Below are 72,089 nucleotides of genomic sequence, written 5' to 3' on the forward strand. Positions count from 1 at the left end.
TTGGTATTTTTCAGGCAGCAAAAACATATCAACTGTTCCTTGGCCCTACATGAAGCCACACTGGCTCTTGGGTTGATGACCTTTTTCCAGGTAAAGCATCAGCCTGTTAAGGATGACTCTGGCAACAATCTCACTGGCAGTGACTAAAAGAGAGACTCTGTGATTGTCACAGGACAACCTGTTTCCTTTTCCTTTAAAGAGATAGACAATGGAGTTGTTTTTTGAATTCCTGGAAGATTACATCCCCTTGCAATATAACCTGGAATATTTCAGTCAGTTTTTATATGAGCAGTGGATCCCCTGCCTTGCAAATCTCAGCTGGAATAGAATCAGTACCAGGCACTTTGCCATATAAAAGGAGCCCGATGGAATTCAAAATCTATCCTTCAGTTGGAAGTTCAGCTAAAGAGGAATTGATTTCAACCTGAGATATACAGTCAATGGCTTCAGCATTGCTTGATGATGGTCTGTTGAGAACTTTTGGAAGTGTTCAGGCCATCTCTCCAGGATCATGTCTTTATGACAAATCAATGTGGCTTCATCAGTGCTGAGTAGTTGAAATGCACCATAGGGCTTTGGCCCATAAATAGCCATCAGAGCATCATAAAAGTACTTTGGATTGTTACTATCAGCATAAAACTGAATTTCATTTGCCTTCTTACTGAGTCAAGAATCCTGAATTTCTCTAAGCTTCACTTGTACTTTACTTTTGATGGAGTTAAATGCTTCCTTCTTAGAGATGGATAAACTATCCTGCTGGTAAACTCTGTAGACTTCTCATTTTTTGTTTAGCAGCTTCTGAATTTTGCCATCATTTTCATCAAACCAGTCTTGATGTTTTATGCCTCACTTGATATTAATAATCAAAAGCTTGTTGAACAAAAACATTTCTGTTGCTACATTTTTCAAGAAATTTTGTATGATTTTAACGTGTATGGAAGATACCGTGTTGGAGGATAACCTTTAACATACACATACACACATGTATATATACATATATGTATGTATATACATATGTATCCTTTGCTTTGTTAAATCAAATGCTTTTTAAAAGTCAATTAATGACAAGAACAGTGAGATCTTATAGTTCTATACCTTTCAATCAATTGTTTGACTACAAAGACATGATCTACTGTAGAATATCATTTAGGAAGTCCTGCCTGTTTCCTTCTCACACCTTAATTAAGGATGCTGTTCCTGTATATTGTTTTCACAAAGATTTTGTAGAGATAGAAAAATGGGCACATGGATCAGTAGTTCATATTTTCTTGATTGCCTTTTTGTTTTTGGTAGTAATAAAGTCTGTAGCTTTTCTAAATATTGGTATCCTCCCTTCCTTTAGATGTGTTGAGAAGTCATCCCTCAATGACCTCAAAATTGTCTCATCTCCAGCACACACATCTTCTGTGTACACTTGATCTCCTCCAGCTGCTCTTCTCATTTTTGTTTTTCTTAGTGTCATTTCTACTTCCTCATGGAGCTCATCAGGGTCTGTGATGTTTCCCTGAAACAAATGTGGTGGCTCCATGATGAATGATGGAGAAGAGTTTTCTACAGAAGTATTTACAGATTTTTTCCATTTTTCCCAGTATGTTTATTGTACCTCCAGTGTCAACCTTGAGTGCTTTAGAATGATCTAAATTAGATGGATCTCTCTTCAAGTTTTCTGTAAACTTGCTTTCACCTCCACTGCTTCTTTTTGTTTTATGAGGAAATGCTTCTCATTGTCTTCTACTATCCTATTCTACAGGACTTAACAAACTAATTGATCTTCTAGTCAGAATTATTGTCGTCCTTAGATGCCTTATTTTTTCAGCTTGTCATGGAGATCAAAGGTTTTCCTGTTCAGGTAGGGTTTAGGAGTTTTTGTTTATCTTGCTGTGGCAAACTGATTTAGATCAATTAAACTACCTTAGGAAAGGGTGATAGAATATAATTATGTCTATTCTATTATGTATTTTATATTCCTCAGAGTAAATAACTAGTTTAAATGTCAGATTTGAGTTGAATTAATTATGTACTGTTGATTTTTTTAATTTTTATTTTTTTCTTCTAATTTGGTAATCATTTTGATCTTTTCTCCAAGAATTTAGTAGTATGACTGTACATTGATAGGTGACATAAAAGGACTACTTCATTCATCATTTGCTATAATTTTGAATACAATAAATTTATTTTTTGGTGATAAATAGTCAACACTTTTGTATCCTGTTCAGGAAGGAAGTATTCTGTAGTAATAGGATCATAAATCCGACAAGAGACCTTAAAGTTCACTAGTCTAACATACTCATGTTATAGATGAGGAAGGTGAGACTCAAAGAGGTTAAATGATTTTTTCAGGGTCACACCAATAGTAAATGGCAGAGACAGGATTTGAACCATTTCCACTGAACCGTATTATTGCTCTATGTACTGGAGTCACCTTTGGCCTTTCTTTTTTCTTACTCTTGAATCTCTTATTCCCACTATGTTAGCACTTAACCTGTAATCATCTTCATGGTGGTCTTTTTGAAAATGCTCTACGATGTGAGATGACTAAATGATTCATAAAATGATCTTTCTTATTGTCTGTGGATGTACAAGAACATTAACTCTATCAATCACTTTGTCCACCTCTGCAAGGAGAATTGCAGGTTGTCCATCAAATCCTGCTCTGGTACCTCATTGTGGCATGGAAGGGATAGACCAGTAGGACATATGCTATGGCATGTTGACCATGGTGGAAAGACTTTGAGTATAGCCTAAGAAACAAGCTGTGTTACTTCCTGAGGATAATGCTAGCCAAGTAGCAAGAATCCAGCAATCAGTAGCCTGACCGCTCTGTGATGAATTCTTTGGGCATGGTGAAAGGAAAAAATACAAAATAGCTCTTAAATCTTTCTACTTCTGTAGTGATGGTGGCAGAGGGCCATAAAATGGGACTGAATAGACTGACTAATTTAGACTATTTATAAACATGAATTTGGTCATGGTACTTCAAAAGTGAGGTACTTAACTAAGGGCCAATAATTGAGCATAATACCAGAGAAGTAGAACCATATTGTTTCTGAAGTTTTCAATATAAATTAAATAAGAAAGTTGCAGCTAAATGGAAAGGAAGAACAACTTTAGAAAAATAAATGGCCAGAGAAATGCTCTATAAAGCTCCATAATTTGAGGTATAATTTGAGTTCAAGAAAGGAGTCTGAATATAAAAGAAATTCATTGCATACACACCAAAAAAACCCTAGATTTAATTTTCTTTATATTGACAAAGAAATACTTCGGATAAAAGATTTTGCTTAGCAAGTAATGGATATTTGAATGATAACATATAGAAGATGTGGATGTTTATGGGTGTGAATTGTGGAGAGGAGTAATTATCAGATTTGTGGATGTATAGATTTATTAAAAGAAATATGAAAAGGATTAAAAAGTTGTGTAGCTTTCTCTATATATACAATAAGAAATGTGGTGTACAGAGTAGATTTTGTGGGGATTTGTGAAAGTAATCAAGAAACAACCCATTAAGTCAAATATAGAGAAATATTCTATGGTCTTAAAAAGCTTAAAGCATGCTTATTTAGATTTGATTGAAAAGTCTGGAGATGTTGAAGTCCAGGCACTATGACTAAATAACTGTTACCTTCACCAGTTACTACTATAGATAGCATCTCTATATGTATCATTTTTCTCTTCTGTAAAATGAGTGGGTTTGACTAAATGGCCTCTAAAGTTCCTTCCAACTCAAACATTCCAGCTGTATGTACATAAAGCATATGCAGGCATACCCAGCACACATTCAGTCCATTCTTATGCCTGATTTTTGATGATTGCATTAAAATGCTAACAACAGAATACATCTACAGAAAAGGGCAAAATGCACCAATGAAATTGATAGTATTTAAGTACAAAAAGAAAAGAAGTTCTTACATGTAAAATTTGCTATCATCCCAAAATAATGGACCAAATATTATCCCCCAAACAAGGAAGTTTGGCAGAGATTTGAGTTGATAATTCCTTTAGAACAGCAAGAAATTAAAAAAAAAACCCTAAAACATTTCACTGATGACCAAAGTGAAGAAGAAAGCCTGGTCCTTTCAATTTGACATTTATTTAAAGGAAGAAAGAAAGAAACTTACAGGAAAGAGAAAAGTACAAAGCTTTCAAGAGTAAAAAAACCCCACCTTATTGCAGTTAATAATGGAGAAGATAGAAAATCAAAGTGAAGTAATTATGAAACAAATAGTTAAAAGTGAAAGGACAAATGAAAGAAATTTGTAGTGTGGTGTCTCCAGTGCCAAGGTGACAAGGGAATAAATAGAAGACAGAACAATAGAAAGATCACTATTTATAAACATTCTAGAATATATAAAAAAAGGAGAGAAGGGATAGTTGGGAAAGAATTAAGAGACTAAAAACAGATTACAATGACATCACAAGAGAAATTACAGCTAACAAAAGAATCTCAGAACTTTTAACACATAATGTGGATGTTTGAAAATTGAGTATTATGTAATAAAATCCTTTTGCCGTTCTTCTCTTTAAAGGTTTTAGGGTACCTTTTCCTATATCTGATTTCCTTAGTACATTGTTTTGGCTTAGGACTAACATTCCATGACATTTGCAGATATTTACATATTAGATCTCTATTTTAGTGGAAAAACTTCCTTGCAATAAAGAAAATGTTTCCTGATGCATCTTACCAAGCTGAAAAGACTTCAAGTAAATGTTCAGTTGATGGATTTTATAACAATGTGAATGAAAAGAATAAAAAAGAAACTGAACATTGTTTAATTAAAATGAATAAGCCTGGTCCAGGAGGAGAATATACCTCTCCCCTTTCCTTGCAGAAGGAGGCAACTATGGGTGTTGAATATTACATATATTGGGTTAGTTTTTCTGAACCGCCTTTTTCCTTCTTTATTTTTATTCTTCAAGGGATGGTTCACTGGATCAGGGATGGGGGGAATATATTTTTAAATAAAGGCAATAATAAAAATAAAATATATCAATACAAGTGTAAAAAGATTACATGTGCAAATACTGGTTTTAAATGTATATGTATGGTAACATTTAGGCAAGTGATATGTATTGAAAACCAAGTATTGAGAAAAGATTCTGGGAAGATAGCAGAGTAGGTAGGAAAATTTCAAGGTCACCAGATTTCCTTCACAAACAAGCAAAATAGCACCTTAGGCTCAATATAGAGTGGCAAAAAATAAACAGGAGTTGGGGCAGAATGGTGGTTCTCCTGAGACAACAGGAGAAGATCTGAAGAAAGATCCCAGGACAGAGGTTCAGCCCTGAGTGAAGTATAAACTCCAGGCTAGTTCCACGGTAACAGAAATCTGTGAGCCATGGGGGCAGCTGGGTTCAGAGGTAGCTTTGACCTCAGCTGCAGAAATCTCCACTTTCTGGAAAGTGTGGGGAGTTGGGTATCTGAATAGGGGTGGGGGGAAGATTGTCTGATGACAAGGGACACGAGGCTCAGCTGTGCTGTCAAGATGTGGTCCTGGGTGAGAAAAAACAAGCACATGCCCCAGGAGCGCAAAATTAGTGGAATAGGGACGTTGCTGGCTGTAGGCACTTACAGGAGAGCTGAGTTCTTGGACTGTGTTCCAGGCTGGAGGAGAGGGGAGAACTGAAGGTGATAGCTACCAGAGGGTTCTCAGGGAGCAAGACCATTTCCAGAATAGTACACTGAAAGACCCTAGCGATGGCTTGGAGGGGAAAAGGAGTGCAGAAGTTGGGCCCAGAACAAAGCTCAAAAAATAACAGAAGGACCCAAGGCCAGAGGCACCACCCTTTGCATCCCAGGATTATAAGTGATTATGATAATAAGCTGCCAAAATTAAAAAAAAATGAGCAGGTAAAAGAGAAATAACCCAACCATAGACATTTACTATGGGAATAGAGAAGAGTGAGGTTCATCTTCAGTGGAGGATACTGAAGTAAAAAAAAGCCTTTCCTACCCCAAAGAGCAATGTCAAATGGTCACCTGCCCAAAAAGCATTTATAGAACAACTCAAAAAAGACTTCAAAAATCAAATAAGAGAGTTTGAGGAAAGATTTTTTTTAAAGTAAGAACAATCCTGGAAAAACAAGAAGATTATGAAAAGAAAGTCAACCAACTGGAAAAGAATATCCGAATCTTAAGGAAGAAAATGACTCCTTGAAAATTAGAATTGGACCAGGGGAAGCCAGTGAAATTATGAGACCAAGAAGAATAAAACAAAATACAAAGAATGAAAAAATAGAAGAGAATGTGAAAGATCTTATTAAAAATAACTGATCAGGAGAATAGATCAGGAAAAGAAAATATAAGAATAATTAGACTACCTGAAAACTATGATCAGAAAAAGAATCTTGATACAATAATACAAGAAATAATTAAAGAAAATTGTCCTGCAGTGTTAGAGCGAGAGGGGAAAGTAGAAATAGAAAATAGAAATAGAAAAAAATCCGCTGATCCCCAAGATCCTTGGAGGAAAACCTACAGGACTATCATAAGCCAACTCCCAGGTTAAGAGAAAATATTATAAGCAACAAGAAAAAGAACAATTCAAATATGGCAGAGCCACAATTAGAATTGCACAAGACCTAGCAGTGGCTACACTAAAAGAGCACATGGAATATACATGGAAAAGCAAAAGCACTTGAGTTATGACTGAAAATATTATACCTAGCAAATTTAAGTATAATCCTGAATGAAAATAAATGGATACTCAATGAATTGCCAGACTTTCAGGATTTTGTTGCAAAAAGACCTGAAATCAATAGAAAATTTGACATACAAGATCCAAGAGAAATGTAGGGTAAACATCAAAGACTAATTACAAGGAATTCAATAAGGACAGACTGTTTACTTTTTATATGAGGAAATGTAAACTATATGTTTAAGATTGTCATTAATAACTCAGTAGTTCAAAAGAAGGTGGGGTAGAGCTGAGTATGATGTGATTCTAAAAAGCAAAATGATGTAAGAAAAGGTAAAAAGTAATTATCTCGTACAAATGAGATGCAAGAGGAAGAACTGATACAGATGGGGAAGGAGGGCTGGTAGTTCTGGAACTGTATTCTTATTGGGAATGGATTAAAGAGGGAACAATACATATGTATCTAGAAAGGTATAAAAGTCTTCTAAATTCAGAAAGAAATAAGAAGGGCAAAGGGGAAAGGGAGGGGCGAAAAGATAAGGGGGATAGGGAATAGGACAAGAGAGGATATAGAAGGGTGCGTAGATTAACGGGATTGGGATAAAGAGGAGCAACATATATTTTTAGAAGGGTATGAAAATCTTCTAAATTCAGAAAGAAATAAGAGGGTAAGGGGATAGCGTGGAGGGAGAATAGGAAAAGAGAGGATATAGAAAGGTATGTCGATTAATGGGACTGGGATAAAGAGGAGCAACATATATATTTAGAAGGGTATGAAAATCTTTAAATTCAGAAAGAAATAAGAGGGCAAGGGGATAGGGTGGAGGAAGAGGACAAGGGAGGGATTCTTGGAGGTGGGATAGGCTGAGGAATAAGAGAGCAATGTAGAGGGTAGAAGTAAAGTAGAAGATAGGACGGATAGGAATAGGGTGAGAAGGATATTGAGGAAAATAGGAAGGAGGAAAATATACAACAAATAATTATAGTTTAGAATGTGAATGGGATGAATTTATCTATAAAATGGAAATTGATAGCAGAATAAAAATTTGAATTCAACAATATGTTACTTTTAGGAAAGGCCATAAAAATGAGAGATACACACAAACATAAAATAAAGGTCAGGAGTAGAATTTATTATGTAAAAAAGCAGGGATAATAATCATGATCTCAGACAAAGTTAAACCTAAAATTAGATTTAATCAAAAGATATTCCGAAGGTCAATGGAGCTAGGATTAAAACCTAGAATCACCTACCCAGAAAAACTGAGTATCATGTTCCAAGGCAAAATATGGATTTTCAATAAAATAGAGGACTTTCAAGCCTTCTCAATGAAAAGACCAGAACTGAATAGAAAATTTGACTTTCAAACACAAGAATCAAGAGAAGCATGAAAAGGTAATCAAGAAACGGAAATTGCAAGGGACTTACTAAAGTTGAACTGTTTTGTTTACATTCCTACATGGAAAGATGATGTGTATGATTCATGAGACCTCAGTATTAGGGTAGTTGAAGGGAATATGCATATATATATATATATATACACACATATATATATATATATGTTTATGTATATATATATAAGTGAATGTGAATGTATGTATATATCTATGTGTATATGTATGTGTGTGTTTATATATATATATATGTATATATATATATATATATATATATGTAAAAGAGAGAGCAGACACAAGGTGAGTTGAAGATGAAGGGAAGATATCTAAAAGAAATAAAATGAAATTAAGGGATGAGAGAGCAACATACTGAGAGAGGGAGATAGGGAGAGATAGAATGGGGTGGATTATCTCACATAAAGGTGGCAAGAGGAAGCAGTTCTGTGGGAGGAGGGAAGAGGGCAGGTGAGGGGGGAATGAGTGAACCTTGCTCTCATCAGATTTGGCCTGAGGGGGAATACCATACATACTCAGTTGGATATCTTACCCCACAGGAAAGAAGAGGGTGGAAGATAAAAAAAAATAAAAGGGGGGGGATGATAGAGGGGAGGGCAGATGGGGGTGGAGGTAATCAAAACAAACACTTTGGAAAGGGGACAGGGTCAAGGGAGAAAATTCAATAAAGCGGGATGGGTTGGGAAGGAGCAAAATGTAGTTAGCCTTTTACAACATGAGTATTGTGGAAGGGTTATACATAATGATACACGTGTGGCCTAGGTTGAATTGCTCGACTTCTTAGGGAGGGTGGGTGGGAAAGGAAGAGGGGAGAGAATTAGGAACTCAAAGTTTTAAAATCAGATGTTCAAAAACAAAAAAAGTTTTTCCATGCAACTAAAAAATAAGATACACAGGCAATGGGGCGTAGAAATTTATCTTGCCCTACAAGAAAGGAAGGGAAAAGGGGATGAGAGGGGAGGGGGGTGATAGAGGGGAGGGCTGACTGGGGAACAGGGCAACCAGAATATAAGCCATCTTGGAGTGGGGGGAGGGTAGAAATGGGGAGAAAATTTGTAATTCAAACTGTTGTGAAAATCAATGCTGAAAATCAAATATGTTAAATAAATAAATTTAAATTTTAAAAAAATTAAATTTAAAAAAAAGAGAAAAAATAGGGTAACTACACTATGTGTCAGCCATATTAATCAATAGTTTTAGACCAAATAAAATAAAAAAAGTATAAGAATATGAGTATACCTGTCAAAACAGACATAGGAATTATATGAATATAAACATATAACACCTTTTAATTTAAATACTTGAAAAATATTTATTGTACAAATATAATAAAAATGCCAATTTTACCTAACTAATCTATTTTATATGATACCATCCTAATACCGCCCTAATTAAATTATTAAAAATTATGTTATCGAATTAGAAAAACAATAACATGGTTCATTTGGAAGAACAGAGGGTCAGGAATTTTAAGGAAACCAGAGGAAAAAAGATGTAAAGGAACTAGATTGGATAGTATCAGACCTTAAAACATATTATAAGGTGAGAACAGTGATGAAGTGGAAAGTGGATAATTTTTATTATTTTTTTCTTTTTAACAATTATTTTATTATTTAGTATTTTAGTTTTCAACATTGATTTCCACAAGATTTTGTGTTACAAATTTTCTCCCCATTTCTACCCTCCCCCATTCCAAGATGGCATATATTCTAATTGCCCCATTCCCCAGTCAGCCCTCCCTTCTGTCACCCCACTCCCTCCCATTCCCTTTCCCCTTACTTTCTTGTAGGGCTGGATAGATTTCTATTTCCCATTCCCTATATATCTTATTTCTCAATTGCATGCAAAAACACCTTTTTTTTTGAGCATCTACTTTTAAAACTTTGAGTTCCAAATTGTCTCCCCTCTTCTGTTCCCATCCACCCTCCCTAAGAAGGCAAGCACTTCAACATAGGCCACACATGTATCATTATGCAAAACACTTCCACAATACTCATGTTGTAAAAGACTAACTATATTTCCCTCCATCCTATCCTGTCCCCCTTTATTCAATTTTCTCCCTTGACCCTGTCCCTTTTCAAAAGTGTTTGCTTTTGATTACCTCCTCCCCCATCTGCCCTCCCTTCTATCATCCCCCCTTTTTATCCCCTTCCCCCTACTTTCCTGTGGGGTAAGATATCCAGTTGAGTGTGTATATTATTCCCTCCTCAAGTCAAATCTTATGAGAGCAAGATTCACTCATTCCCTTTCACCTGCCCCCTCTTCTCTTCCAACAGAACTGCTTTTCCTTGCCACTTTTCTGTGAGATAATTTACCCCATTCTATCTCTCCCTTTCTCCCTCTCTCAATATATTCTTCTCTCACCCCTTAATTTTATTTTATTTTTTAAGATATCATCCCTTCATATTCAACTCACCCTGTACCCTCTGTCTATATATATGTATGTTCCCTTCAATTACCCTAATACTGAGAAAAGTCTCATGAATTACACACATCATCTTTCCAGGTAGGAATGTAAACAAAACATTTCAACTTTAGTAAGTCCCTAATGATTTCTTTCTTGTTTATCTTTCCATGCTTCTCTTGATTCTTGTGTTTGAAAGTCAAATTGTCTATTCAGTTCTGGTCTTTTCTTTGAGAAAGCTTGAAAGTCCTCTATTTTATTGAAAATCCATATTTTGCCTTGGAGCATGATACTCAGTTTTGCTGGGTAGGTGATTCTTGGTTTTAATCCTAGCTCCTTTGACCTCTAGAATATCATATTCCAAGCCCTTTGATCCTTTAATGTAGAAGCTGCTAGATCTTGTGTTATCCTGATTGTGTTTCCATAATACTCGAATTGTTTCTTTCTGGCTGTTTGCAGTATTTTCTCCTTGACCTGGGAACTCTAGAATTTGGTCACAATATTCATAGGAGTTTTCTTTTTGGGATCTTTTCCAGGAGGCCATAAGTGGATTCTTTCAATTTCTATTTTACCCTCTGGCTCTTGAATATCAGGGCAGTTCTCCTTGATAATTTCTTGAAAGATGATGTCTAGGGTCTTTTTTTGATCATGGCTTTCAGGTAGTCCAATAATTTTTAAATTATCTCTTCTGGATCTATTCTCCAGGTCAGTGGTTTTTCCAATGCGATATTTCACGTTGTCTTCCATTTTTTCATTCCGTTGGTTCTGTTTTATAATATCTTGATTTCTTATCAAGTCACTAGCTTCCGCTTGCTCCAATCTAATTTTTAAGGTGGTATTTTCTTCAGTGGTCTTTTGGACCTCCTTTTCCGTTTGGCTAATTCTGCCTTTCAAGGCATTCTTCTCCTCATTGGCTTTTTGGAGCTCTTTTGCCAGCTGGGTTAGTCTATTTTTAAGGCATTATTTTCTTCAGTATTATTTTGGGTATCCTTTAGCAAGTCATTGACTTCTTTTTCATTGTTTTCTTGCATCACTCTCATTTCTCTGCGCTCCACTCCCAGCACCATGCCATGGACCCTTCCCAGCGACATCCAGGCTCTCCTGGGTTGGAGACCTGCTTCCCTCTGCTATTTCATGGGTTCTGCAGCTCTAGAATTTGTTCAGAGCCGTTTTTTACAGGTGTTTGGAAACCTTTGGGGGAGAGCTTAAGCAAGTCCCTGCTTTCCAGCCGCCATCTTGGCTCCATCCCAATTTTGATTATTTTAAATCAAAATTTTCTGTGTAAGTAAAACCTATGTAGCTAAGAATAGAGGGAATGCAGAAAAATTGGGAAAAAAACTCTCAGACAATCTCCCAGACAGAATATGATTGGGTTTGAATGCTGTTGTGTAGGCCATGGTGAGCTGGTATATTTAGAAAAATATGGAAAGACTTTGACTTACCAAGGAAGATGCTATGCGCCTACAGAAGAAAAGATGACAAGTGGAATCAAGCATAATTGTTCTTATGTATATGCATTTAAGTGTATATGTGTATATGTACATGTTTATGTATACTTATGTATACGTATGTACGTATACATGTATATATGTGAATATACATATATGTATGTGTATATGTGTCTGTATCTATGTCTATATCTTTATCCACACTTAACTGTAGCCTTCTTGGGTTGGGGGGGGAAGAGGAAAAAATAAAGTAAAATGTACATAGCAGAGAGAAAAGAAAATACACAAGGAAGCAAAGAAAAGATGGACAGCTTTGAAAATAATGTGTAATATTTATTATATAAGTTTTCTTGAAATGAAAATTTATTGCTTTATATTGAATCCTCTCTTATGTTCTGCTGTGTACATGGTAATGTTTTTTTTTCATTTTTTTATTTAGTAGTTATGTTCAAAATAAATTCAAATATAATAAAAAATGAAAACCAAGCACTAAGGTAGTTTCTACTGAAGGAGATAATGTTATATGTATTTGAAGATATTAATTAGAGGAAATTAAAATGTCAGTGCAGTGAGTCAGATTGTCCTATACATTCATGTCATGGAAATTAGGGAACTAGACCAACTCCCTTATACTACCAGCTAACTACTTAATATACCATAATGCCCAGCTATCTGAAAGATTTCACACAGTTACTAACCGTGCCTATTTTTTTTAAACTTGGGAGTATCTGGCCCTGGGAGAGATCAAGGACTGTTGACCTATGAACTTGGCCATATTGCAGTAGTGTTTTTCAGGGCTCTCAGTCCACATCTTTGGTGGGAGTGAAAAAAAATAACATCCGAAGCCCACTTAGGGTTACCTTTATTCCATAGATTTATGTTTGATGGTTTTTGAAAATGTGTACCTGTGGGTGAGAAGTAGACGATTATTGAAAATCTATATAAAGAGTCATGGAAATAAGGTAAATTAGAAGAAAGAGCCAGGAATAGGTTGGGAATTCATTCTTAACTCTAACCTTCGTTTAAGTCAATCCCTCCTTCCCCACCTCCTCAAAAAAAGACAGGGGAAAATACTATCACCTCTCCATGAAATTTCAAAGATGAAACGAGTCCAAGGTTCCTATCTTCAAGGAGATTACACTCTAACAGGGAGAATAAGACAGCTACACAAATTACTGTTATATTCTACCCTGTAAACATCTAAGAGGATTGTAAGTTACCAATGCCAAATATGGAATTTGGTAACCTCAAAGAAGGGCTGAATGGATGACTACTTATCAGAAGACATTTTTTTCAGCTATGAGTTAGATTAAGTGGCCAACAAGATACATTCCAAATATATGTAGGTGATCAATAAAATTGCTTTCCATTCTAGATCCTTCAGTTATCATTCTTCATCTCTGTTTCTCTAGTGACAAGTACACGGCCTCACATATTTTTATTTTTGTTCTAGATCTGTGATTTCAATGGTTTAAGGAACTCTTGGTAAGGCACCTCCCTCTACCAAAATAGATATGTAACTTTTCTGCAACTTAGTTTTAGTTTGTGTAGGGCAATGAGAGGGACTAGCCAGTATTAGTTAAATGACTGGCCAGTCACCTAGCTAGTGTATATCAGAGGTAAGACTTAGATCATGGATCTAGTGCTAGGAAAATCTTAAGAGACACTCTAGTCTGACCTTTTCACTTCATGTGTAGCAGATATGCTCACTCTCCAGGAGTCAGGATATCTCCCTCTCAGGGTTCCAGGGGTACCCTCAGAGGTTTTGGAGTATCTCTTCTCTATTGCCCTTAGCCCTGACCAGTTGCATCTCTCCCCTCACATTATCATGTGCACCCCAGTTATCACTAGCACCCCAGTTCCATTTATCTACTTAACATCAATTAGGCTTTTATAAAGGAATACTTACTTTGAAAATACAGTAACAATAAAAATATGAAGTTACCTCTTCTGCCTCTCTCCACCACCATCTTGGGAGTATACTCTTTCCTATTCCACTTTAGTCTCTAGAGTTGTTGTTATTCAGTTGTTTTAGTTGTGTTTGACTCTTCGTGACCTCTTTTTGGGGTTTTCTTGGCACAGATACTGGAGTGGTTTACCATTTTCTGCTTCAGCTCATTTTTTTGTAGATGAGGAAATGAGGGGTCTTAAGTGACTTACTCAGGGTCATATAGCTGGTAAGTATCTCAGGCTAGATTTGAACTCATGAAGATGAGTCTTCCTGATTCCAAGCCCAGTGTTCTAGCCACTGTGCCACTTAGCTGCCTGGTCTCTAGGGAGAGAAAGCTAAAACTTAGCATTGTTTACATGTAGCGTTAGTTCCACAAAGTTCATATCCAAATGTAACATCATGCCCAGATAAGTCTTTGTTTCAGCTACCACTGAGCTGGGTCTCAAAGATCACTCCTGAAATTCACTCCTTGCTCGTTAAGCATCATCGATGCTGAACTGGATGTAAAATCTGGCATGGATACTGAACTGCCAAGATGTAGATTTTAACCCAGGTTCTCTGACTCCAGAGTTTTCTCCAGGTTATCCTGACTCCAGGGCTAGGGGGTGGTTATCCACTATGCCCATCTGTCTTTCTCTTACATATTTTTGTTCAGTCGTGTTTCAGTTGTGTCTGACTCTTTGTGACCCCATTTGGGGTTTTCTTAGTGGAGATATCAGAGTGGTTTGCCATTTCCTTCTCCACTTCATTTTACAGGTGAGGAAACTAAGGCATATAGGCTTAAGTGACTTGTCCAGTGTCACACAGTAAGTAGATGAGGCCAGATTTGAATTCGTGAAGATGAGACTTCCTGACTCCAGGCTAGACACTCTGTCCACTGCACCACCTAGCTGCCCTATCTTATACATAGTGGGTATTTAATAAATAATCAATTGAATGATTAAAGCAGAATATGATAAGAGTAGAGAGAAGCAGAGACAATATACCATAACAAATCCAAGGTGGCAATGCTAATTTTTAGTGGAGAAAAATCAGGGAAAGTTTCCTGGAAAATGTGGTTCCTGAGTTTGGTTTTGAAAGAAAAGAGGGATTTTTAAGGAGAGGAGTTGATGGGAGAGTCAAGGCATGGGGAGAGTGTAGGGAAGGATGAAAACAGGTCAATGCTGACAGCTTTTATAATTACTCCTTCTTGAATGAGGCAACGTTCTGGTTTCTTTGTGAGGGTTTTTCAGCTTTTCAGGGCCCCCACTCAAGCAGGGGCTGCTTGAGTAAGAATTCCATCTTGGCTTGTGCTCTTATTTGGAACTCGAAAGAAGAAAGCTAATCACACAAAATATCGCAATATGAATTTACACTCATCGGGAGGCCATCGAGGGCTAACGGGAGCATTTAATTTTTCACATCATGTTATCATGCGCCTGGTTCCCATTTTGCAGGCTCCCATTTCACACAAGTTGATCTGCTTAAGAAACAGACAACATAAGAATAAACATAGCAACAGCTGCGTTCTGAGATTGAGCCATCACTGAGATAATAACCTCTGTCCACAATGCTGTGGAGCAGCTCAAGAAGGATCCTGCGGCAGCCAGTGGTGGGTGATTAAGTCACTCACATGGGGAGGCCAGGCTACTTAATAGACATTCCTGCAAGATGAAGAGAAGTTCTGTTTTATTTTCCCTTTTAGTTTGCTTTAATCCATAAACAAGTCTCAGTCATTTAAGAAAGAAGCAAACCACCTGGCTCTCATGCAGTGACAACAGCAGTTGAGAACCACACCTTTCTTAATAAATATATTTTTGCTAACAGGATAGAAGCTCCTTGAGGTTAAGGACTTTTGTTCCATTTTTGTCTCTGTATTCCTACTTGCAAGTTGTTGTTGTTATTGTTGTTTCGGCATGTCTGACCCTCCAGGACCCCATTTGGGGTTTTCTTGGAGAAGATACTGGAGTGATTTGCCATTTCCTTCTCCAGATTATTTTACAGATGGGGAAACAGAGGCAAACCGGGTGAATTGACTTTCCAGGCTCACACAGCTGGGAAGTGTCTGAGGCCAGATTTGAACTGAGGAAGATGAATCTTCCTGACTCCAGGCCCTGCATTCTACCTAGCTGCCCTTACCTTGCACACAGCAGGTGTTTAATAAATGCCTTTTGATTGATTTATGTAAACTCCTTGTCTTGTAGTTTTGAGCCCCAAAACAACAACCAGCAAGGCCTCCTGTTCTTTACAAAAGATCCTTTCTCCATTCTTTAGAGGAGACAGAATGGGATTTCTAGTCCTGCTTTTTCTGGGGATAACCTCCAGAGGTAAGATAGCTCTCTCTCTCTCTTTCTCTCTCTCTTTCTCTCTCTCTCTCTCTCTCTCTGTGTCTCCCTCTGTCTGTCTGTCTGTCTCTCTCACCCTTCTTTTCTCCCCCCCATCCCCTTTCCCCCTCCCTCTCAGATATTCCTACACCCTTGCCCCTTCCCAGCACGGAAGCTAAGGGACAGTGGCTACAGTCAAGGGCATCAGTCAATCTGAAAAGCAGCCCATCCCCTTGATGCTGAGCTTGGTAAGCATCTCTCCACCAAGTTTCCTTCGTCTCTAGAGCAGTGCTCCAGAAAGCCTTGGAGAAAACTTTGGAGTCCAGAGGTTGGGGGGTAGCCCACTTGGGGCTGGTAGCTCAATCCTTACCCTTTGGAGAAGAGACAGTCCCATTCCCAGGGTCTGTACTTTTTCCCTTGCTGCAGGCTCTGGCTGCAGGCCTCAACTGTCAGTTGGGTGGGGGTTGAAAGTGGGTGAAGGAGAGGGAGCAGGAGCTGCAGAAGCCCAGGGGGGCTGCGGAGGCGGGGCTGCAGGCCGGGTAGCTCTGGCTGCTGTGGCAACAGTCCCCATGGGAACATGGAACAGAGGGGACCAACCCCACACAGCAAGGCACTGGCCCTCAGTGTGTCCCCCAACGCTTTATTCTCTGATGTCTACCTCGTGTCTTAGGTTACAATTTCTGCAGGTCTTTACCCATACAGGTGGGGACTGAAAGATGAATAAAAGCAACTTTACATCATTTCCTTTTTCCATTTCTTTCTTAACACAACACCCCGTCCCTCATCCTTTCTCTTTCTCCTCTGTTCAGTGTACTCTTTCTCAGTTCTTTTCCCCTGCTTCTTATTCCTTGCCTTTATTTCTCCCATCTTTTCTTCCTCTCAATTGCCCATTTTCTAGGAATTGTTTCCTCTTCTTCCACCCTCCTTTCCATTTATTCCATTTTCATTTTCATTGGTTTCTCCCTCCCCACATTCCTGGAACCATTTCACACACCTGAAAACCTGATTTCCCCAGAGAAGCACATTTTCAAAAGTATGCACTGATTCCCCTCATTCCTCTTATAAGCAAAATCTTCCCTTCCTATTATCCACCCAGCAGCTTTCTATTATCTGACACAGTGGGAGTTCCTGTGGAATCAGTGCACAGTATCTGGGGGACATAACTGCACAAGACAAGCAATGAAGGTACATGGTGACATTTGCGCTTAAAAGGTGTTATCATGCCATCCATGCCTTTACCTGCGGAGCCTTCCTTTGCACGTACTCAGTGCGTGGGGCTCTCCCAAAAGAAAGTACTTCATCTCTTTTGTTCTCCTAAGTGAAGATCAGAACTTTCTATAACACTTTCCTGAAAGTAGCTTTTCATAGCATGTTGTAAGACTTAACAAAAATGCTTTCATAGCAGGATTTTATATTCTCTACACAGTTGTGTGACTATAAAGATGTGGTCTCCTGTAGAAAATATCTGTAAAGGCTTGTCTGCTCTCAGAGTGCCCCCCACCCCGACTTTTAAAATTAAACAATTTATTTTTTTCTAGGCTAATAAAACTTAAAAAAATCTGTTCCATGTTTCATTTGTACCCTATCATCTTAGTAAGTGATTTGTATATGAGGAAATGAAAATGGAATGCAGGGAAAAAAAGTCAAGAAAAGCAGTTGGCCTTGACCAAATATATTCAGCTAGAGGAAATCTCTTGTGGAAGTGACACTCATTTAAAATTTAACAGATTTATTTTCAAGATGTTTCAAAAAGGGGACAATAACAAAAGAAAGGGAAAAAATCACAGACCATATAAATCTCCACAAATGGCAACTGAGGAAATATCATTCACTACTGTCTGCTTTCTCATCTCTATAAAATCTTTATGAGACCGGTCAATGCATGTGTCTAAGGTATCATCTCGAAATATAGAAAGGAACGGGTGGGTTTTTGTAGAAAGTTCTCTATGGCAGATCATGTTTTGACAATCACACAATTGACTGAAAGGTAAAGAGAATACAGAATCTCACTGTGTTTACAGTTTGTTGATTGCCAAAAATTAAAAAAAAATCACTAAAAAGAACAATTAAAGGCTTCCCAACAAGGTGTGTCCCATGCCTAGATTAAGATCCTGCTAAATATTTCCTTGGTAGATGCAATCACAGAGAAAACTTTCTTCAGTGAACTTTTTAGGATTAACTGAGACATAAAACAAAGTAACATTTGCTTACTATAATCATAGAACATTTAACCATAGGAGCATATTCAATATCCAGCATACAGAGCTGGAGGGGACCACAGAGGTCACCTAGTCTAACCTCTTCATTTTATACTTGCATTAACTGTGGCCCAGAGAGGGGCCTAAGGTCACTTGCTTAAAGTCATTAATGTCAAGTAGAAGGGATGGAGTCAGAATTTGAATCTAGATCATCTGATTCCAAAGATTGTATTTTTTCACTGTGCAATATTGCCTCTCTAAGCGCCTTATCTTAGAGATGAGGAAACTGAGGTCCAAACAAGCCTTAAAGAGCTGGACCTAGAACTTAGTGTCTGTGTTCTTTCCTTTATACTATATAAAAATAATCAAATTAATTCCAGTTATTATTCTAAATGACAGCAAAACACACTTCTAACAATGTATCAAGATGAAATAGTTAAAATGATTATTTGGGAAAACGACATTTTTTTTCTTTGATTAACCAGTTGACTCCCTGACCCTATTTGTGCTGTGTAGTCTAGTTCAGGAATTACCTTCGAACTATTACTGTCTGTCATTCCTAGAACTTGGCTTGTATTGAGCCTCAGAATACATGGAAAATGCCATAGATCAAATTCCTGATGGGCTATCTCCATTTTTTTCCTTTTTCCTACTGTGCTTTCATCCCTATGTTTGAAAGATTGAAAATAATTCTTGACAATCTGAGAAATTCCCAAGCATCTTAATGAAGTGATGGGAGAAAGGATCGTGTTTAATTTAGAAATATATGTTTCTGTTCTCTAGGTCTCCCCTTACCTCATTATATGGTATTTAATCCATTAAACAACCAACAAACATATTTTGTATTTGCTTAACAGTGTATGAGTAGTTTCCCCCAGTTACTCTTTGATGACAGGGATTATTTCATTTTTTTTCTTTGTACCCCCAACATCCAACATAGTGCCTTATTCATAATAGGATCATAATAAATAGTCGCTGAATTCAATTGAATGAAGTACTTTTTTGGACTGAAATATTGCATGCCATACTTTTCATTTTACCATGAATAAAGTTTTACTTTATTATTTAAAGCCTCCATGAATATACAAATCTTCACCACTTTTTAATTTTACTAGCCACCGCATTGAACTAAATCCTTATCTGTAAATGAGGGGATTGGACTAGATGATCTCTGAAGTCTTTTCCATTTCTAGATCGATGACACTATGGATCAAATTTTCCTTCCTTCCTTCCTCCCTCCCTCCCTCCACTTCTCCCTCCCCTCCCCACCTCCCTTCCCTTCCCTTCCTTTTGCCTTGCCTTCCCTTCCCTTCCTTTTGCCTTGCCTTCCCTTCCCTTCCCTTCTCTTCCCTTCCCTTCCCTTCCCTTCCCTTCATTTTATATTGGATCTTTGATTTTTACTGGTAATACAGAACTTCCCATAAAGAAACTCCCTCTACTAATGCAGGTCAGCACTTGCTCTACAATATAGAATCTTAGAATTGCCTCAGGTTGGGGGGTGGGAGCTGAGAGATCAAGTGACTCACTTCGGGTCATGCAGCTAATAAGTGCCAGAGGGAAGACTTGAACCCTGTTTTTCCTGATTCTGAAATTGGGTCTCTATTCATTGTGCTTCACTGTATCTCAGATTGAATGTTAAGTACAAGGAAATTATAGGCATATATAGATGTCACCATCTTTCAATTGTGGGGAGTGAAATATTCTGCCAGACAATCCATTGCTTGCTCCCTAGGAGGGTTTAGAAGGAGGGATGAGAGGACTGAATTTCTGTACTACAGACTTAGAAAACCTATCATTGTTCTACCTAGAATATCATGGTGTTAAAAGCCAACCTGCTTTTTTTTTTAAACAAGTTGTAGAATAGACTCTGGTGTTCAACAAAAAACATTTTGGAACAGGCTCACAGGTGGCTCCTAGGACAGAGATGACAAGGTATCTGGATTTCTTTTAGGATACTGATTTTATTCATGGTCTCCTAGGCCTCAGGCTTTTTTGTTTTTTTGTAGCATCCATCTCACAGACATTTTTTCTCATTTTGTGAGTGTGTTGACTCTTCATTTATATCTAGGAGCCCAGCACCCCCCAGAACACCAGTCCTACATTCAACCCAGCCTTGGCAACCATAATCTAAGGGAGCCAACCCTTATGGAGAAAGAGCCTACCATCTTTGACGTCACCTATACCCATTGCTGAACAACTGCCACTGATGAGTTTGTAAGCCCAAGGTCCCCCAGTATAGCCACATCCTTTAGATGACTGGCCCTGCCTCTAGCCCTCCCCCCTCCCCCTTTAACCATTTGGCCTAGTCTATTTTTGAGGTTTTTTTTCAGTATTTTTTTTTGTGTCTCCTTTATCAAGCTGTTGACTTGTTTATCATGATTTTCTTGCATTACTCTCATTTCTCTTCCCAATTTTTCTTCTACCTGTCTTACTTGATTTTCAAAATACTTTTTGAGTTCTTCCATGGCCTGAGACCAATTCATATTTTTTCTTTGAGACTTTGGATACAGGAGCTCTGAGTTTCTTGTCGTCTTCTGAGTGTGTGTTTTGAGCTTCCTTGTCACCATAACAACTTTCTATGGTCAGAATTTTTTTTCTGTCATTTGCTCATTTTCCCCAGTCTATTACTTGACTCTTTACTCTTTGCTAAAGTACGGCTCTGCTTTCAGAATTGAGGCACACTGTCCCAAGCTTCACGGGTTTTGTGCAGCTATTTTCATAGATACTTTTAAGGATCTGTAAGTTTGGTTCTTCCAAGGTGGTATGATCTAAGGAGAGGTGTTTACTACTCTCCTGGCCTGTGCTCTGGTCTGTGAGTGACCACAAGCACTCTTTTCTGCCCTGGAATTGTGAGGAGGGTCCTCCCTCCACGGTGGCCACTAGCTCTGGTGTTCTAGTGCTCCTCCTTGCCCTGGGACTGCCATCCAGGACTGTGATCTGGATCTGAGTGTGGGCAAAGCAACAGAATCCTGTCTCAGTGCTAGCAAATCTCCTTCTGATCAGTTGTTTGACCCCTTTACTGACTGTGGGCCGAGAGTTCCAGAAGCAGCTGCTGGGTCCTGGCCTGTGCTAGAATGTGCTCCTCTCTCACCCTGATGCAATAGACCTTTCCTGCTGACCTTTTAAGTTGTCTTGGGCTGGAAAATTGTTTCACTCGGTCTTTTTGCAGTTTCTGCTGCTCTGTAACTTGTTTAGTGTGGTTATTTAAAAGTATTTGGAGTGTTTTGGGAAGAGCTCAGCAGAGTACCTGCTTTTACTCTGCCTTCTTGACTCTGCCCATTTTGGTATTCCTAGTCCTTAACACAGGGCTAATTCCAAAATTATTCTCATTTTTAGATGTATATGCAGATCATAGCAGGCTTTGGAGTATGAGGATAACTGTGCGTGTCTTGGATGGTCGTGGGTCTACATGGCTACTCCTTGAACCATGTAGTTTCTCTACTTCAGAAGTATGGAAAGGAAGGGCTCTTTGACCCTCACCCTCTCCTCCTGTATTGTTATCATGTTAAGGAGAAAGATTATTTTATTTTTCGTCCTAAGTGCTTGGGATACAGTTTGTAGAGCAATCTATTACCTATCCACTCCTTGGGTGCTAAGCATCCCAAGAAAAAGCATCGTCGAAAGATGTATTAAGGCATCAAAGTGATGACAAAATATCTTAATGCCTCTCTTTACAGGTATACAGAGCTCATCTTCTCCTTTTGGACAGGTTGAGTTCCATATCCACTTTCTTCTTCCTCTTCCTTCTTCTAAAACTTCATAGACTTCCTATAACATAGTCCTGATGACCAAGAATTGTCTATTCCTCTTTTCAGTCGGCCTTCTTGATGTCAGTTTCATTTTGTTGTTTCTACCATAATAAATCTGAGACAAGAGTCTCTCCCCATCATGGGAGACATCTCCTTAAGGAGAAAAAGGTTCATCCTGTTGCATACTTTTGTCTTAAAAGACAAAAACTCCAAGAATTCCGAAAAAGCCACTTTCAAGATGGAGATGAGGCTGATTTTGTTCCTCCTTTAGGAACATCTGCTAGAGCAGCTGTGGATGACAATATCTTCTTTGAAAGGAAAAGTGGTGAATTTAGAAGGTCCTCAGGGAATGTAATGCCATAAAACAGAGATCTGTTCTCATTATCCAAATTTGGTGTTGAAAATAACTGAGAAAACCCAGCTTTTGAAAGTCAGACAGCTTAAAGCATAAGAAGGTGAGAGAATGGAAAAGAAAACATAAATCTTCGAAGTCCTTGGCCTTGTCATTTCCTCTGTTTTTGCCCATGTTCTCTTGCTATTGTCACAAAAAGTTTCCAAAACATTATAAAGTCTCATCCCTCTAGTGATGAAGAAATAAAATGCCTATTTATTCTTGTCAGAGTATCTCACCCAAGCTTTTATTTTGAAGGTGAAAAGTCATTGAAGTTCACTGGATCTCTAACAAGTTTGCAATTTACTTCTTTCCATTGGCAAGACTAAAAAGACTTGCACCATGATTTTCTCCCACCCCATCATGAAATTAGTAGAGTTTCCTTCAATTTATAAGCTTTTGATCATTCTTGGAGGGCATAGATAAGAATTACATAGGATGACAGTGAAGATGGATTGCAGTCTTCACTGCTGGAGGGAATATCCACTCTGATGAGATCGTAGGTCAGCTAATGTATCAACGTGACAAATCTACCCCAGTCAGGGGCAGGAGCTAGGGCTGTGGCTGGGGCCATGTCTTTGGTTGCTTCATTTATTTCCTATAGAAGAGATCCACTATTCTTTAAGAATCACAGAAGATGGAGAGGTACTGAAGGATTGCAATCTGTACCACTGGAGGGACTGTTCACATCAAGATTCATGGAAGTATCACCATTACTCTAAAAATGAAATTGTTACCCAGAGGTTGACAGCATATGTTCTGGAAAATGTTGGAAATGTAGCTTAATTGTTTATGGTATTTGGGAAAATGAGACATAATGCTGTTTTTGTATGTTTTGTCTGTTTGTAGAACCACAGAAACTAGACTACTCTTCTTTGGCTGGTCCTCTCAAAGCCTGTAAAGGAGTTGGGGGAAAAAATCAACGACCCCAACCCTGCTCTATCCTTCCTACCACCTGGACTTAAATTCAGTATGTCTGACACTTTGGATTTCTCACTTTTCATAGCACATTCACATATGTTGCTGAATTACTCTGATAGAAAAAACCCTAACAAAACAGTAATCAGTTCTTGGGTTAAATGAAGAGTTGTGGAAATTAACTATGGAAGAGAGTCATGGTTCTGGAATGAAGTGAGGAATGAGGCATTCCATTAGCAATGAATGAAGGTCACTGCAGGATCTGGATTGGCAACCCAAACGGCTACGAGGGGCAGTGTGACATGACATTCTGGCTTACTGACATGAAGACCTGGGATTAAATCCAGCCCCAAACACTCACTGTGTGACCTTGGAGAAGTCATTTAATTTCTCTCAGCTCAGTTTCTTCATCTGTAAAATGTGGATAATCACATCTACCTCACAGGGCTGTTGTGAGGATCAAATTACCCTGATGGCAAAACTGTGCATGAAAAGTGTTTTGCAAATCTTAAAATGCTATATAATCATGAGCTGCTGTTGCTGATGCTGCTACTAAATACTGACATTAATCTTACATTTCATCCTGCTAACCAACTGACCTGAAAGGTATGCCATTGAGAGCCAGCCTCAGAGGAAGGAAGACCTGGATTAAAATGCCAAGTTTTCCACATACTGGCTGTGTGATCCTGGGGAGGCAGGCAATTTAATCACTCAGTGCCCCCACGTGACCTTCTAAGACTATAAGTTTCAGAACATTTCCCAGTTTGTATTGGTAAAGAGTTCCCTATGCTAGTGAAATCACAGGTGTAGACCTATACCACCACCCTTCTCCAAGCAAGCAAACAAACAAAACCAAGAACAAATGCCAAATTATCAGAAAGTCTAGAGGGCTGGCCTTAGAATGAGGAAGACTTGGGTTCTAATCCTAGCTCTCATCCATACTGGGCCAATCACCTAACTTCTCAATGCCCCAGATGGCTCTCTAAAATTATGATTTGAAGGCAAATTCTTGATCTGAGGAATCAGTGAAGGAAATTTCCATACCAGGATGTCCCTCTTCAGGGGAAATCGGAGGCCAGTACCAAACAAGCAAACAAAACCCCCAAGTAATATGTAGCTTTGGACTTTTTTTTTCCTTTCAAGATCTCTTGCAGAAAGGAAATAAGGGAGAATCAGGGTCATAGTTGCTCACTAATTACGGAGACATGCTTCTTGAGTTTTGTTAAGCAATTATTCTGCCACTGCTCTAAGGGAGAATTAATATAGGAAACATAATTCTAAAATGATAACTGATAAAAGAGGAAAGAAGACTGGGAACAGCCTGGGGAATCTTTTGCCTTTGGCTTTATAAGAATAGTCATCAACCAAACAGATTAAAAAATTCTGGGGCAGCAGGGGCTCCATTTATGTAAATACTGAACTCTGGGACTAAAAAAAATCAAACCTCCAAATTTTAAGAAAAACACAATTAATCAGCTTGAGTTTTTTTCTTCCTTCTCTTAACATTCTCAAAGAGCAAGCAGATCAGCATTAAAGAATGTTTTTAGCTTGAACAGTAAGCAAAATTACAGCTTGTTTTCCTTGACACAACTTTTCAAAAATGATTCGGAGGTCATCTCTTTGACTACATTTTGATACATTAGATACTACATGGGGGGAATGGAGAGATGGGCAATAAAGTGCTGTAATATTTACATGTAGACACAGTGTGGTATATTTCATAGAACACTAATCTTCGAGTCAGAAAACCAGGACCCAGCTATGCCTCTTCACCTCTCACACTGGCTTTGTTACTTTGGATAAGTCATCTTGCCTGTTAGAGCCAGTCATTTGTCATACCTGACTCTTTTTGATCTCATTTGGGGTTTTCTTGGCAAAGATACTGGCATAGTTTGTCATTTCCTTCTCCAGCTCATTTTGCAGATGAGGAAACTGAGGTAAATAGGGTGATGTGACTTGCCTAGTGCTCAAGGATAAATTTGAACTCGGGTCTTCCTGGTACTCTATCCACTGTACCACCTAGCTGCCCTTTTTCTCATCTGTAACATGGGAATAATATTTGGGTTGCCTTTCTCACACAGTTGAGAATGAGGAAAGCATTCTATAAGTCTAAAAACACTAGAAAAGTGAGCTATAGTAATTTTTTTTGCTCAAGATATTTGCCCCCTTCTTAAAAGGCAAGTAAATGTTTGAGTTACTCTTTATAAAGTGAACAGAAGTAAAATATTAAACAAAGATAGCTAAGATTCTTGCGGCAAAACAAATATTCCGTATGCTCCATTAATTAAAAGTGAATAGCAACTGTGCATCTGATATATAGTTTATTTTTGTTTTTAACATTAAATCAATGTTTTTTAAATCAATCTTATCTTTTGATATCACTTTTCTATCCAAATATATAGAAACATGCTCTTGCAGTCTCCAAAGGATACTGTTCTTCTGCTCTTTAGTCACTCTCTGGCCATTTTCACAGGCTGTCCCTCATGCCTAGAATATACTCTCTGCACATATTCATTATACAGACAAGGAAACTGAGGGTCTGAGAGATTATGTGATTTGCTCGGGGTTATGCCTTTAATTCTACCATAGGTCTACCATAACATCTGTAACCCTTGGCTTAAAGGACCAGTTGCATGGGACTGTTGTTGGTGCACATTGATTGCTTGTGCTCAGTGCTGTGCAGTGGAGTTGGTAAGAGTTAGAGAGAAGAAAGATGCTTTTTTTTCTCACTTCCAGCTTCCAGAAAGAAATCACAGCTTCTAGACTCTCCCTATTGCTGCTTCATTGACTTTCAGCTTTAAATCTTTTGGTACTGTACTATTCCATGACTCGCAGTTTCACTAGAAGAACATTAGTATTAAGCTAGAACTATAGCAGGTAACGGCTTGTATGAAGATACTATTATGTCGATTAAGAAGTATCAGCTTAAACTCCCTCCCTCTCCATGCAGAATCTTTTCAATTAGAACTATAACCACTCAAAAGCCATTTGGCATAAATATCAACACAGGAAAAACCAAGTGGATGAAGAATGCCTATTGTCTAGACTAGAGTATGAAGTTGATGGCCGACCTAAATTGCTGCTCCATCCATATAGATATATTGGATAGACACTGAGCATGGACAGTGAACTGAGCTCATAGTTGAACAGGAAGAGCAAAGTGGGATGGATTGTTTCTGGGAAACTGAACTATTCTTTTAATGGTCCTGAACATCTCCCAACAACAAAGGCCCATCATCATATAGTCAATATCTCAGTTACGATTTAAGCCCTGGTCTCCCAAGTACAAATCCCATACCTTATTCACCAGACCATGATCTTGCCATATTAAATAAATAACAATTTACCAAGGTTTGTGTAGTCACAATATCATAGTCTTATAAAGTGGTTCCTGCAGACAATTTCCACCCCCAAACCGCCTATAGATCTTTAGGTTCTTTAAATGTTCTAGGTTTTGATTTTTTGACAACTTCCTCCCACCCTAGCCCCCTACCCCCTTTCCTTTTATCTCATCTTGTATCCTTGAGTGGTACAGAAGGGATTTTCTAGAGATCATTGACTTCTTCAAAAAATTTACTGTATATTTGCCTATCAGTTACCACTTTGATTGGCAAGGAGGTTCCTAATAAACATAACTTTTTAGCTTATGAAATATTACATGAAGGTGAATAACTGAAAACTTGGCCTACATTTTTGCAAGGTTGCTGACTATTGTATTGTTGGGGCAGCTATCTCAAATGTCTAGAGCAATGTTCTAATGAGGCTAAGAGGTTATTTCACATAGAGAAAAATTCTGTCTAATGGTCACAGACATCCCTTAGTGTCAGCCAGCTGTCCTGCAAATGTGCTGTTTATTGCAAATCCATCATCATTGCTGGGAAAACAAGTCAGAGTGTATGTCCTACTGTGAAATTAGTGGCTGGTGCCCTGGAGGCACTAGCACTGTGTCAGGACATTTGGATATTTCTCAGATATATACAGTTTTCTGGAAACCTCTGCAAGATGTATATCAGGGACACAATATTTTGTGTTGGGCTTTGGCTCAAAAGTTAGAGAGGAAAAGAAATAGTATACGTGCATAATACTTATAGTCCTGCTTCTGAAATGGGATGCCTGGGGCCATTCTTTTACTTCTGTGTGAGCTGTTGCAGGGGTCTTGGCTATAGCTCATAGAGAGATCATTAGAATTGAAGAGACCACAGAAGTGGAGAATTAAACTCAGCAAAGGACTTTAAAGATAATTGAGTACATAGCTTCATGTTATGGATTTTCCCTTCCCCCTTCTCTTCCCTTCCCTTCCCTCTTCCTTCCCTCTTCCTTCCCCCTTCCTTCCTTCCTTCCTTCCTTCCTTCCTTCCTTTCTTTCCTTCCTTCTTTCCTTTCTTTCTTCCTTTGAAATTTTCAAGGTTGTCATTTTATCCAGAGATGACAGAAAGACAGTACTACCAAAGTCAATTCAGCCTTCAGATTGCCAGGAATAAAATGCTCCAGAAAATAAAAAAAATTCTTGATATAAGGGTAATAAACATGTTACTGAGCAGTCACTCTTCCCCTATCTACTTAACTTCTTTTTACTCAGCCCTGGTCCTTTGAGGAGAATCCTGGGTCAAATCCATTCTTGTCACAGTTCCTTAGGAATTTCCTTGAAGGTGAGGTGGGGATGGGGAGAATGGGAAAGAAATAAGTGTTTATAACAACCTACTATATGCCAGGTGCTTTATAAATATTATCTCATTTGATCCTCACAATAACCCTGGAATGTAGATGCTATTATTATCTTCACTTTACTGTTGAAGAAACTGAGGCAGAGTTAAATGACTCATCCAAGATCACATAGCTAGGAAATGTCTAAGGCCATACTTGAATTCAGGTCTTCCTGACTCCGGGTCTAGAGTCCAGTGTGCCATGTAGCTACCTTCAGTTCTGGCCACCAGTTCTGGCTGTTTTGATCTTGTCTTGATTGGTGCATTTTCCTAGAGTGGAGTTCTGAAGGAACCTCTGGGGAATCTATTTGTTCCTGAATAATTGCATGTAATTCCTCTAACATAGAATCTTCATTAATTTGAGTAAAGCTGCTGCTAAGAGCTCATCTATTTGCTTCTGGCATTTCCATAGAATCACGTGTTTCATGTATTATCCTCTCCACTTCCTCTATGGACGTGGCCTGATGCATTTTATTCAGACAGTTATCTCCAGACTTCAGGCTTTCAATCACTTTTATTTCAATCTGGGTATACTCAGTATTCTGAACCACAGTTTCCAGGTTGGTGATTTGATATTCTATTTCATCCAAGAATTGTTCCTGGCAACATTTCTCCTTAAGGTAATTACTTTGACCTTTCTATCCCAGAGAAGCTGTCTGGAAATTTCCTTTTTCCTTTTTAATTATTGGGTGATTCTCTTCTGGTATTGCTTCAGTTTAACCTGTTTTTCCAATTTATGTATGGGTTTGTCTGGCTCTGTGATCCTGCTCTGGTTCTTGTAGCTTAACTAGTTACACATGGTGGCCGTGGTATTCTTCCTTGGCCCAGCCTGGCCCAGTCCAGTCTACTTCCTTGCCTTGGCTACCGCTATCTCTCAAGTTCTGCTTTGGAGACCAACTTTTACTATAAAGTTAAGGAAATAGAGACTCTAGGATTTTAAGTAATTTGTCCAAAAGTCAATTGGCGGGATATAGTACTTTTTTTGTTTGTTTGGTCATGTTTTTCAGCATGCCCTAAATTATTTCTCCTTGCCTTGTTTTCGAGGTTGTTGGTTTTGATAGTAGATAAGTCATATGTTCTTCTAATTTTTCATTTTAAAAATTTTGTCCTGGGGGGGCGGAGCCAAGATGGCGGCTGGTAAGCAGGGACTAGAGTGAGCTCCGTTACCGAGTCCCTCCAAAAACCTATAAAAATGGCTCTGAACCAATTCTAGAATGGCAGAACCCACAGAACAGCAGAGGGAAGCAGGGCTCCAGCCCAGGACAGCCTGAATGGTCTCTGGGTGAGGTCTATTCCACACGGAGCTGGGAGCTGGGAGCTGGGAACAGAGTGGAGCAGAGCCCAGCCTGAGCGGCGTGAACCATCCAGACCAGAAGCCAGGCGGAGGGGGCCCTAGCGCCCTGAATCAGTGAGCTGCGGCAGTTACCAGACCCCTCGACCCACAAACACCAAAGACTGCGGAGAAGGTTAGTGGAAAAAGCTGCGGGAGTGGAAGGAGTTTGCGGTTCAGCTTCCAGCCCCGGGGGGCAGCGGAGGTGGGGCAGCTACAGCTGTTGTTACTTCCGGCTCCAGGCCCACCTGGTGGGAGAAATTAAGTGGCGGATCAGAGCAGGGGTGCACAGCCTGCCGAAGATCTAAGCCCAGTTCGGGTTGGGGGTTCTTGGGAAAGGAGCCGAGCCGGTCTGACAGAGCTGGCACCTCCCCCCCAAACGTGGAACATAGAACTCGTTAGTCTACAAGCAGTCATACTCCACTGAAAAACTCAAGGGTCAAGTTAGTTGGTTGGGAATACGGCCAGGCAGCGAAAACGCACCCAGATTCAGTCTCAGACTTTGGATTCTTTTTTGGTGACAAAGAAGACCAAAACATACAGCCTAAAGAAGACAACAAAGTCATAGAGCCTACAACAAAAGCCTCCAAGAAAAACAGGAACTGGCCCCAGGCCATAGAAGAACTCAAAAAGGATTTGGAAAAGCAAGTTAGAGAAGTAGAGGAAAAATTGGGAAGAGAAATGAGAAGGATGCGAGAAAACCATGAAAAACAAGTCAATGACTTGCTAAAGGAGACCCAAAAAAATACTGAAAAATATGCTGAAGAAAACAACACATTAAAAAACAGACTAACTCAAATGGCAAAAGAGCTCCAAAAAGCCAATGAGGAGAAGAATGCCTTGAAAGGCAGAATTACCCAAATGGAAAAGGAGGTCCAAAAGACCACTGAAGAAAATACTACTTTAAAAATTAGATCGGAGCAAGTGGAAGCTAGTGACTTTATGAGAAATCAAGATATTATAAAACAGAACCAAAGGAATGAAAAAGTGGAAGACAATGTGAAATATCTCCTTGGAAAAACCACTGACCTGGAAAATAGATCCAGGAGAGATAATTTAAAAATTATGGGACTACCTGAAAACCATGATCAAAAAAAGAGCCTAGATACCATCTTTCAAGAAATTATCAAGGAGAACTGCCCTGATATTCTAGAGCCACAGGGCAAAATAGAAATTGAAAGAATCCATCGATCACCTCCTCAAATAGATCCCAAAAAGAAATCTCCTAGGAATATTGTTGCCAAATTCTAGAGCTCCCAGATCAAGGAGAAAATACTGCAAGCAGCCAGAAAGAAACAATTTGAGTATTGTGGAAACCCAATCAGAATAATCCAAGATCTGGCAGCTTCTACATTAAGAGATCGAAGGGCTTGGAATGCGATATTCCAAAGGTCAATGGAGCTAGGATTAAAACCTAGAATCACCTACCCAGAAAAACTGAGTATCATGTTCCAAGGCAAAATATGGATTTTCAATAAAATAGAGGACTTTCAAGCTTTCTCAGTGAAAAGACCAGAACTGAATAGAAAATTTGACTTTCAAACACAAGAATCAAGAGAAGCATGAAAAGGTAATCAAGAAACGGAAATTGCAAGGGACTTACTAAAGTTGAGCTGTTTTGTTTACATTCCTACATGGAAAGATGATGTGTATGATTCATGAGACCTCAGTATTAGGGTAGTTGAAGGGAATATGCATATATATATGTATATGTTTATGTATATATATAAGTGAATGTGTATGTATGTATATATCTATGTGTATATGTATGTATGTGTATATATATGTGTATATATATGTGTGTATATATATATATATATATATATATATATATATATATATATATATATATATATATATATGTAAAAGAGAGAGAGCAGACACAGGGTGAGTTGAAGATGAAGGGAAGATATCTAAAAGAAATAAAATGAAATTAAGGGATGAAAGAGCAACATACTGAGAGAGGGAGATAGGGAGAGATAGAATGGGGTGGATTATCTCACATAAAGGTGGCAAGAGGAAGCAGTTCTGTGGGAGGAGGGGAGAGGGCAGGTGAGGGGGGAATGAGTGAACCTTGCTCTCATCAGAATTGGCCTGAGAGGGAATACCATACATACTCAGTTGGGTATCTTACCCCACAGGAAAGAAGAGGGAGGAAGATAAAAAAAAAATAAAAGGGTGGGGATGATGGAGGGGAGGGCAGATGGGGGTGGAGGTAATCAAAACAAACACTTTGGAAAGGGGACAGGGTCAAGGGAGAAAATTCAATAAAGGGGGAGGGGTTGGGTAGGAGCAAAATGTAGTTAGCCTTTCACAACATGAGTATTGTGGAAGGGTTATAAATAATGATACATGTGTGGCCTAGGTTGAATTGCTCGACTTCTTAGGGAGGGTGGGTGGGAAGGGAAGAGGGGAGAGAATTTGGAACTCAAAGTTTTAAAATCAGATGTTCAAAAACAAAAAAAGTTTTTGCATGCAACTAAAAAATAAGATACACAGGCAATGGGGCATAGAAATTTATCTTGCCCTACAAGAAAGGAAGGGAAAAGGGGATGAGAGGGGAGGGGGGTGATAGAGGGGAGGGCTGACTGGGGAACAGGGCAACCAGAATATATGCCATCTTGGAGTGGGGGGGAGGGTAGAAATGGGGAGAAAATTTGTAATTCAAACTGTTGTGAAAATCAATGCTAAAAACCAAATATGTTAAATAAATAAATTTAAATTAAAAAAAAATTAAAAAAAATTTTGTCCTAGTAGTTCTTGTTATATCATTGAATCATGGTGTTCTATTCACTTCATTATCTTTTTAAGTGACCCCTTTACATGGGTCATATTTTCTACCTTTTGTTCCAAATCATTTAATTCTATTTTTTTCTTCTTCAAGAGCTCTAATTTCATTTTTATGTCTTGCTTCATTTCTCCTATACACTTTTTGAATTCTTGTGGATAAGCCATTCTTTTTTTTTCCTGAGGTCTTACTTGTAGTTATTGAGGAGTTAGTATCTTCTGGGTTTAGCTCTTGGGTGTCTCTTAACCCATAGTATTTCTTAATTGTATTCAGTGCTTTCCTCCATTTATCCTTGTCTTTAACCTCAGTTCCTGGATTGCGAGGTTGTACCAGGACCTTATTCTACCCCCATTCACACTCCAGGAAGGGATATCAGAGTCTTGGTCTTGTCCCTTTTGTAGTATGGATGCTTTTGACATTTCTCTAGTAGAGTTCTGCATAAGATAGTTTATTCCTGGCATTGCTTACTGCCCACTTTTTAAAAAACTATTTTTAAAAAATTTAGTTTTATTGAACAAAATAAGCATTTTCATAGCAGTACAATAAAAAGATGATTGTACATGAAACTGTAAATCTAAGCATACAACAAAATTATCATGTAAATTTAAAATTTTTTTTCTTCTCTTGTGCCCCCTTCTCCCTCAATGGCTACCATTAGACATAAAAGATGTGTACACATACGTATATGTAAAGTTATTCCATAAACATTTCTATTTGTGAGTTCTTTCTCTGGATGTAGATAGCCTCTTTTCTCAAATGTCCTTTTGGGTATTTATGATTGACAAAATAACTTATTCACTCAAAGTCATTCTTAAAACAATGTTGCTGTTACTGTATCAAACAATATTGTTGTTACTGTGTACAATGTTCTCCTGGTTCTGCTCACTTCACTCAGCGTCAGTTCACATAAGTCTTTCTAGGTTTTTCCAAAATCAGCCTGCTCAACATTTTTTATGAAACAATAGTATTCCATCACAATCATATACCACAACTTGTTCAGCCATTCCCCAATTGATGGACACCACTGCAATTTCCAGTTCTTTTGTGCACTTTTACAAAATTGTCCTGATGCAGGGATCTAGAGTTCTGTGTTTGTCTTCTGGTGGCCCAGTATATTCTGGCCTCAGCTCTCTTTCCATCTTGTTGGGCAAACACCAAGTAAGAGTGGTTTTTCTCCCCCTACATTCTGTGGCCATGAAAGCTTCTGACCACATGGCAGTGATTGATTTAGATTCAGATCTCCTATAGGGTCCCAGGAAACCTCTGACACATCTCCTTGATCCTCTCTTGCATTCACCAAATATCTAATATCATACTGATTTTAGGCCTTCTGCTTCTGGACTCAACTTCCCAGGCACTGAACCTTTTCCATTTTCTTGGGTGGAAGCTAGAAGTTGCATTTGTTCTCTGCTTCAGCACCAATAGAATATTAGAGATTGATCTAGGTTCATATTTCCTGGAGGGACCTGAGTTTGCATGTACTGCTTGGGTGCTTCTATCTTCTCTCACTTTGTCCCTTGCTGTAGCTTCAAGATTCCATTGTCTTCAGGCCTCATTTAACAGATATCATGCAGTTTTTAGGCAGTTGTGGTCCCTCCTTCCCTTTCCCCTCACTTCACAGCACCTTCTGGCTTATAGGTATCTTCATGTGTGGTTCTTTACACAATACCTCTATTCTGTAGCTTATTTGTGTTTCTCTTCAATTTTTATTGTTCAATGATTTACTTGTTTTTTGGCTGGGGAATTTCTTACTGGAGCTAGGCTTAGCTGCAGGCTTTCATTTTACCATCTTTGCTAAAAAATCCTATTTCTTTGCTTTTAAGGATGAAATTATTATCAAGCCAAGTTGAGAAATTATTAGCTACTTTGCTTTTGGCAGAAAAAAGATCTCTAGTGTACGTCTGGAACATTGAAGTCCCACATCACTTACTATATTATGCTTCCATATTGGACTTATTTCTCAAGATGCTCATCTATTTCCCCTTTTCAGCCAGGTAGTATGTAGTATAGTCTAGTGATGTTCTCACTTCTGTGTCTGTCTCTGTTAATCTTCACACATGTATGATCCACTGTTTCCCTTTGTACATGTGTGTATGTGTAGAAGTGGGTCTACCTCCCTTGTAGCCTATTTGATATAATCACAGAAAGTAAGAGGACAGCTAATAGAGATAATGAAGTGTTAATGTGTTAAATGAATTGTAAAGGCACATCTACACTCTCTTAACCCTTTACCAAGTGTGAAGAAATTTCCCAGATGAAATTAGAAAGGTAGCTTGACATTGGCTGGTCAAAAATGACCAAACATAATCTTGCCAAGGCAGTTCAGACAATTGAGAAGGAACAAAACTTCTAAAGAAAATGTAGACATGGAGGAGGAAAGGATGTAAGAAACTTCGTGGAGCTAGACTAGCAGAAGTGTGGATGGAGGTAGCTACCATGATGAGCAAGCAACAGGGCTCTCAGAGTAAGGCTGTATGGCTTGATCAGGCATGAGATATGGTGGGATAGATGCTATGTCACTTTAATTAATTCTCTCTCTCTCCCACTGCAGATGCCTTGATTTTCTTTATTCTCTTGGTCTCCCTCATGGAAACCTAAATAAAACCTTGTTCTCTAGAAAAATCTGTTTCTGAAAATGTTGTTTACCTTTCTTTGTTCTAAATCTTTTTGCTCTCTTTTAGACTGGAAGTTTCAATAAAGGATCTTAACCCCAGACATTTCCTAATTTGAGTATATTTATTGGAAATGTAGCTGGAGAAGGTGTTTTGAAAGATATTTTCTGGGAGAAAGCAAAAGAGAGATTTAAAATGGTGGTGTTTTGCCAGACTGCTGTTTTTGGCTGGGGGGCTGAAAAAAGAGAGCTTAAATAAAAGAGAGAGAATCATATATTTATTTTTCACAACTTCTCAGAATAGAGAGACAATGTTTATATAAGCAAACCCATCTAGGCAATGAGTGAAGCGAGGTTGAAAATGGATGGCAAGACAATGCTGCTTGACATTCCACAGTGGATCTCCTCACATGAATATATCTTTTCAATATATAATGTTATGCTGCTTCCCTTTTACCTATTCTGTTTCTTTTGCATAAAGTATACCTTTCCAGAATCCTATTCCAGTCAAGGGTCTCATCCCACTAAGACTTCTTGCATTAGGATCTTTTCCTTGTTATTCCTACTTTGTGCATTTTTAACCTTTATTAGTCAAAGGATTGTGTTCAATGAAAGGTGCTGTGATAAAAAGTGATGATGCAGTTTCCCTAATAATAGTTTCCTCCTCCTCCTCCTCCTCCTCCTCCTCCTTCTTCTTCTTCCTTCTTCCTTTTCTTCTTTCTCCTTTCTTCTTCCTTCTTCCTTCTTCTCTCTCAAACGGTTACAATTGTTGCACTGGTAGCTCTTTATCCTGGCTTATGTATGAATCAAGCTGAGATACATGGAAGCCTTACTAATCCTGGCTCTACTTGCTACCAAACTGCCATGGCTTCCATTACTATTATTCTACCTGGGAAAGCCACCTAGGAAAATGGACCATTGAAACCACACCTCCATGCCCTGCCATAAAGAAGTCACACCTTATTCTCATTTCTTCCAACACATACTTCTTTACTTAGTACTTAAAATATAATGGACCAGACTAAACTACAGTACAGAGTTTCAGACTTTCTCTACTTTTATCTACTTTCTGTAGGCAGCCTCAAAGTGGGAGTAAGGCTGGTGTACTCACTAAATCTATTGGTGGCAGCTACTTCCTTCCTGATCCTACAACTCAATTGTCTTCCCTTTGGCTGATCTGATGGGACTAATCAACAATTAAAGTGTCTACCACCACTACATGCAGGACAAAACTAGCTTTTGTGGGTGGTTAGAAAAGATGCCAAAGTTTTCAACCCCAACTAAGTCTATAACTGGCTGTGCTCCTTTTTATTGAGACTGTGAATTAAGTTTCTTATGACTGACACCTGTTGTAATCATTATGTGGATCAGCATGCTACTTTAATTCTATATTAAGACTATTGGACTTAGGTAATAAAGCATTTTATTTCTTCTCCACCTCTTGTTATGAGTTTGGGAAATGATAGAAGCTCTAGCTTGCTAGACAGGTAGATCAGATGATACCACTCAACTACCTAGAGCGAACTTCACTATGACATCATTTGTAAATTGGGGAAGGAGTTTCATGTTTCATTGGCTATTCTGAAATTTCCTCCAGCAGTTCTGAACCAATAGAATATCATATGAATCTAGTTTGTCTTGCCAGTGGCCTGGTGCTAATTCTCTTTATTATAAAAATAAATGATAATGATGCCTTTTGTTTTTATATGACAGTCATTTCTGGATATTCTATTTTCCTTCCCACTGATCATATTCCGCCCCCCCCCCAAAAGTCCCACTTCATTGAATTCTTTGGAACAGAGAACTAATCAAAACTACCTGACATCTGATATTGACTTTTTTTTTCAAGGATAAAATTGATGGCAATAGGGAAGGTTATATTCTAAAGGGAAGATACTCACATTGATATATATGTGAAAAAACATGCAAATCAAATACAAAGGGGTAGAGGTGGGGATTGGAGAGCAAGACAAGTGCGGGGCACAGCCACTGCAAAGGTACCTAAACTGAGTGTGAGGAATAGTGAATAGGCTAGCACAGATGAACAGTAGAGAATATAGAAGGGAATAATGTGTGAAGAGATAAGAAAAGTGGGAAGGGGCCAGGTTGTGAATCACTTTGAATTACAAGTTAAAAAGTTTATATCTGATTCTAGAGGCAATATAGAGCTTGTGGAACAATATTAACACCCAGGACATCTCCAAGGATACACAAAATACAAATGTACAGGGAAAAATCACCCAGGAAGCCGATAGAGCCATACCATGATACCCCTCCATGAAGAGGTCATACCTTGTTCTCTTTCTTTTCAACACACACGCTTCCCTATTGCCTAAAATATAATGGATGAGTCTAAATTTCATCACAGGGATTTAGAATTTCTCTATCTTAAAGTTAGGGAGAGAGTAGTGTTCTCATTAGGTCTATTTTCAATTAGAGATAAAATCTGTACAACACTTAGCATAATGTCTGACACATGGTACGTTCTTAAAAATGCTTCTTTCTTCACCCCCTCCATCCCTCTTCTTCCTTGGCAGCAGCTACTAACTTCCTGCTCCTGCACCTTCCCTTGGTTGATCTGATGGGACTACTCAAAAATTAAGGTTTAGTTTTATCTTAGGAGTTTTCAGTCTAAATACTACCCGGAGAAGACTAAGAAAGACAGAGCCAGGTCTGGGTGTAATCAAATTAGGCAGATGCCTAGGTCATAATAGGCAGGATGACAACATAAAATATTTTAGCAACTTATTTTATAAATACATATTAAAAATTTTACTGTCACTTTTCCCCCAGATGTTTCTTCTTAATCTCCCTCCATTCTGCACAGAACCCTTTTTTTGGTAACAAAGAAAAGCATTTAAGTAAAACAACTAAAATATAGACTTTGTCAGTGTATATCGCATTCTTTATCTGGGGTCCCCATGTTACTGCTGTTAGGATAAAGTTGTGTTTCCTTATTGGCTCTCTAGTACCAAGATTGTTCATTATAATTAATCAGATTCTACTGAATGGAATTACTATCACCTATGATATTATACATATTGGGTAGATTGTTGCCTTCTGCTTTCTTTACTCTGTATCACTTGGTACAAGTCTTCCTATAGTCCTCTTCATTCCTTATACCCTTAGTATCATGTGGTATGGTAATATTCCATGATATTCACATTCCACAGCATGTTCAGCATTCCCAACTACGGGCACCCATTTTGCTTCCAGGGATTTCTGCTAGTATAAAAAAACACAAATATTTTTAATACCATAAAGTCCCACTGTTCATCACATCCAGGCATTTGTTTTGTGTTAAATCAAATTACATGTGCTACAGTGAAGGTTAGAAGCATCCATGGAGGCTTCATGGAGAGCATAATTTCCCCAACTTGGCTGGGGAACTCAGATGTCTTCTCATTGCTCTGATGAGAGGAACCTAGTCAAAATAGCCTTAGGATCAGGCCTGATGTATCCATAGGGAAAATGGTGAGGTAACTTCAAGGATGAAATAAAAGCTGTTAAAATGGCAAATGCCATTGAATGCTATCAGCATTATGAACTTGGCAGAAAATGACTTCTAACGAGGAATGCAAATAACACCCTTAGTAAGTTTCTACTTTATTGTTTTCTTCCCCACCCCTAATCTCTACTACTGGCTCACAGTGGAAATCTCTTAAAAATCAACTAGTGAAAGCTTAGCAATATGTACTTTTCATTAGAAATGTACTGATGTTTAGAGAATATGTTAATTCACTTCCCTGCTAATGCCCAGTGGCATTGGATTCCTTTTTGACTAAATTCTGCTTACTTATTTTTAATTTTAGTATCATAATCAAGTAATTAGCCGTGTTTTATCAAAATTACATAAGTCACCTTCCTTTTGTTTCATTGATAGCTTCTTATCACTTGTTTTCATGTTTTAAATAATTTAATTTGCAGCTTCTGAGAAATCTTTAGAAATATGTATGCTGTGAAAAAAGTTGCAAGTCACTTAATTGAGAAAGCTATGTTATGTGGAACATACTTTTAAAAAAGAATTAAACAAAAATTTGAATTTTCTGGGAAAGGGAAATATAGTTATTAAACACTGGGCTGAGAGATCTATTAGGAAACAGCTTAGGTGTTTTCCCCTGAGATTTATTGAATAACTTGTTAAATAATAAAAATATTAGTTGGGTCAAATACTTGTAAGGGGCATGACAATGTATTATAAAAAATAAAAATGGTGAAAGAAAGAAAGGACATGCAAATAAACTTAAGACCAAAAAATAGGAAGTAGATGAAGGAAAGGATAGTAACGCTCAATATGAGAATTTTATATAGAAATTTACCTGATGTATGTCAATTACTGTAGTAAGATAGGTCAAAAGAAGCTAAAAATACTTTGGTGACTAATAACTTGATCTGCCTGTCACAGAGAAAGATTTGGAACCCACAGGCAACTCCAGTTTATAATACAGCTTATTTATAAAACCTTATGAAGAAGGATAGTAGAAGGTTATAAGTATCATTGTCACATTAAAGTCAAGTCAACAAGTATTTAGTGCTAAGCATTTGTGACACAAAGAAAGGCAAAAGACAATCTTGTTGTCAAGGTTCTTATGGTCTAAAGGAGAAGACAACATACAAGCAACTATATATAAACAGGAGTATACAAATACACACATATATGTACATACATGATTTTTCTATATATGATAAATGGGAGATGATCTCAAAGGGAAGACACTATGGTTAAAGAAGACTAGAAAAGTCTTCTTGAGGAAGGTAGACTTTAGTTTAGACATGACAGAAGTCAGGAAAGTGATAATGAGCAACAAAAGAAACAAGTTTAGAGAAAGTCATTCCAAGGGCTTTTAAAAAGAAGTCAGCCTGGGAGGAGCTTGCAATCTCCATCATGTCCCTATCCCTAGCTTGCTACACTGGAGGCTTTGGGAAATTTTGCCTTTGGGTGAAATCTGGAACTCTCTCTTGGTTGAACTCTCTCTTTGCTCCCAAAAGGAAAGCTCTTTCACTCTGTATTGTCTGCTATATATTCTCATATATACTTTCTCTGATTTCTGTGTTACTATTGACTTGGATAAAGGGGTTTCTTTGCTAAAAATAAAAATGATGCTGGTGTATAACAAATAGATAAAAGATAGAAAAGACCTATAAATGTTTTTAAAACAATCTCCACCATCAAGCACTGAGGATATACCACATTTGAACTCTTAACATCAAAATCCCGGATGTTCTTCAAGAGAAACTAAAAATCACAGGAACTGAACAAATACGGCAGAATTTGTTAGATTAGATGCCCAGATAAAGGTAGAAGAAGTCTTTGCTAGAGCTGATGCATTTTGAGGGTGTTGAGGTATTAATTTTCAAGGTGTCTGAGGAAAAGGGAAATAACAAAGGCATGAAAAACAATCTTGAACCTAATTATTACCAGGAGCAGGAGAGAGCATCAATAATTCTGAACCCATAGACCTGCTTTCCAACTTATGCAATTTTTTTTGTGAGAATGATCTATACACACATCAAAGGCATCCTTGATGGACAGAAAAATGAAGGGATTTAAAAATTCAAGACAAAGTTTAACAAATACATTTTGTTATTTATATTACAATTTTAAAAAAAGTAAAAATCACTCACCTGTCTTGATTAATAATATCAAATTAGAGGAAAAATATTTGCTATCTCATGCTTTTGCTCTTCTTAGCACAGTGATCATTTGAATTGAATATTTTTGCTTCCAATTGGAATGAATGCTGAAATTAAATGCCAAGATGACAGTCCACTTACAATTTTGCTTTTCTTACTTCGTGTATATGCTTGTCATCACTCTTTCCACTATTTTCACAACTATGCAATATTCTTTAAAATTAAACACAGATTCAATTTACTCTACTTCTCAAATGAAAATCTGAACCTAAAAATAAAAAAAATATTCTAATGGACTGCAGAAAGGACTTTAGATTGCAGGAACCCCTCCTCATACTTATTACACAGAAGCTCCTCCTATTCATCCATATTCTAATCAGTTCAATTCCTCCCCAGGTCTATCCCAGCTCAGTTCATTCATCTCCTAGCCCAAAGTTTCTCAAACTGTGTTTTGCTCATGCTGCCATATTAGTTTTTGCTATGAGAAGTTGTGGCATACACTATGAAAGAGTGAGGGAGGAGGCTTGTGTATGTGCATGCAATAGCAAATATAAATTCTATATAAAACAGGAGTAAATGAATGAATGAATAGGCACTTACTAAGCAGTTATTGGACTAAGGGATAGGGAAACAAATACAAGGACAGTCCTTGCCCTCAAAGAGCTTACATTCCAATGGGCAGATCTTTGTTCCAGAAATTACAGGGGTGGTGAGTGGGACCACAGTGCAGCAAATTAACACATGGGAAGGAAGAGAAAGTAGGGAGGAGGAAAAAAATACCCGGTTTTGAAGAGAAAGGCTGAAGAGAAGGAAGGGAAGTGAAACATGGCTGAGAATTTCTTGAAAGAGTATTCCAGGATGGAGTAAATGGGGATGATGATGTGCCTTTGTCTTTTCTAGTTGACCCAGTGCTCCTCAAGAAGATTATGAGCAAGTCACATTCCATCACCCCTAGTACACAGAGGACTGGAGGCACACCTGCATGAAACCCATAGCATATCTTGGTACATCTTTTGGGAACTACTGCTCTATTCTCAACAACATCCCTTATATCCTTCAATTTTTTAACCAAGAGTACTTTTACTTGGTCTTGGTTCTCCTCTGGGTAAACCACATTCCTCGCAACCCTTTCCACTAGAGAACATTATTTCTCCCACTACCCCCAACTCAAAGGGCCAGGAGAAGGTTGCTATACTCCTTTGCTTCATGTTGCCACACCATCTTCATGCAATGAGTTCATACTACCCTCTCTCCATATTTGTTTGTCCTGGTGTGATCTCCAGGTCACTCTCTGAACTTTCTCCATTATTTCAGTATGTGGTTGTTTGCTATCCTCCTCTAGACTCTAACCCTACATAGCATTTTTCAACAATAATAGTCATGTTGAAACACTTGGCAACAACCTGAGAATACTATTTTTCTACCTCAACACCCCAGTGACTTCCTTTCCCACACCACATCAGGCAGAAATCAATATGACCACACCTCAGATTTCATTATTCCCTCAGAATTATGCCACATTCAAGATTCACAATTTTGAAATCCTTACTCTTTGGCCACCATCTCATCAGCACATTACAATCTATTAGGGGGAACATGGCATCCAGATAACTATATTATGCAACCCCCCAAGACTTTTATGAGTCTTTAATTTCTCCTATCTATAAACACATTCATTTCCCCCAATTGAAAGCCGCTTTCCCTTCTATGCCACCCAGCTATTATCTCATACATCTTCTCCCCTTCACTATTAAACTTGTCGAAAATGTTTTTTAATCATCATCACTCTTTTCAAAGTCCCACAATTGAACTTATATCACTAATATTCTCCTGAAACTACTTTCTGTAACATCACTAGTGATTAAATCACTATGTGCCAAATTCAATGACCATTTCCTTTCCTCATTCTTTACCTCTTTACACATTTTGGCATTGTTACCTGCTTTCTAAAGTCCCTCTCTCCTCCTCTCAGTATTCTTTCATCTTTATGATTCAGAGATATCACATTTCTCTTCTCCTCTTTTCTATCTGGTACTTTGTTATTTCTTTCACTTCTCCTTCTTCCCCTTTTCAATACCTTAATGTGGGTGTTTGTTCCCCAAGACTCAGTCCTTGGCCCTCTACTTTGCTTTCTTGTGACTCATTTATTCCAACAGATTCATCTACCACCTCTATTTAGGTGGATCTCAAATCTGTATCACTTTTCTGAGGTTCCAGGTCCACATCATCCAAGTACCTATAGGACACCTCCATTACTCAAATGGTCCACTATCACCTCATACTCATGCTGTCCCAAACCGAGCTATTATTATTTTTTTCCTCTAAATATGCTCCTTTTTCTATTCCTAACTGTGGTACAACTCTTTTCATGTTTTTGCATGTTCATACCCCAAACTGCAGCGTAGATTGTCAGTAGTCTTCCCTTCTGGACTACTGTGATAATCTTCTTTCAGGTATTGCCGACTCTGCTCTTTCTATCTTTAATCTATATTTACGCAAACATTTTTTCTTGTGCGTAGATCATGTCATATCACTTCTGCTGAAAAATCTTCAGTGGCTCATTATTGAGTAGTAAGTAAATTTTAAATTATTTTATTTGGCACTTAGGGCAACTAGGTGGCACAGTGGATAGAGTGCCAGGCTTAAAATCAGAAAGACTTACCTTCCTGAGTTCAAATCTGGCCTCAGACACTTACTAGCTGTGTAACCCTGGGAAAATCATTCAACCCTATTTGTCTCAGTAAAATGAACTGGAGAAGGAAATGACAAACCACTCCAATATCTTCGCCAAGAAAACCCCAAATGGGGTCAGGAAGAGTTGGATGTCACTGAAAATGACTCAACAGCATCTGCCACTTAAGGCCCTTTAATATCTGGTGTCCTCAAACTGTCCAACATTATCTCATATAATTCCCCTTTACATTTCAACCAAACTTTGCATCCTGACTATACCTTGTTTATCCCTGCCCCTTTCTTTGTTCATGCTATCCTGTTTATTTGTTACCTGTTGTCTGGTACCCTTTCTCTACTCACACAGACCAGGACCTACTTCCGGTCCTCACCATCTTTCATCTCCATGGTTGCAAAAATTTCCTTGTTGGTCTTTCTGACTTATATCTCTCCTCTCCCTGCCTTTTCCTCCATGTAGTTATCAAATGATTCCTCTGCTTGAAAAAGTCCCAGGGAATCCCGAATTCCTTGAGCATCAAATACAAATTCCTCTGTTTGGTATTCAACATCTTTCACGATCTGGCTCTATCCTTTCTTGCCAGACCAATTACATATTCCTCCCCTTTATGCACCAAACTGGCTAACTTACTGCTCCTCACAAATGACATTCCATCTCTCCTCTCTCTATCTTTTCCTAGGATGCACTCCTTTCTAACCTCCCTTTCTTAGAACCTGTAATTTCCTTCAAAGTACAGCTTAAGCACCATCTCCTATACGAACTCCCTCAGCTTCCCAGCTGCTAGTTAATTCTCCCCCTCCCCAATCATTTGATATATGTTTTGTATCGACTTAGTGAGTACATATTTTGCTTTTTGTGTTGAATACCCAGGTGGCATATAGCAGGTGCTTAATTAAAGCTTGTTAGTTGAATGATTGATTGAAATATGACCACTTGAAGCTTCCTCTGACCCCTGCCACTGGTCACAACCTTTCCTCCTTTGGATCTCATATGGTATTTTGTTAGCAACTATCAATGATACTTATCCTATAACATTGTGTATTTCAGCTATCTCCATTTTATAGGTTTATTCCACTTCTAAACTGCAAACTCCACAATGCCTTGGTGTGATATGTTCTTAATAAAATGTCTGTTGAACTGAATGATAGGAAAGGCCAAATCTTGATCTTTGTATTTCTGCTAGCACCTAACAGTGCTGTACACTCTGTAAAAATCCATTTTTGACTGACTGATTGGAGTTTACTTAGTAACGAATTTAACAGAAAGTCTAATTCTAGAGATAAGTAAATATCTGATAATTTGAAGGCTTCAAGGAGTCAAAAATTCAAGCCCCAGATCTGTTGTCTGGTTAAAGAAAACACTGTTTAGAATTATATTTTTAATAGACGAGATCTGAGATCTTCATTTTTTTTCCTTTATGGAAATGGAAATTAAGTAGTTATAAACAATTACATCTGCAAAATAACAGCAACTAGAATGAAGGACCTCAGTAACATAACAGGAAAAACCAGGGAAAATAGATAAAAGAAAAGAAGCTATCCATGTAGAAATTATACAAAAACAATAGAAGCAAGGAGACATATCAAAAGAATCAGGAAACAAAGGGAAGGTGAATTTTGGAAATTTCCTTAGAATTTAAGAAACCAAGACGAGAACTGAGATTAAAATTGAGTATAGCTTTTTATGACAAGCTTTTCAAAACTACATTGTATTAGATGGTCATAAACTTTTTTTTCCTACAGGGAGCCAGAAAATAAATTGTAAAAGATATGGAAGGATCTACGATGATGATTATCTGTGTCTACCAATCAGACATTTTTAAAATGGGAAATTCATCTTAATAGTGTGGAAACAAAGAGTCTATAACAATCACTCACATAGCGACAGATACCCTTTCCCCAAATGTTGTTTTGCTGTCATATAAAACAGCACCAAAGGTCAAATTGAAAAGATAAGATAGAAAAAAGAGCGAGGAAGAGATGAAAATGACTAAGTGGAAGGAATGGAAGGAGGCAATATGTCGATATTGTGTAATACAAGACAAGTAGATAAAAAGAATAATCCAGATGACTATCTGCAAGGTTTATATTCACAGGAGATGACCTCAGCTCTGCCCTTTGAATTATTTCAGTAGAAATATATTGCTTTGTTTGGATCTAGCCCAACTGCTTTTTTTCTCTGAAGCTATTGGGATTGCTATTTGGTTGTGTCCATGCAAGTACAATAATCCATGTATGTAACAGTCTCAATATATACCGTCAACATTTTCCTCCCCCAGAGGTTATCATTTGGTTGAAATTACCTTGATAATGACTTCAAGTCTATGCTTCATTCTGTCTGTGTAAATACAGTTGTAGTCCATGGCACTAGTGTCTAGGGTAAAAAACAATGAACATTACACAAGTATAGCATTTGCAGATAGATCTCTGTACCTCTACCTTAGAAAGGTTGAATGGCAATGAAGACACTCAATATTCCACCTACACATGGCAAAGAAATGATTATAAGTTTGGAAAACTTGACATATTTTTGATGTGGCAAGTGCTATGCAAAAATTGTATTACACAGAAGGAAAATTTGTTGGAAGCCCATAAGTATATCTCTTTTCGCAGGTGTCTCTGAATCTAAATCTATACCCCACATAGCCTAGTATTGATTATGATAAATTTCTTTTAGAAGTGGGGGCAAGGGTAAGGGAGAAAGATCTGGTGTAAGATACTGTTTCGTTTGCTTTCAAGAAAGAAATCTATGAATGTGACCTCGAAACTGTGAAAGGCAGAAGTAATTATTTTAATCAGAATTTCGTTCTGTACATGATATTGGTGGAAAAAGCAATTCATGCTTTATAGTATAATTTGTCAAAAACTCTGGCAGCATGGCATATTGGTAATTGCAACAGATGCAATTATGTTTCAATCCTAATTAAGAAGCAGCTAACATGACTCCTTCTGGTTAATCAACAAAATAATGAAGGGCCTCAGGTTAAATGCACTCTTAGTAGCTTTATGCACACAAAGTGATGTGGAGGGCAAGGCCTGCACTAGACTGTGCTCCACTCTCAACCCAGTGAGAAAGACCTTTCTAGCCAAAGTTGTCTTGAACTGGAAAATTGTTTCATCCTGACCTTTTGTTGGTTCTGCTTCTCCAGAATTAGATTTGAGGTGTTACTTTAAAGTTGTTTGGAGGGGGATTTGGGAGAGCTCAGGCGAGTCCCTTTATTCTGCTGTCTTGGCTCTGCCACCTTTAATGGCTCATCTTTCTCAATTAACCCTGGTGGAATGTATGTGAGTTTTGCTTTTCCTTTTTTCCCTTTTTTCCTTTTTATAACTTTTACTTTTTAGTAGTACGTATGTAAAGCTTACCACACAGTGTGGAGGTAATACCATAAACTACTCATTTAGAGATCAGCAGATGCTATTACTGGGGAACGAATGGGTAAAAGAGCCTTGTATGCTCTCCAATCCTTGAAGTTAGATCCTAAAACAAATCCCTACCAACCCTAATGAAGAATTTCCATTTGGTCCAACATGATTTCATTAGTCCTGTGCTTATTTTCATTCACAAAAATCTCATAGCCATTTTCAAACTAACATAGCATGAGACTCCACGACAGGTTTGATAGAGGGAATACAAAGGAGTATAAGACAAGGTTAATGTTCTCAAAGACCTTAAATTCTGATGGGAGAAATGACATGTTCACTGATGACAGTGGTACAGATCAGAATTCATCCCAACCAAACAAGCATTTATCAAACCGTTATTTATGTGTCAGACATTGAGGTGGGTGACAGGAATATAAAGTAAAATGAAAAACAGCTCCTATGCTCAGGAAACCTTTCTTCTACTGGAATATAACAGATGAATAGGAAAAGATCAAAGTCTTGTGAGACTCCAAAGGAGAATGACTTTACTTTTGACTTAGGGGTATGGAGATGGGGTTTTGGGAGGAAGGGGTAAAACCTGAAAAATAGATTTATTTTTTTAAATTGATTTTTTTTATTTTGGGTTCCAAATTCTCTTTGTCCTTCCAGCTCCTCACCCAGCCAGGTTAACAATATAATACCTATTATACATGTGAAGTCCTGTAAAACATATTAGAAAAGACTTCAACAGGCTGAATGGTGTACTGTATGTTCTACATATGGAGTCACATGAGTAGAGGCAAGGAGGCTAGAAAATAAGGGACAAGTTCAGGTAATGGTGAATAGTCTGGTTTGATAGAATTTGTGAGGAATATATATTTAAGTTGAATAGGGGATAGAATGCTGGCCCTGGATTCAGGAATACTTGAGTTGATACCCTGCCTCAAACACTAATTAATTATATGATCCTGGGCAAGTAACTTAAACTCTTTCTGACTCAGTATCTGCCGTAAAATAAGGAATAATAATAGTGCCTACCCCACCCCACCAGAGTCATTGTAAGGTGAAGATGAGATAATACATGTAAATATGAGATGATACATGTAAAGAAAATACTTTGAAAATTTTGGAGTGCTATAAAATTGTGCATTATGAAGATTATAATGATAGCTTTGTATATGCTGGAGTGAGGCAAGGAGAAGTTTTAATATATGTGTATGCTGCCTCTCTGAAAGAACATGAGTTACTTGAGGGAAGTGCAAGGATTTTTTTGTCTTTGTATCCCCAGTACCTAGTGCCTAGCAATGAAGGAACTTGATAAATGCTTGCTGATTAATAGGGTCATGGTATTTCCTATCATTTATTACAATTCATCAGAAAAGCTATTAAATTGATCAATATTAGCATTAAGTAGTGGAGTAGATGGAGCTGAGCTTAGAGTAAGGAAGTGCTGAGTTTAAATTATACCTCAGGTTTGAGCCAAGATGGTGGCTGGAAAGCAGGGACTAGCGTGACCTCCCTGCCGAGTCCCTCCAAAAACCTATAAAAATGGCTCTGAACCAATTCTAGAATGGCAGAACCCACAAAACAGCAGAGGGAAGCAGGGCTCCAGCCCAGAACAGCCTGAATGGTCTCTGGGTGAAGTCTATCCCACATGGAGCTGGGAGCTGGGAGTGGAGCGGAGCAGAGCAGTGTGAGCAGCTCGGAACAACCAGACCAGGAGCCGGGTGGAGTGGGCCCTAGCGCCCTGAATCAGTGAGCTGTGGTGGTTACCAGACTTCTCAACCCACAAACACCAAAGACAGTGGAGAAGGTTAGTGGGAAAAGCTGCGGGAGTGGAAGGAGTTCGCGGTTTGGCTTCCAGCCCTGGGGGCAGCGGAGGTGGGGCAGCTACAGCTGCTGTTGCTTCTGGCCCCAGGCCCACCTGGTGGGAGGAATTAAGTGGCGGATCAGAGCAGGAGTGCACAGCCTGCTGAAGATTTAAGCCCAGTCTGGGTTGGGGGTTCTTGGGGAAGGAGCAGTGCTGGTGTGGCAGAGCAGGCACCTCTCCCCCAAACGTGGAACATAGAACTGTCTAGTCTACAAGCAGTCATACCCTGCTGAAAAACCTCAAGGGTCAAGTTAGTTGGTTGGGAATATGGCCAGGCAGCGAAAACGCACCCAGATTCAGTCTCAGACTTTGGATTCTTTCTCTGGTGACAAAGAAGACCAAAACATGCAGACAGAAGAAGTTAACAAAGTCAAAGAGCCTACAACAGAAACCTCCAAGAAAAACATGAACTGGTCCCAGGCCATGGAAGAGCTCAAAAAGGATTTGGAAAAGCAAGTTAGAGAAGTAGAGGAAAAATTGGGAAGAGAAATGAGAAGGATGTGAGAAAACCATGAAAAACAAGTCAATGACTTGCTAAAGGAGACCCAAAAAATACTGAAAAATACACTGAAGAAAACAACACCTTAAAAAATAGACTAACTCAAATGGCAAAAGAGCTCTAAAAAGCCAATGAGGAGAAGAATGCCTTGAAAGGCAGAATTACCCAAATGGAAAAGGAGGTCCAAAAGTCCACTGAAGAAAATACTACCTTAAAATTAGATTGGAGCAAGTGGAAGCTAGTGACTTTATGAGAAATCAAAATATTGTAAAACAGAACCAAAGGAATGAAAAAATAGAAGACAATGTGAAATATCTCATTGGAAAAACCACTGACCTGGAAAATAGATCCAGGAGAGGTAATTTAAAAATTATTGGACTACCTGAAAGCCATGATCAAAAAAAGAGCCTAGATATCATCTTTCAAGAAATTGTCAAGGGGAACTGCCCTGATATTCTAGAGCCACAGGGCAAAATAGAAATTGAAAGAATCCATCGATCACCTCCTCAAATAGATCTCCAAAAGAAATCTCCTAGGAATATTGTCGCCAAATTCTAGAGCTCCCAGATCAAGGAGAAAATAATGTAAGCAACCAGAAAGAAACAGTTTGAGTATTGTGGAAACCCAATCAGAATAATCCAAGATCTGGCAGCTTCTACATTAAGAGATCGAAGGGCTTGGCATACAATATTCCAGAGGTCAATGGAGCTGGGATTAAAACCAAGAATCACCTACCCAGCAAAACTGAGTATCACGCTCCAAGGCAAAATATGGATTTTTAATAAAATAGAGGACTTTCAAGATTTCTCAATGAAAAGACCAGAACTGAATAGAAAATTTGACTTTCAAACACAAGAATCAAGAGAAGCATGAAAAGGTAATCAAGAAAAAGAACAAGAAAAAGAAATTGCAAGGGACTTACTAAAGTTGAACTGTTTTGTTTACATTCCTACATGGAAAGATAACATGTATGATTCATGAGACCTCAGTATTAGGGTAGCTGAAGGGAATATGCATATATGTATATATGTTTGTGTATATATATATGTGAATGTGTATGTATATCTATATCTATGTGTATATATATCTATGTATATATATGTATATGTATATATATGTGTGTATATATATATATATATATATATATATATATATATATAGAGAGAGAGAGAGAGAGAGAGAGAGAGAGAGAGAGAGAGCGGACACAGGGTGAGTTGAAGATGAAGGGAAGATATCTAAAAGAAATAAAATCAAATTAAGGGATGAGAGAGGAACATATTGAGAGAGGGAGATAGGGAGAGATAGAATGGGGTGGATTATCTAGAATAAAGGTGGCAAGAGGAAGCAGTTCTGTGGGAGGAGGGGAGAGGGAAGGTGAGGGGGGAATGAGTGAATCTTGCTCTCATCAGATTTGGCCTGAGGAGGGAATACCATACATACCCAATTGCGTATCTTACCCCACAGGAAAGAAGAGGGAAGAAGATAAAAAAGGGGGGATGATGGAGGGGAGGGAAGATGGGGGTGGAGGTAATCAAAAACAAACACTTTCAAAAGGGAACAGGGTCAAGGGAGAAAATTCAATAAAGGGGGATGGGTTGGGAAGGTGCAAAATATAGTTAGTCTTTCACAACATGAGTATTGTGGAAGGGTTATACATAATGATATACATGTGGCTGATGTTGAATTGCTTGACTTCTTGGGGAGGGTGGGGGGAAGGGAGGAGGGGGGAGAATTTGGAACTCACAGTTTTTAAATACAGACATTCAAAAAAAATGTTTTTTGCATGCAACTAGAAAATAATATACACAGGCAATGGGGAGTAGAAATTTAGCTTGCCCTACAAAAAAGGAAGGGAAAAGGGAATGGGAGGGGAGTGGGGTGACAGAAGGGAGGGCTGACTGGGGAACAGGGCAACCATAATATTCGCCATCTTGGAGTGGGGGGTAGGGTAGAAACGGGGAGAAAATTTGTAATTCAAACTCTTGTGAAAACCAATGCCGAAAACTAAATATATTAAATAAATAATTTAAATTAAAAAAAATAAAAAAATTATACCTCAGACTCTTGTTGGTTGCGTGATTTTGGGTAAGTCACTGTGTCTCTGGGCCTCAGTTTCCTCATCTGTAAGAAGAAGATGACTAGTAAGGAGATTCCTAGCTCTAAATCTATGATCTCATGAGTCTATAATGTGTGCTCAATATGTAAATTCTATTACATTAGGAGTCTAATTAGGAAAGAGTCACATTAGAAAACACATACTTTTTAAAAAATTGCATTGATATCATAAACAAAATCCATGCATGTGTTCACTCCATTATCTTCTTGTTCAGTATGTGGTAGGTGAAAGATGAAATGACTGAGGAAACAAAGGCTTGATATTCTGAGCATAATGATTTATTAAGCAATGCACGGCAATTACAAAACAAGCTGGGACCAGACCCTCCTCAGTTTAGGCCTGAACCCTGAATACAGGGAGAGACTGACTTTAATACAATATCAAGTTAATTGGAATTAATTAAATTAAATTAAAAGATATTAATTAAATTAATTAAAAGGCAACAATACAATATTGGGTAATCTGTTTTCTAATTGATGAAAGATTAGGGACTTTCCTAGTTGGGAGGGAGACGAGCAAACAGGTGCAATTCCCTGAATTTAGAAAAAGTAGTGTTCTACTCCTACCAAGAGTGTGTAAACAATCAAAGGAACATGGAAACAATAACTGATTGATCATAATGCTGCCAGTTTTCACATAAGACATATAGGTTGCTTGAGAGTTACAATTGTGAGAAAACCCTTTGCATCAATCTTTAGATCTGACTGGGTTTCTGGTCAGCATAACCTAGGTTGTGGTTAAGGGTGTTTAAACAGCAGGGAGAAGTGGTCCATTTTCCCAGTCATGCAGGGCTATGTTCAAACAATGAAATAAGGTTTTCTCCCAATTCCCACAATTGGATAAAGTTTCCTCATAAGGCAGAAGTTGGACTAGACTCATAATTGAATTGAATGGGAACTGAGCTAGCTCCAGAATTGAGTCACAAGATGGAGTGAGTGTGGTACATTCACTTCCCACAATTAACTACTTGCTGTTCTAATCCCTTCAATTGACATTGAAATAAGTAATCATGTTCGTCTTAAATCTTGAGAATCCTAGTAGAAACGTGATAGTCCTACTGACAAAAGACCTGCTGGAGTTAACAACATGCATAAATAAGTATGAATTTGGGACAGAATAATTACATAAAGAAGGAAATCATTATCACTCCCATTTTCTTTTCAGAAACACAAACAGGCCAAATGAAAAAAAATCAAAGAGTCAGATTGAAGACGCCACTAGGCAAATCACATTCTTATTCATGCCACCTAAATTCTGTGCTGCAATTAAGTTATTTATTTTTTTCTCCTACAAACCTCACCAGAAAAATATGAAGGGTAATTGGCACAAAGTGCTTTTGAAAAGCATATAAAAAGCTAGATAATGTTTTCCTAGTTTTACAGTTGAGAAAGCTGAAGTACCAGGCCCTAAATCCAATATCCTGTTTGTTGGAGAATCTGAGATGATTGTTACAGTTCTTGGAAAATTTAATTAAATAAGCATTTATAAAATCACCTACTATGCACCAGACATTTTGCTAATCTCTGGGATACATTTCAATTAACCAATTACTAAGCACTTAATAAATACTATGTGGCAGGTGCTAGGGTAGGAGCTGGGGATACAAAGGTAAAAGAAGGACAGCTTCTGATCTCAAGGTACTTAGAGTCTAACATATATATATATATATATATATATATATATATACACATATATATATATACACATACATATATATAAATAAAAATACATACATATTACACACACACATATATATGTACCTACATAAACATATTCAAAAATAGTGAATACAAGGTAGTTTATGGGGGAGGCACTTTGCTGAGGGGATTCAGCTGTATATAAGTGAGCATACTTCAGCAGCAGAATGTCTGTCCTAATCCTTCTTGTGCCTGATTGGCCCAAACAGCTTAGTCCCTGGAATTCTGGATTTACCCCATATTGTAAATGCCTCTGCCTCAGCTTCTTCTTTCCAGCTTGATGCATCATCCTTTATGTGTTTCATCAGGATCTGGGTTCCTCTAGCAGTCTGGCTTATACTCAGATTGATTTTCATTTTTTACTTTTAGTCAATTTATTTTTAGTTTTCTTTTATTCTGTTACCAATTATTTTATTATTTAACATTTTAGTTTTCAACATTGATTTCCACAACATTTTGAGTTACAGATTTTCTCCCCATTTCTATCCTCCCCCCACTCCAAGATGGAATATATTCTGATTGCCCCATTCCTCAGTCAGCCCTCCCTTTTGCCACCCCACTCCCTGCCCCCATCCTCTTACTTGTAGGGTAGAATAGATTTCTGTGCCCCATTGCCTGTATATCTTATTTCTCAGTTGCATGCAAAAACAACTTTTTTTGAGCATCTGCTTTTAAAATTTTGAGTTCCAAATTCTCTCCCCTCTTCCCTTCTCACCCACCCTCCCTAAGAAGGCAAGCAATTCAACATAGGCCACACATGTATAGTTATGTAAAACACTCTCATAAATAGTCATGTTATGAAAGACTAACTACATTTCCCTCTCTCCTATCCTGTCCCCCTTTATTCAATTTTTTCCCTTGACCCTGTCCCTTTTCAAAAGTATTTGCTTTTGATTACTTCCTTCCCCTGTCTGCCCTCCCTTCTATTATCCCCCCTTTTTATCTCCTTCCTCCTTCTTTCCTGTGGGGTAAGATACCCAATTGAGTGTGTATGTTATTCCCTCCTCAGGTCAAATCCGATGACAGCAAGATCACTCATTCCCCCTCACCTGCCCCCTCTTCCCTTCCAACAGAACTGCTCTTTCTTGCCACTTTTATGTGAGATAATTTACCCCATTCTATCTCTCCTTTTCTCCCTTTCTCAATATATTCCTTAATTTTGTTTTTTTAGATATCGCCCCTTCAAATTCAACTCAGCCTGTACCCTCTGTCTATATATATGTATATTCCCTTCAACTACCCTAATACTGAGAAAGGTCTCATGAATTACACACATCACCTTTTCATGTAGGAATGTAAACAAAACAGTTCAACTTTAGTAAGTCCCTTATGATTTCTCTTTCTTGTTTATCTTTTATGCTTCCCTTGATTCTTGTGTTTGAAAGTCAAATTTTCTATTCAGCTCTGCTCTTTTCACTGAGAAAGCTTGAAAGTCCTCTATTTTATTGAAAATCCATATTTTGCCTTGGAGTATTATACTCAGTTTTGCTGGGTAGGTGATTCTTGGTTTTAATCCTAGTTCCATTGACCTCCAGAATATCATATTCCAAGCCCTTTGATCCCTTAATGGAGAAGCTGCTAGATCTTGTGTTATCCTGATTGTGTTTCTACAATACTCAATTTGTTTCTTTCTGGCTGCTTGTAGTATTTTCTCCTTGACCTGGGAGCTCTGGAATTTGGTGACAATATTCCTAGGAGTTCTCTTTTGGGGATCTTTTCAAGAGGTGATCAGTGGATTCTTTCAATTTCTATTTTACCCTCTGGCTCTAGAATATCAAAGCAGTTTTCCTTGATAATTTCTTGAAAGATGAGGTCTAGGCTCTTTTTTTGATCATGGCTTTCAGGTAGTCCAATAATTTTAAAATTATGGATCTACTTTCCAGGTCAGTGGTTTTTCCAATGAGATATTTCACATTGTCTTCCACTTTTTCATTCCTTTGGTTCTGTTTTACAATATCTTGATTTCCCATAAAGTCACTAGCTTCCACTTGCTCCAATCTAATTTTTAAGGTAGTATTTTCTTCAGTGGTCTTTTTGGACCTCCTTTTCCATTTGGCTAATTCTGCCTTTCAAGGCATTCTTCTCCTCATTGGCTTTTTGGAGCTCTTTTGCCATTTGAGTTAGCCTATTTTTTAAGGTATTATTTTCTTCAGTATTTTTTTGGGTCTCCTTTAGCCAGTCATTGACTTGTTTTTCATTGTTTTTTCGCATCACTTTCATTTCTCTTCCCAATTTTTCCTCTACATTTCTAACTTGCTTTTCCAAATCCTTTTTGATCTCTTCTATGGCCTGAACCTAATTCATATTTTTCTTGGAGGCTTTTGATATAGGCTTTATGACTTTGTTGACTTCTTCTTGCTGTATGTTTGATCTTCTTTGTCACCAAATTAGATTCTAGAGTATAAGTCTGAGTCTGCATCCTTTTTCATTGCCTGGCCATGTTCCCAGCCAACTACTTGACCTTTGAATTTTTTGTCAGGGTATGACTGCTTGAGAGTGCTTTGTGCCAAGCTTTAGGATCCAAGTACTGCTGTTTTCAGAGCTACTTCTACTCCACTGTCACCGCAAGCTCTGCCACAGCAGCCCTCCTTCTCCCCCAAGGACTGCCAACCAGGATTGCGACCCAGATCTAAGCAGGGCAAAGCAATCCCTCTCTGGTCTGCCACTTGATTCTTCCCACTGTGTGAGCCAGGGACAGGGGAAACAGCTGATGCTGGATCTCCACTGCTGCACCACCTTTGCTACTTCCAGGGTTGGTGGCCAGATGGCTCTCTCACCTGATCTAGCACTTTACCCACTAACCTGCTCTATGGTCTTTGGTGTTTGTGGGTTAATAAGTCTGGTAACTGCCACAGCTCAATGATTCATGCATCAACTCTTGGCTACCTAAATGAATCTAGGGAAAATACTAAAGATATGCTGGGTTTGGGGGCACTGAAAGGGGATCAAGGGCATAAGTAAGGCCACTTTAGGTTCAGATCCTATCTGTGACATATACTGCTGTGTTACTGTGGGCAAGTTACTTGAAGTTGTCTGTTTCCTTTCTTTAAAATGAAAATAGCAATACCTGTACTACCTATTTCTCTTCTTGTGAGGAAAGTGCTCTGCAATCTTTAAAGTGCTATGTATGTGTGAGTAATTTTTATTTATTTTGGGGGAATGCTACTGAAAAAAAGAAAAAAAACCCATCAATTAGTAAACATTATTTTTCTTGCTTTTCTAACTAGATATACAATCTTATTGTTTGTCTTGGTGGTGGACTGAAACAGCCCTTGTCACTGTGTTAAGCTGTGCCTTGGCGTTTTAAAAATCCATATATGCCCACTTCCTTGTTTACATTACCTTAATAGCCATCTATCCCTGTGCATTCAATATCATTAACTGAGGTAGACACGAGAGTCCCCGGGCTGCCATCCCATTGCACTCATAGGGACCTTTGGTTTCATTGCCAGATGGCCAATTTAGTTTTATAAACCAAAAATCCATCCAAAGAGCTTTGCTAAATACATCCAAGAGCCTGGTAATATCCCATTCCCTTTCCAGTGGGATTGATACAGTAGAGAGAACACCTGGATACAGCTTATTTCCTAATTGAAAAACTTGGTTTAGGGTAGATTGGGGGAAAGAGTGAATGGGGAATCTTTGGCATGTTATTAAACAAAAGCCAGCACTCTTCCTGGCAGTGCATTATTTATTCACATGGTTGTTGAGAGTGCATTAGACTTGAAGTCAGAGGATCGAGGTTCAAATCAGACCTCTGCCTTTCATATGTGTTAATCTTTGGCATATAGTTTCACATCTATAGCATTCAGTTTCTTCATCTGAAAAATTCAGCATTTGGCCAGATGATCTAGAGCAGTGGTTCTCAAAGTGTGGTCCAGGGACCTCTGCAGGTTTCAGACCCTTTCAGAGGGTCAGTGAGGTAAAAACTATTTTCATAGTAATACTAAGACATTTTAATTTTGAATACTCTAAGTGTTGATAGATAAAGCCCACACAAACAAACGCTCTTTAAGGGAGGGTACTCAATAATTTTTAAGAATGTAAAGGGGTCCTGAGACCAAAAAGTTTGAGGACTGCTGATGCAGAGAGTTTCATTTAGCTTTAAATCATAAGGGTATTATTCTATATTGTTGGCCTCAGAGGTCATTGACCATCATCTCCACTCTATTTTAGTCATATCTTAGTCCTACCTGCAAAATGACCCTACATCTAAGACTTAGAAATCTGAAATTCTGTAATCTCATTCCAGTTTGCAGTCCTTCTATCTTTTGTGTTCTCTTACTCATACTAACCTGATCTTTATCTTGACCTCCCGACTACTGATGCTCTTACAACTTTACAACTTTGATTTTGAATAGAAATCTTCTTTTGCTTCTATTAAGGATAACAAAACATGAAACATGTCTGGGAGTTGGCACTCAACTCCACATGCCTCCATTTTACTCAATTTGTTGGTGAGACGACCTTCTTATTCTACTTTTAGAACTAGGCCTCTAGGGCTTGTTTCCTGATTCTTCTCACAGGCCAAGCATCTTAGGTAGCTTATTCCAATGCAAGGTCATTGGTGGGTGATTTTCTTAGAGGCTCATCTGTAACTAGAAACTTTTGTGCCTGTGGTGAGCACAAATTATACTTGTCAAGAAATAGGACTGTATCTGGTGGCAGGGAGAGGAAAATCCAGATACCCCAGCACACGACTGATGTATAGAATGAAAGTGAGCTTTCTGTGTTAATTCTAGCTACGTTTTAAGCTCTGGTGCTTTTATGCTGGAAATGCACTGCACATGCTATCAGTGGCTTCTAAGTTAGTGAAATGGGGCAGAGTCATACCTGCATTATTCTAGTTATGGCTTTTCTTAGAGTTGGAAACCTAGGAACTTCTGTTGGGTCAATAGTTTTTGCGTTTTTTTAAACATATAGGTATGATAGATTTCTGGTCAGGGATGGAGCATGTTAAACAAAGTATGGTAATGTATTTATTATGACTCAGTGAGGTGCCATAGTGGATAATGTACTGGTCTGGAAGTCAGGGAGTCTTGAGTTCAAATTCAATCTCAGATCATTATTAGGTCTATAATCTTGGGAAAATCACCTATTCTCTGTTTGCCTCAGTTTCCTGAAGTATGAAATGGGGATAATAAGAGCACCCACCTCACAGGGCTGTTGCAGGGATCAAATGAGATAACAGTTGTAAAGCATTTAACACAGTTTCTGGTACTGTAGGTGTTTAATAAATGGTATCATCATCATCATCATCATGGCAGTACTCTTCGTGGTAGTAAAGAAATGGAAACAAAGTAGATACTCATAGATAGAAAAATGGCTAAAGAAATTATGGTATATGAATGTAATGGAATATTACTGTGCCAGAAGAAGTGATGTATGAGGAATTCAGAGAAACACGGGAAGACATATGAAATGATACAGCTACATAAGCAGAATCAGAAAAAATACATGACGACTACCAACAACATCAGTAGAAGAAGACAATAAAACTGAACATTATAAAATGGAAGCAGATAGCAGAGTGGATGAAAAACTAGAATCCTTTAATATGTCGTTTACAAGAAACACGCTTGAAACAGACACACATACACACACACAGAGTAAAGGTAAGGGATGGGAGCAGAATCCATTATACTTCAGCTGAAGTAAAAAAAAAATCAAACAACAGGGGCAGCAATCCTGATCTCAGACAAAGCAAAAGCAAAAATAGACCTAATTAAAAGAGACAAGGATGGAAACTATGTCTTGTTAAAAGGTATTATAGGCAATTAAATAATTTCAATACTAAACATATGTACACTGAGTGGTATAGCATCCAAATTCTTTTTTTGTCTGTTAAGAGATAGTCATTTTTATTTTTTCTAGGTTGTTTGGTGTTCATCATGCCTGTCATATTACAACTCTCTTCTTGAAAAAAATATTCATGAAGTAGAAGCCCAAGGCTTCCGATCAGTTATAGATTGTTGGTCTCTTTCATTCTTGAGGCTGAATCATATTTTCCAGCACTTTTAATCATCTTCCCCTGTATCCACTTTTGCACAGAAGTTATCAAGAATCAAGAGAGACATTAACTTAAGGTGGAGGATCTTGTCAAGTTCTTTATGAAATTTTTCTATTACTTCATTATCTGCGACAGATGTTGGCACATAAGCTGCAGCTCCCTTCATGGTGGTCTGCTTGCTTATATTTATTATGAGTACTATAAAATGAGAAGCCCAAGTATTCCACAAAATTATATTTCTTATTACCTTTAGGCCCAAGATAAAGCCAAACCTGTCAACTGCCTTGCAGAACTATCCAAGGAGAACCTAAAGTTCCTCTATCATTTAAATGTGACTTCTTTCTGCCAGTGAGAATTTCAATATGGATATGGTTACATTCTTCCAGGTGTATAACAACTGCTTTGTCATTAGACAGGGATTGCAGATCAAAACAACTGTTGAGAAAAATGATTATGTGTAGACAGTCTAAGAACTATGTGATTCTTGGCATCCTCCCCCCACCCCCTTTCCACTAGTTTGACTATACAGGCAGAAGGGTAGTCACACAGGCTTGACAGCTATTTTATATGTCAATTTGCTTCATGGTTGACCATGGCTAAACAATTATCTACAACTAGCTGGAGTGGTCTTTGACAGCAGGTTAAGCCTCTCATTGGGACCATAGCTGAAGCCTTTCCAGCTTGAAACAAATTTCCAGAACCTGCAGTCTGCCAACGTAACCTAGGAGAAGCCAGGGTCCCCTCTATACCTTGATAGTATACAAATTCCTAAAGGAGAAGTTAAATGAGTTACAGGTTCATGACCAAACTAGATAGAAAGCATCACAAAATGCAAAATCAATGATTTTGATTATTTTAAATTAAGAAACTTTTGCACAAACAAAACCAATGCAACCAAGATCAGAAGGAAAGCAGAAAGCTGAGAAACAATCTTTATAGCAAGTGTCTCAGATAAAGGCCTTATTTCTCAAATATATAGAGAATTGAGTCAAATTTATAAGAATACAAGATATTTACCAATTGATAAATGGTCAAAGGATATGAAGTTTTCAGATGAAGAAAGGAAGGCAGTTTTCAGATGAAGAAATCAAACTATAGGCATATGAATAAGTACTCTGAAGCAGTTTTGATTAGAGAAATGCAAATTAAAACAACTCTGAGGTACCTCCATTGACTAATATGACAAAAAGGGAAAATAATAAATGTTGAAGAGGATGTGGGAAAATTGGGACACTAATGCACTATTGGTGGAGTTATAAACTGATCAAACCATTCTGGAGAGCAATTTGGAACTATGTCCAAAGGGCAACCAAATTGTGTATACCCTTTGATCTAGGTCTGTATCCCAAAGAGATCTTCAAAAGGGGAAAAGGATCTCACCCAAAATCCAATGCTCATTTAATTATACCATGTAGCAGAACACCGGAGCACCAAAGGCAGCCAGGATCCCACATTTTCTAGGCTTTACTAATGATAGAAGTTTTCAGGAGCAAAGAATTTGCTCTTATACACACTCTTGCTTTGGCTAGTCTAACAGTGTAGGGAATAATGGGCACACAAGTAGGCATACAAGCTTCTGGTAAGGAGAAGGAGATATAAAGGACTTTTGTCTTTCACATATAGGGATTCTTTATTCCTTACTTGTGGAGAAGAGGAATGAACAGTCTAACAATTTCTGATGATGATAACTACGTGAAATGGTAGACATGATTACATGGAGTCCGGTTTGGACAATAGCTCTAATTTCGTTTAAAACAGATTTTTTTCCTCCCTAGTTTGATCCCCACTGTGAGAAATGAGCTGTGCAAACTCATTCGAATGGAATAAATCAAGAAAGTAATTAGGCCTATTTGTCATTATTTCTGGCAGGTTGCTTTTACAGGTTATATTTATAACCAAATAGGTCATTCTTGAAATATAAAATAAAACATCTCCCTAGTACAACCACATAAATTATTTCAGTTTTCTTTAGTTGTGTTATAGGAAATGTCTGCCATGACTTTATTACTTTGTTATTAATAATTTAATTTCAATTGAGGGGTTAGAAAGTGCCAATTTGGTAGTGATTTATCTCTTAAATCCTCAGGCTGTAGGGAAATCCCATGGAGACTTTAAAACTATGGATTGAAATAAGTCTGGCAATATCAAGTAGGCTAACAGAGGAGCCTTATTACAAGGACTTTGATCCTTTGAGTTTGAGATATACTAGATGGCAAAGTCTTTAGGCCAGGACTATGAGTTAATTATCTTTATGTCCCTCCTAGCCCTTAGCAACTAGCAAGATCTATTATACACCACAGGCACTTAATGAATGGGGGTGGTTGAATGCCTGAATGAATAAAAGTCATAAATGAATTAATAAAAGTCAGTAAAAAGTATTGGAATGACAAGGAGAGGTGAAAGTATTAGACTCAGTGACCATTTTTTCTTTTACAGTCTTTATTGTTGGATCTTCTATATCTGATCAACAGCCATTCTGTGGTGGTTTAGGTACATTTCTACTTGTTTCCCCCTCAGTAGAGATGAAAAATGCCTATTCACCATGATCCATGTTTTGGCTCTTCAGAAATCTTAATGTATTTAGACCCCCTCCCTTCTCACAATTATGTTTTATTTTTAAGTCTTTGTGTCCTTGGTGCCTAGTACATGGTAGATAATTGTTGATGAATTATCCTTTCTATTTATACATGAAATAATCATGTCACAATGAGATTAAGTGACTAATCTCTTAGCTAATAAATGTCAAAGGTGGGATTTGAACCCAGGTCTCTTTTACATCAAGCCCAGAACTCTATCCATGATGCCATGCTGTTGCCATGCTAATAACACTAGAGATAATAGGGGGCGTGGAGCCAAGATGGCCCTGCAAAAATAGTGTCTTACAAGAGATCTCACATAAATTCTGGCAGATATCTCTAAAAAAGTGAATCCAAGCAGATCTGAGAGAGTTAGAAGCCACCAGTAGACTGAATGTGGCAAATTTCCAAGCCAGGAGAATTCTCAGAATTGACAGAACAGATCTGTAGGCTGGGAGAGTACCCAGCACACAGAGCTGCACCAGACCACATCAAAGCTGAAGCAGCTGCGGAAATCAGCCAGCCATTCAGGCTGGGAGAATGCTGGGCACACAAAACTGGTGGTGATCCCCAGGCCTCGCAGCCCAGGATGGGAGTCTGTCGGAGCTACAGGAGGAAGCAGCTCAGTGCCTGAGGCTGTGAGAACAACTACTTCAGAGGCTTGCGCCCAGCAGTCTAAAGGTTTGAAATGTGCCTTCTTGAACTTCTGGGAGCCATAATGGGCAACTAAAATGGCTCTCATCCCTCCTTCCCTCCCTAACCCAGATAATACATACTCCCTCAGGAGAGACTTTGAAATAGAAGAGCCAGAAGTGGGGCTTCAGAAGCCTTTTAGCTTGAGAAGTTGGGGAGAGGGCCCTTATCATGGTGGTGGAAGGAGACTAGTGTGGGAAGAGGGGTGTCCCAGCAGGCCCCACCTCAGCAGAACAGTGGGAGTTCCCAAGCCTCAGGAGGGCAGAATCAGCAATCCTCAACACCAGGACCCCAGATGTGCCTTTGCACAGCCAGGGAAAGTGGCAGACATCAGACATCAGCGTAGAAAAAGTCTGTACCACAGTACTAAGGGAAGAGGAGACTTCCAGCAGCTGAACTACCCCTCCTTCACACCTCAGGAAACCAGAGGCCACAAAGCCAATAACTATGCCCACAATTCCCAGAACAAGAAGCCTGAGACAGAGCCCCCTGAACCTCAGAAGCAGAAATCCACTTTAAAACGAGGAAAAAGTTAACCAACATGAAGAAGAAATCTAGGAAACTGAGGACCATTGATTATTTTTATGGAGACAAGGAAGATCAAAATACCAATTTGGAAGAGGACAGCATGGACACTATACCCATTTCTGAAACCTCAAAGGGAATGTGAACTGGACTCAAGCCCAAAAAGCATCCCTGGAAGAGCTCAAGGAGGACTTTAAAAATCAAATTAGAGAGGTAAAAGAAAAAATGGAAAAAAATTCACTGATGAAAACAAAACTTTAAAGAGTAAAATTGGCAAAATTGCTAAGGAGATTCAGAATCTAGTTAGAGAAAATGAAAAGTAAAATAAACCAAACGGAAAAGGAGGCCCAGAAGCAAAATGAAGACAACAATTCATTAAAAATTAGAATAGAGCAAGTAGAAGCTAATGACTCTATGAGGCACCAAGAGTCAGTCAAACAAAATCTAAAGAATGAAAAAATAGAAGAAAACATGAAATATCTAATTGGAAAAACAATTGACCTGGAAAATAGATCTAGGAGAGACAATCTAAGAATTATTGGACTACCAGAATGCCATGATGATAAAAAGAGCCTGGACAGTATCTTCCAAGAAATTATTAAGGACAATTTCTCTGAGGTCCTAGAACCAGAGGGAAAATAGTCATTGAAAAAATCCACCAATAACCCCCTGAAAGAGATCCCAAATTGGTAATTCCAAGAAAAAATTATAGCCAAGAATTATCCAGGTCAAGGAGAAAATACTGCAGGCTGTGAGAAAGAAACAGTTCAAATATCGTGTAACTACAGTCAGGATCATGCAGGAGCTTTTAGCTTCTACATTAAATGACAGGAGAAATTGGAATATGATATTCCAAAAGGCAAAGGAGATTGGACTACAACCAAGGGTCAACTACCCAGATAAATTGAGTATAATTTTTCAGGCAAGGAGATGGATATTCAATGAAATAAGAGAATTCCAGATCTTCCTGATGAAAAGGGCAGAGCTCAATGGAAAATTTTGTCTTCAAATACAAAACTCAAGAAAGACATAAAAAGGGGGGGGACCTTGTTAATCAATAAGAGCAAACTGTTCATATCCATTTATAGGATTATGTTGTTTTATATATGTTATATATATAAACTGTCTTGTTACATATATATATATATATATGCTGTCTTGAGAACAGTAAAGTTATCATGACAATTGAAAGGGATATACATAGACTGTGGATGTCAGTATAAAATAACTGATATAATGATAAAAACATAATTAAAGGATGTAAAGGAATAGATCTTGGAGAAGAGGTAAGGAGGTACTAGAGAAAAGTAAATTACATCACACATAGAGGCACAAAAACATAGTATAGTAGAGGGAAAGAAGGGAGGGAGAAGAGCTATATTTGAGTTTTACTGTTATTGGATTTGGTTCAAGAAGGGAATAACATACACTGGGAAGTACAGAAATCAAACTTGTCCTACAGGTAGTAGGAGGGGTGAGGGGAAAGAAGGGTGGGGGTCAGAAGAGAGGCAATAAGTAGCACGGGGAAAAGGGTGAGATAAGGGAGGGAAATCAATAGAAAGGGTAAGCTGAGGAAGGCAGTAGTCAAAAGCAAAACTCTTGTGAGGAGTGGAAGGGAGAGGGGAGAAATAAAAACATAAATGGGGGGGAATAAGATGGAGAAAAAGACACAGATAGTAATCATAAGTATGAATGTGAATGGGATGAACTCTGCCATAAAACAGAAGCGGATAGCAGAATGGATTAAAAACCATAATCCTACAATATGTTGTTTACAAGAACCACATTTGAAACAGGGGGATACACATAGGGTAAAGGTAAAAGGCTGGAACAGAATATATTGCGCTTCAGCTAAAGTAAAAAAATGCAGGGGTTACAACCCTAACTTCAGAGAAAGCAAAAGCAAAGATATATCTAATTAAAAGAGATAAGAAAGGACACTATATCCTCCTAAAAGGCACCATAGACAATGAAGCAATATCCTTACTTAACATATATGCACCAAGTGGTATAGCATGCAAATTCTTAGAGGAGAAGTTAAGGGAATCACAGGAAGAAATAGACAGCAAAACAATACTCTCTGAACTTGATAAGTCTAACCTCAAAATAAATAAGAAAGAAGTTAAGGAGGAGAATTTTAGAAAAGGCAGATATGATAGACCCATGGAGAAAACTGAATGGGGATAAAAAGGAATATTCTTTTTTCTCAGCGGTCTGGCACATACTCAAAAATTGACCATGTACTAGGGCATAAAAACCTGACAATCCAGTGCAGAAAGGCAGAAATAGTCAATGCATCATTTTCAGATCATAATGCAATAAAAATTATTTGTAATAAAGGACCATGGAGAGATAAAATAAAAATTAATTGGAGACTAAATAATCTAATCCTAAAGAATGAGTGGGCCAAAGAACAAATCATAGAAACAATTAATAACTTTATTCAAGAGAATGACAATAATGAGACAACATACCAAAATTTATGGGATACAGCAAAAGCAATTTTTAGGGGAAGTTTTATAACTCTACATTCTTACATGAAAAAATAGACAAAAAGGAAATCAATGAATTGGGCATGCAACTGAAAAAAACTAGAAAAAGAACAAATTGAAAATCCCCAATTACATACCAAATTAGAAATACTGAAAATCAAAGGAGAGATTAATAAAATTGAAATCAAGAAAACTATTGAACTAATAAATAAAACTGAGTTGGTTTTATGAAAAAAAAAACCAATAAAATTGATAAACCCCTGGTCAATTTGATTTACAAAAATGAAAGAAGAAAACCAAATTGCCAGTATCAAAAATGAAAAGGGTGAATTCACCTCCGATGAAGAGGAAATTAAAACGATAATTAGGAATTATTTTGCCCAATTGCATGCCCATAAATTTGACAACCTTAGGGAAATGGATTAATATTTACAAAAATATAAATTGCCCAGGTTAACAGAAGAGGAACTAAAATACCTAAATAACCCCATCTCAGAAAACGAAATCGAGGAAGCCATCAATGAACTCCCTGGGAAAAATTCTCCAGGGCCATATGGTTTTACATGTGAATTCTATCAAACCTTTAAAGAACAATTGATTCCCATACTTTATAGACTATTCGGGAAAATAGGTGAAGAAGGAGTCCTACCAAATTCTTTTTATGACACAAATATGGTACTAATGCCTAAACCAGGAAGAGTCAAAACAGAGAATGAAAATTATAGACCAATTTCTCTAATGAATATTGATGCAAGAATTTTAAATAAAATATTAGCCAAAAGATTGCAGCAACTTATTAGGAGAATAATACACTATGACCAGGTAGGATTTATTCCAGGAATGCAAGGTTGGTTCAATATTAGGAAAACTATCAGCCTAATTGATGATATCAATAACAAAACTAGCAGAAACTGTATGATTATCTCAATAGATGCAGAAAAAGCTTTTTACAAAATACAACACCCATTCCTGTTAAAACACTAGAAAGCATAGGAATAAATGCAGTCTTCTTCAAAATTATAAATAGCATCTACCTAAAACCATCAGCAAGCATTATATATAATTGGGATAATCTAGATGCATTCCCAATAAGATCTGGGGTGAAACAAGAATGTCCATTATCACCCCTATTATTCAATTTGGTACTAGAAATGTTAGCTTTAGCATTATGAAAAGAAAAAGAAATTGAAGGAATTAGAATAGGCAAAGAAGAAACTAAATAATCACTTTTTTCAGATGATATGGTGATTTACTTAGATAATCCTAGAGATTCAAGTAAAAAACTACTTGAAATAATAAACAACTTTATTTTTTAAAATTTTTTTATTTAATATATTTAGAGTTTGAATTACAAATCTTCTCCCCATTTCTACCCTTCCCCACTCCAAGATGGCGTATATTCTGGCTGCCATGTTCCCCAGTCAGCCCTCCCTTCTGTCACCTCACTCCCCTCCCATCCCCTTTTCCCTTCCTCTCTTGTAGGGCAAGATAAATTTCTATGCCCCATTGCCTGTGTATCTTATTTTCTAGCTGCATGCTAAAACTTTTTTTTTTGTTTTTGAACATCTGTTTTTAAAACTTTGAGTTCTAAATTCTCTCCCCTCTTCCTTTCCCACCCACCCTCCCTAAGAAGTCAAGCAATTCAACATGGGCCACATGCATATCATTATGTATAACCCTTCCACAATACTCATGTTGTGAAAGACTCACTATATTTTGCTTCTTCCTAACCTATCCCCCTTTATTGAATTTTCTCCCTTGACCCTGTCCCCTTTCCAAAGTGTTTGTTTTTGATTACCCCCACCATCATCTGCCCTCCCTTCTATCATACCCCCCTTTTTTATCTTCTTCCTCCTTCTTTCCTGTGGGGTAAGATTCCCCAATTGAGTATGTATGGTATTCCCTCATCAGGTCAAATCTGATGAGAGCAAGATTCACTCATTCCCCCTCACCTGCCTTTTCTTCTCTTCCTACAGAATTGCTTTTTCTTGCCACTTTTATGCGAGATAATTTACCCCATTCTATCTCTCCCTATCTCCCTCTCTCAATATATTCCTCTCTCATCCCTTAATTTGATTTTATTTCTTTTAGATGTCTTCTCTTCATCTTCAACTCACCCTGTGCCCTCTCTCTCTCTCTCTCTCTATATATATATATATATATGTACACACACACACACATACATATACACACACACACATATATACATAAACACACATACATATATACATACACACATACATAAACACACACATATACATATATACATACATACACACATACATACATATATATATATATATATGCATATTCCCTTCAGCTACCCTAATACTGAGGTCTCATGAATCATACACATCATCTTTCCATGTAGGAATGTAAACAAAACAATTCCAACTTTAGGAAGTCCCTTGCAATTTCTTTTTCTTGTTCCTTTTCTTGATTACCTTTTCATGCTTCTATTGATTCTTGTGTTTGAAAGTCAAATTTTCTATTCAGCTCTGGTCTTTTCACTGAGAAAGCTTGAAAGTCCTCTATTTTATTGAAAGTCAATATTTTGCCTTGGAGCATGATACTCAGTTTTGCTGGGTAGGTGATTCTTGGTTTTAATCCTAGCTCCACTGACCTCCAGAATATCATATTTCAAGCCCTTCGATCTCTTAATGTAGAAGCTGCTAGATCTTGGATTATTCTAATTGTGTTTCCACAATACTCAAATTGTTTCTTTCTGGCTGCTTGCAGTATTTTCTCCTTGACCTGGGAGTTCTGGAATTTGGCGACAATATTTCTAGGAGATTTCTTTTTGGGATCTCTTTGAGGAGGTGATCGGTGGATTCTTTCAATTTCTATTTTGCCCTGTGGCTCTAGAATATCAGGGCAATTCTCCTTGATAATTTCTTGAAAGATGATATCTAGGCTTTTTTTTGATCATGGCTTTTAGGTAGTCCAATAATTTTTAGATTATCTCTCCTGGATCTATTTTCCAGGTCAGTGGTTTTTCCAATGAGATATTCCACATTGTCTTCCATTTTTTCATTCCTTTGGTTCTGTTTTATAATATCTTGATTTCTTATAAAGTCACTAGCTTCCACTTGCTCCAATCTCATTTTTAAGGTAGTATTTTCTTTAGTGGTCTTTTGGACCTCCTTTTCCGTTTGGCTAATTCTGCCTTTCAAGGTATTCTTGTCCTCATTGGCTTTTTGGAGCTCTTTTGCCATTTGAGTTAGTCTATTTTTTAAGGTGTTGTTTTCTTCAGTATATTTTTCAGTATTTTCTGGGTCTCCTTTAGCAAGTCATTGACTTGTTTTTCATGGTTTTCTTGCATCCTTCTCATTTCTCTTCCCAATTTTTCCTCTACTTCTTTAACTTGCTTTTCCAAATCCTTTTTGAGCTCTTCCATGGCCTGAGACCAGTTCATGTTTTTCTTGGAGGCTTTTGTTGTAGGCTCTTTGACTTTGTTGACTTCTTCTGGCTGTATGGTTTGGTCTTCTTTGACACTAAAGAAAGATTCCAGAGTCTGAGACTGAATCTGGGTGTGTTTTCCCTGCCTGGCCATATTCCCAGCCAACTTACGTGACCCTTGAGTTTTTCAGCGGGGTATGACTACTTGTAGAGTGGAGAGTTCTATGTTCCAAGCTCGGGGGGATGTGCCAGCTCTTCCACACCAGCACTCCTCCTTCCCCAGGAACCCCCAACCCGGACTGGACTTAGATCTTCAGCAGGCTGTGCACTCCTGCTCTGATCCGCCACTTAATTCCTCCCACTAGGTGGGCCTGGGGCTGGAAGCAACTGCAGCTGTACTTCTGTAGCTGCCCCACCACTGCTGTCCCTGGGGCGGTGACCGAACTGAGAACTCCTTCTTTCACTCTGTCCCCAGCAGCTTTTCCCACTAACCCTCTCTGTTCTCTTTGGTGTTTGTGGGTTGAGAAGTCTGGTAACTGCTGCAGCTCACTGATTCAGGGTGCTAGGGCCCGCTCTGCCTGGCTCCTGGTCTGGTTGGTCCATGCAGCTCATGCTGGGCTCTGCTCCGCTCTGCTCCGCTCCCAGTTCCATGAGGGGTAGACCTCACCCAGAGACTATCCAGGCTGTCTTGGGCTGGAGCCTTGCTTCCCTCTGCTGTTTTGTGGGTTCTGCAGTTCTAGAATTGTTTCAGAGCCATTTTTATAGGTTTTTGGAGGGACTTGGCGGGGAGCTCACTCTAGTCCCTTCTTTCCCGCTGCCATCTTGGCTCCACCTCCCAATAAACAACTTTAGCAAAGTTGCATTAAATAAAATAAACTCACATAAATCCTCAGCATTCCTATATTGCTAACAAAGCCCAACAGCAAGAGATAGAAAGAGAAATTCCATTTAAAGCTACTGTAGACACTATAAAATGTTTGGAAGTCTACCTGCCAAGACAAACTCATGGCCTATATGACACAATTATGAAACACTTCTCACACAAATAAAGTCAGATGTAATTAAACATCACTTGCTTATGGTTAGGCCAAATAATATAATAAAAATGACAATTTTACCTAAATTAATTTACTCATTCAGTGCCATACCAATCAAACTACCAAAAACTTATTTTACAGAGCTGGATGAAATAATAACAAAATTCATCTTGAATATCAAAAAGTCCATAATATCAAGGGAATGAAGGAAAAGAAATTCTAGGGAAGGTGGCCTAGCCATACCAGATATCAAAATGTACTATAAAGAGGCAGTCCTCAAAACTGCCTGGTACTGGCTAAGAAACAGAGTGATAGATCAGTGGAATAGGTTAGGTACACAAGATGCCGAAGTCACCGACTATAGCGATCTACTCTTTGATAAGCCCAAAGAATCTAGCTCTGGGTTAAGAATTCACTATTTCACAAAAACTGTTGAGAAAATTGGAAAATAGTATGGCAGAAACTGGGCATAGACCCATATCTTACACCATATACCAAAATAAAGTCAAAATGGTACATGATTTAGGAATAAAAGCTGATACTATAAGCAATATGGGAGAGCAAGGAGTAGTTTACCTGTCAGATTTATGGGAAAGGGAAGAATTAATGACCCAACAAGAGATAGAGGGCATTATAAAATGCAAAATGGATAATTTTGATTATGCTAAACTGAAAAGTTTTTGTATAAACAAAGCCAGTGCAACAAAGATTAGGAGGGAAACAGAAAATGGAGAAAATCTTTACAACCAATGTCTCTTATACAGGCCTCATATCTAAAATACACAGGGAACTGAGCCAAATTTGTAGGAATAAAAGTTATTCCCTGATTGAGAAATGGTCAAAGGATATGAACAGGCAGTTTTCAGAGGAAGAAATTGAAGATATCTATAGGCTTATGAAATATGTTCCAAATCACTATTGATCAGAGAAATGCAAATCAAAACAACTCTTAGATACCACATCTCTCCTGTCAGATTGGTTAAGATGACAAAACAGGAAAATAAGAAATGCCAGAGAGCATGTGGGAAAATTGTAACATTGTTACATTGTTGGTGGAGTTGTGAATAGATCCAGCTATTTTGGAGAGCAATTTGGAACTAAGCCCAAAGGGCCATAAAAAGTGCATACCCTTTGACCCAGCAATACCCCTCCTAGGGCTATATCCCAAAGAGATCACACAAGTGGGAAAGGGACCGGTATGTACAAAAAAATTTGTAGCTGCTCTTTTTGTGGGGGCAAAGAATTGGAAAACAAGGGGATGCCCATCAATTGCGGAATGGCTGAACAAGTTGTGGTATATGAATGTAATGGAATACTATTGTGCTATAAGAAATGGGGAAGATATGGACTTCATAATAACCTGGAAAGACCTACGTGATCTGACGCTGAGTGAGAGGAGCAGAACCAGGAGAACATTATACATAACCACAGATATATTGATTTTGTGATGACTAACTCCGATAGACTTGGTTCTCCTCAGCAATACAAGGCTCAAAGACAGCTCCAAAGGACTCATGATGAAAAAGCTAGCTACATCTAGAGAAAGAACTGTAGAGTCTGAATGCAGATTGAGGCAAAATATTTGCTTTTTTTCTTCCTCCTTTTTTTTGGTTTTGTTTCTTCTCTCTCATGATTCATTCCATTGGTCATAATTCTTTGCAACTTGACTATTGTGTAAATAAGTTTAATGAGAAGGTTTATGTAGAATCTATATCAGACTGCATGCTGTCTTGGGGGAGGGGGAGAGGAAGGAAGGGAAGAAAATTTGAAACTCAAGAACATGTCAAACTAAGTGTTGTAAACTAAAAATAAAAACATCTAATTAAAAAAAGAAAGTTAACTAATTAAAAAAATTTACAAAATCTTAAGGAAGAAAATAACTCCTTAAAACCTAAAAAAAAGAAATGGGGAAGATATGGAATTCATAATAACCTGGAAAGCACTACATGATATGATGCCGAGTGAGGGGAGCAGAACCAGGAGAACATTGTACACAACCATAGACATACTGATTCTGTGATGACTGACTTTGATAGATTTGGCTCTTGTCAGCAATACAAGGTTCAAAGACAGCCCCAAAGGTCTCATGATGGAAAGAGCTATCTACATCTAGATAAAGAACTATGGAGTATGAATGTGGGTTGAAGGAAACTATCTGCTCTCTCTTTTTTTTCCTATATCTTTTTTTTGGTTTTGTTTCTTCTTTCCCATGACTCCCTCCATTGATCATGGTTCTTCTTTATGACTTGACTATTATGTAAATATATTTAATGTGAAGGTATATGTAGAACATATATTTAATTCCATGCCATTTTTGGGGGGGAGGGGAGGGAGGGGAAGAAAATTTGGAACTCAAAATCCTGTGGAACTGAGTGTTGTTAACTAAAAATAAAAAAATTTAAATATAAAAAAGATATAATAGGGGCAATATGATAGTGTTTGGCTTAAAGTAGACGTGGGCTTAAATCCCATCTTTGGCATGTGACCCCTTAGAGTCACAAGCTGGGTGACCCTGGATTTAATCTCTTTGTGCCTCTGGCAGTAACGTAGGACTAATTCACTAAGTCCTAAATGGGCTGCCATCTGCATCAATTGAGGGAGCTCCAGGAAAGAGAGATCTTCAAGTTGATGCAACCATAGATCCTTCAT

The 72,089-nt window shown here is 38.1% G+C and overlaps 1 pseudogene; it reads right to left on the reverse strand.

The window, feature by feature from the left end:
* Window positions 1–16,596: 16,596 nt before the first annotated feature.
* LOC118846827 lies at window positions 16,597–43,553 on the reverse strand (annotated as a pseudogene).
* Between the last annotated feature and the right edge of the window lie 28,536 nt (window positions 43,554–72,089).

The sequence above is a fragment of the Trichosurus vulpecula genome, chromosome 4 (assembly GCF_011100635.1).
Source record: "Trichosurus vulpecula isolate mTriVul1 chromosome 4, mTriVul1.pri, whole genome shotgun sequence".
Classification (NCBI taxonomy): Eukaryota; Metazoa; Chordata; class Mammalia; order Diprotodontia; family Phalangeridae; genus Trichosurus; species Trichosurus vulpecula.